Source organism: Aquarana catesbeiana, linkage group LG13, assembly GCF_042186555.1.
Source record: "Aquarana catesbeiana isolate 2022-GZ linkage group LG13, ASM4218655v1, whole genome shotgun sequence".
Classification (NCBI taxonomy): domain Eukaryota; kingdom Metazoa; phylum Chordata; class Amphibia; order Anura; family Ranidae; genus Aquarana; species Aquarana catesbeiana.
This window is the reverse complement of record NC_133336.1, coordinates 182,909,780-182,981,868: the sequence shown is the minus strand read 5'-3', so window position 1 is coordinate 182,981,868 and position 72,089 is coordinate 182,909,780.

Here is a 72,089-nt window from a genome sequence, read left to right as displayed (position 1 = left end):
TACCTCCCAACTTTTGTACAAAAAAACAAGATTGATTAAACCCACAAGTGTTTTTTTTACCACTACTATTTCTTTATATTGGCTTTTGGAATTTACAAATGCAGCAATTTAGAAATCAGATGAAAGGTTTAGTGCTGGAAAACACTTTTTGATCGATAAAAAGTGAATTTTATATACTACTATATGGATCAGACCAAAATGAGGGACAAATGAGGAGGAATGAGGGACAGAGGGACATTGCTCCAAATCAGGGACAGTTGGGAGCTATGCATCCTGCATAGTAACCATAGGAGGTTGCTAGCTCAGCATTGCTGCTATTCACAGAACACTGTGTAGTGTTTTCAGTGAATACAAGGTGTTTTCTGATTAGATGAGGTGCCAGAGAACCCTGCATGTTCATTGAAAAAACACAAGGCTTTATCTGAATGGTAGCAGTGACAAGCGGGTGACCCCGTCTGGTTATTATACAGGAGGGCAGACACTCACCACTGAACCTGGAAAACTACTGCTATCACTGTAGTAGCTGTGACTACTACTACAGTGATTTACAGCTTACACAGGGATCAATCGGGTATGAGATATGCAAAATTACATTGGTCCAAGCTAGTCTCAAATGGTTTGTCTCATCTCTGTAACTGATACATTCTGAAGGACAGCTTGTTCTTTTGAAAAACAACAGACTTTCAAGCCAGAACACAGATAAAAACAAGAGATGGAAAGCCTAAAAAAGAAAACGAATACAGCCATCACATCTGATAAACTTTAAGCTGTGATATAATAAATGTTTTGCTTTTGGGTTTAATACCGCTTTATGCTTTAAGTATTTCTCCATATTAAATATTAATCAGCACTGGTTAGGAGACAAATCTTCAAAGCTCAGGACAGGTCTTGGAAAATAGGGAAGATACTTCTGGAAGGAGGAAAATAGAAACAGAAATATTGTTCAATATTCTTTGTGTAAGCGCATTATTTCTATTATTACATTGTAATATAAAATTAAATCATTCAACTCACCATAATGCCAAATCAGTGGGATCCCTGAGCGTGTCGCTAGGCACGTCGCCTGCCACCAGCAGAGTCTGTACTTGCATCAGGTGCCCCCCGGCAGAGTCTGTCCTCGCATCAGGTGCCCCCAGCAGAGTCAGTATAGACCCCCTCAGTGCAGACCCCCCTCAATCAGTGCAGACCCCCTCAGTGCAGACCCCCTCCATCAGTGCAGACCCCCTCCATCAGTGCAGACCCCCACTCTATTAGTGCAGACCCCCCTCTATTAGTGCAGACCCCCCCTCTATTAGTGCAGACCCCCCTCAGTGCAGCCCCCCCTCTATTAGTGCAGACCCCCCTCAGTGCAGCCCCCCCTCTATTAGTGCAGCCCCCCCTCAGTGCAGCCCCCCTCTATTAGTGCAGACCCCCCTCAGTGCAGCCCCCCCTCTATTAGTGCAGACCCCCCTCAGTGCAGCCCCCCTCTATTAGTGCAGACCCCCCTCAGTGCAGCCCCCCCTCTATTAGTGCAGACCCCCCTCAGTGCAGCCCCCCCTCTATTAGTGCAGACCCCCCTCAGTGCAGACCCCCTCTATTAGTGCAGACCCCCCTCAATTAGTGCAGCCCCCCCTCAGTGCAGCCCCCCTCTATTAGTGAAGACCCCCCTCAGTGCAGCCCCCCCTCTATTAGTGCAGCCCCCCCTCTATTAGTGCAGAACCCCCCTCAGTGCAGCCCCCCCTCTATTAGTGCAAACCCCCTCTCAGTGCAGCCCCCCCTCTATTAGTGCAGACCCCCCTCAGTGCAGCCCCCCTCTATTAGTGCAGACCCCCCTCAGTGCAGCCCCCCTCTATTAGTGCAGACCCCCCTCAATTAGTGCAGCCCCCCTCAGTGCAGCCCCCCTCTATTAGTGAAGACCCCCCTCAGTGCAGCCCCCCCTCTATTAGTGCAGCCCCCCCTCAGTGCAGCCCCCCCTCTATTAGTGCAGAACCCCCCTCAGTGCAGCCCCCCCTCTATTAGTGCAGACCCCCCTCAATTAGTGCAGCCCCCCCTCAGTGCAGCCCCCCCTCTATTAGTGCAGACCCCCCCTCAATTAGTGCAGCCCCCCTCAATGCAGCCCCCCCCTCAGTGCAGACCCTCCCCTCGTCCAGGAGCGGCCGGTGTTCTGCCGAGAAAGTTCCCCTCGGCAAGTAAGGAACCCCTGTACTGCACAGGCGCAGCGCTTGTGCAGTACGAGCCAGCGGAAATAGCCGAGCTGGGGAACTTTTCGGCAAGACACGGCAGCGCCGTGTCTTCAGTGGAGAGGGGAGGGGCCGTGCAGCTAAAGAAGCCGATTCATTGGCTGCACGGATCGAGCCCCCTTCCTCTCTCCACTGACACTAAGGGAAAGATCGAGCGGCGGCGCCGGCCGCCATTTTGCTGCAGCCAGCTGCTCCAAAAATAAAAGAAAACAACATTCCTGATTTTCCTTATGGAAAATCCCGATTCGGGACAGCCTCCAATCGGGACGAGGGTCCCAAAATTGGGATTGTCCCGGGAAAATCAGGACTGTTGGCAACTATGATCGCGTTGTTTATATATTTTCACCCATTGTATCTACAGTATGCTTGTGATTATGGATAACATAGCATTCAGATCAGTTGGTCTTTTGGTATTTGTCATTCACTTTCTTAGAGGAAGTATCCTTTTCAGTTCAGAGAACCTCTTTCAGGAAATACTTTTTTCATTAGTTCCTTCCTTAACGGAAGAATACATTGTGCTATAACATGTCTTTTAAGTCTCAGAACATTGGGTGTGTGATGACACAATAACAGGAGAAGAGTAGAAATGTGGTTTCCTCCTGCCTTCCTCCTGATTTATTTGTGGTTATGTTACTGTAGCTGATGTTGCCAGAAACAGTTCACACAATTTACACTTTTTGGTTTAGAGCTCTGAGGTTTGTAGTTTCTGTAGCTCAAGCTAGCAGCCCAGAGTTGTGGCTTTTTTTTAAATAAATGACTTATCCTACACACAAAGAAGCAAAAGACATCACCATCTGAAACTGTATTTGTGACAGAAAAGCTTTTGTCCCTCACAAGTTTTACCAGCAATATGTTAATATGTAATTTTTTCATCTTGAAGACACAACAGGAAGTAAGTGCTAAGAGGAAAGGGTTTCTCCACATTTAACAGTTGTCACTCTAACAGGTGTCACCACCTGGTTGGGATTTTCCCCTCTACTCCTGACCATGGACAAAACACAAACACTGGCAAGGTAACAATTGCCAATAAAGCTGTGATAATCTCATACTGTAGATGCAGGGTTGGTGGACTGGAGCTTGCCTGATGCCAGGATTTCTGAAAGATTAATAGAATACTAAGGGTCACAGAAACTAAATAGGTTTATAAGTCCCCCATAATCCAGTTATGTCATATTCAAGCATACATATTTTAAAACTGCATAGCCCATGATTGCCATGTTGCCAGCACTCAATGATTCCTTTCTCTATTGCCCAAGGATCCATTATTCTTAAAGTGGAACTTCACCCAAAAGGGGAAGTTCTGCTCTTCCTCCTCCTTTCATCCCCCTCCTCCTTCACATTTGGCACTTTTTTTGGGGGGGGAGAGGACAGGTTGACAGGTACTGGTTTTGACAGGTACCTGCTACCCCACTTTCAGACGGATCTCCATGGCAATTCAAGCAGAAGTCTGACTCCCCTACCCCCTCCTTCCCCCGCAGCCTTCTAGGACATGTCACAGGTCTTATAAAGCTGTGGGACCATTCAGATAGCGCAGCACAGCTCACACATGTGCAGTGAGCAGCCAGCTGACCACAGTTAATCTGCTGGTGCCAGGGACTTAAACCCGATGAACAAACTGGCCGGGTGAGGACAGTGCTGGATCCCTGGACAGGTAAGTGCCCTATTATTAAAAGTCAGCAGGTACAGTTTCAAAACATGACTTGTAGGCAGGGAGGGTTTGTGCTGCCTCAGTTGGGAAGGTTAGAGTTAATTGCGCTGCCTGGTTCTTTTCTTGACAGGCTTTCCTGGGTTTGACCAACTGGTTCTGTGTATTGTAAAAGTGACAATGGTCCATACCCAGAGGGCTGAGAGCTATGGGGGATCAGGAACTCTTACGCACATGAGAACTCATTGGTACCGCTGCCAGACTCTGTCCTGTTAGCCTGCCGAATATGCCAAGTTTGGAATGACAGGTGATGCACAACTGCCCTCAAGAATCTGACACAGTTTGAAGGAGGGACTCGTAGTCTGGACTAAAGATGCCAATTCTGGATACTACTATTATGAACTCTGCCAAGAATTAACTCCTTGTGCAGGTATGCTGGTGCAGCCACAAGCCTGAATTAGGGACTAGGGATGTTAGGAAAAGACTGTGCTTTATGTTGGACTGTTGTGTTGACTTATTCTTCAGTAAAGCTTTTAAAACATTGTCTTCGCCTGGTCTGAAGTTACTTAAGGGGTGTAATGCAAGTAACCAGCACATATAGTCTACAGCTGGGGTCACTAAGCACATTAGTGTATGAAGATAATGGTACAAGAGTTACTACATTGTGAAGATACAGTGGTTACCAAGGGTAATAAAAAGGTCTCTCGTTACCTTATGAACTTTGGTACTGGCATATGATTAGGCACATAACTCATATGACAGTGCTCAAGCCTGATGGTTTAAGCACCAAGGATTGTGGATGGAGGGGGGAGTCTGTATGTAGTGCCTTTCTGTAGTCCATACAGGGAACATGGTCAGCTTCTACTTAGAGTTCCCCATGTCGCCATGCTTGTCATCCCTTTGTAATAGCAATAAAGTTAAATAAAGTGTTAAAAACGTATAAAATAAATGAAAATAATTTAAAAAAATTTAAAAGCACCCCCGCCACCCTCCTACACACCCAGTGCACACATGCAGCATGTATGTAACCATGACTTTCTGCAAACATTTGAGGCATCGCCATAAACATCAAAGTGAGATCAATAATTCTAGGGCCATAATTCACAGTTAACTTGAGACTGATAAAGGCTTTTAAAGCATCACCTATGGACAATTTTGGGTACCATATTTTTTTTTACAATTTCACAGGCACGAACAATTATAAGACTTGACGTGTTTGATATTTGTCAAATTTTTGGAACAATGAAGATGTAATCAGTGGCTCCCAGCAGTTCCTGTGTTCGTCTAAGGTTTAGCATGTGTCTGAGAGCGAAAGGAGGAAAGCCCATAAGTCACTGCAGACTTTTTGGTGTGCTCTTGGATATAAAAGTCTGCAGTGACCTTTGAAGCCACTGATTACATCTTCATTGTTCCATATCACTTTTTCCTACGTTTTTTCCAGTTTGAAGTCACTATTATTCTTCATTGACTTTTTTATGACTTTATCATGCGATTATTTGCACAATGCATTTTGCATGTATTACTTTGATGTAAATTGATTTTCTCCAGGTATCAGATTTATTACTGCGATGCAAATTGATTTTCTCCAGGTATCAGATTTATTACTGCGATGTAAAATGATTTTCTCCAGGTATTAGAATTTTCCTATCGCTAAGGGAGTAAATATGTCCCTTACAGGATAGGGACTTTTCATCATTTGCAGTGAATTATTATCACCCATATGGTCTCATTTAGCGCAGTTTTTATCTTTTCTTTGACATTTACTTATTGTGTGTATCTCACATTATAAACTGCAGCAGGACCCTAATTATTGTATCCTTTAGAAGAAGCAGGACCTCAATTATTACATCTTCTTGAAGGGCCATTTAGACAGCGATGTATTTCCATTCAATATATTTTTTTTTAGTGTGTCAAGTTTCCACAACAACATTATTATATTGTATTTTTAAAGTTCAAGGAGGTTGGTTGGTGTCCCTTGTTAACTAGACATTGTATTTTTGAAATGTACCTGCCTACTCACAAATGTACCTGCCTACAAACTGTCCTATTTGAAGAAAAACACATAGGCAAGTATTTTCATATAAAAAAATCACCATTTATTCTGGCTTATAACAAAATAAAGAGGAAGGCAACGCTGGAGAAACTGCTTGAATTTGCGAAGCCTTTGTACCGCAGGGCACACATCAAATCTTTTTAAATAAAAATTGGTAGCCTGAGAAGTCCATAAAATAGGGAGCACAATCTGGTCCAGGACTCCCAGAGATCATGAACAGCAGTAGATGACATATATGTCCCCAGGCTGTGGTACTACTACAGCCTGCGTCTTCTGTCAGACCAAACTGAACCCAGGCCATCACTTTCTTGTCTTCCCTGCAGCCTTCTCTCCACGCTTCCCTGCAGCCTTCCTTGGAGGCTGTGGCTCTGGAGGTGGACTTGTGACGGGAGGAGAAGGAGGAGGAGGAGGATGGGCGAGCGCACATAAGTGCATGTTATCAGTCATTTGGCCTCTCAACCCCTTATGAAGGGCCTGAAAAATAATCTTCTCACAGTTGAGGCATTGGCCCACCTCCATTTACTGCAATTTTGCAGCTACATAGCAGCCATAGGCCTCTTCAGGGTCGGGGGGTGTTTTCAGGGCCGCATTAGCATCCTTAATGAGGCCCAGTGCTGCCTCCTCCACGTTACTCCCCCTCCTGGCCCTTTTTGTTGTAAGGCCGAGGGGAGGCACCTGGGATTAGGTGAGACTACTGGGCCTGGCCACCTCCTGGCTGACACTTACCACCTCCTGGCTGACACTTACCCCCGCCTCCTCCTGGCTGCCACATTCCAGAGCCTTGTCCTGGCTGAGGTCTTCCTGTGTATGAAAAAGGGACATAGTTTTAGTTTTTGTTTCATCAATCACACACAATTTTCAGTTCATGACTGTTGCAAATTGAATGTTAATAAATAGAAAAGACTATCATTCTGACCCCAGCATTTTTCATTCTTGTCACAATCATTTTTGGCCACTACTGTCTATTGATATGGACAGACTTGCAGCCACATCTTGGTATAGGTGTAGCACCCTCTAGGTTACTAGAAGTGATGTATCTAGGTTTTTGGTAGAGTAGGTCAATTTAGGCAGGCCTGGCTAGCAGCCAGGCCTGTTTGTTTTGATCTGGGCTATGAGTGGCTCAGGGTCGTGATGGGTGACTCACAGGTAGCCTCACCAGGACCTCCCACTTCTTTCCAGAATGTTCTGGTGTTTTCTGGAAAGAAAGGTGGAGAGTGGAGGTGGAGCTGCCTGGGGTGTTCTGAGGAGCCCTGACCAATCCCTAATCTGGGTTGGCAGGGGGTAGGCCACCTTTAATACCCAGGGTCAGCCCAGCTAAGGAGGAGTTGTTTGGGTGGAAGCTGGAGATGGAGTGCTAGGCTGTCTGTGGCCTTGGAGGGTGCTCCCCATTCTGGGGAGGGGGGTGACCTTGGGCCTGGGCTCGGGTGCGGACGGTGGAGGTGTCCTGGATTGGCGGCACGGGAGCAAGGAGAGGACAGCGGGAGAGAGCCCTGCCAGGCAAGTCTTCAGGGAGGAACAACAGGTCGCAGCCAGCAGGGCTGGTAAGTGAAGCACAGTTGAGAGGACTGGGGAGGCACGCCTGAGAGGACTGGGAGAGAGCAGTCTGGAATGGGTGCAGAACCAGAAGAGAGGATTGTGGAAATATGGGCAGTGGAGAGAGGCAGCTGCAGTCATTAGGGCTGGCAGGGCCTGAAGATGTGGTACTGGGCTCAGTAGCCACATGGACAGCTAGCACTAAAGACTACCATATTTTCACTACACTAAAGGGGGCCACAGTCCCTGCCTGCAAAGGGCATTCACCTTAGGCCTGGATGAGTCAGTTCCGGCCCAAAAATCAGTGCTAGCTGGTCCTGGGAGTGTAAGAAAGTGAAGTGCTGGAGGTATTGAGGAGGAATAGTCTGCAAGTAAGTGTTGTGCTGGAGTGAAGACTGGAGTGTATATACACAAGTCCCATGTAAATGTTCTTCAATCAAGTGGACATCCCATGTACCCTTACCCCATCCAAGGTAATTCCCCTCAATAAAAATACAAAACAAAGTGCATGGCTGGTAGACAGGTGGACTACAACACTCAGCAGCCCCTACGGGGGTACCGCTACAGAAATTACCAATAATGAACTTCCAGGACCAGAATGAATAAGAAATGTTTTGTAGAAAACTGCAAATTGAGTCTGAAGTCCTTTAATATGTCTTGTGCACTCCCACCAGCTGGTGCACAGGACACTTTTTGGGATAATATGATATTTAAAATAAAATGATGCATTTTTTTTTCACTAGCTGATAGAGGCTGAAAAGTTTACTCTCTGCTTAATCCTTATGAAAGTAACAGAAAGGAAGTTTCACCTTTTCTCTTGCAGCATACTGTATCTCAACAAACCTTATATGGAAATCCCCCGATGGATTTTGCTGCTACTTTTCTTTGTCACTGAAAAAAATCTTCTTGGCGTAACAAGGACGGTAAAACTATCTGATTTGGCATGACTAATATTTAGCAGATCAGCAGACGCAGTTGGCAATAGTTTGCAGATTGCAATAAAAATACATTCATTCTCACTATTTGTAGACTCTCCTGTTTTCATTGGTCTTTTCTAAATGTGTGCCAAGAATATCAAAAATACAATTAAAAAATATAAAAGTTTCAATAAATTGTAAGCATTCTTTAAAAGAAGAATTGAAGGGTACTGTATGTAATACATAACAAAGAACTTCCTCCTATTGTTCCTTTTTCTGTTAAAGTGGTATCAAACCCAAAAACAATAATGGAGTATATTGCAGTGACACCAAAATCTGGTTTAAAAAAACAACGTATGTATTAATGTAAGTCTCCAAATGTCTTTCTTTTGCTTTTGTGATCTGACTTTTTGTTAAGGGGTGGCTATGTTCATTCTCCATGGTCCCACTGAATGTAGGAATGTAATCATCCTCTCTTGCTCTCTCCCGAGATGGACTATGCCCGGCATAGCATCATGGGTCACAGGGGTTTCAATTGCAACCTAGCCCCATGCTCCAGGGGGCCCTTGCAGCCTCCCTGTTTTACACTTGCACAGGAGGGTCGGCATATACATAAACCGATCCCCTTCATTTTCTTGCTGCAGTCGCTGAAATCCTGGTTTTCCTCCTCTCCCTCCTGCATACATTCAGTACCTGCAGGAGGAAAATAGAGGGGATCAGTTTGTGTATATGCCGCCCCTCCTGTTTGGGTTACTGTCTGCCCTGCAGCACTGCTGCCCCCCCCCCCCTTTCCTCTTTTGCCGGCTGCTGCGGGAGATGTGTCAGGATGGATGGGGGGGGGGTACATATGCCATTTACCAGTCCCTTCCTTTTCTGAAAGAACACAGGGAGTGATCAGTACCAATTACTCACTGTGTCCATTCATAAATGAAGCATAGTAAACCGCATTAACTATGCTTCAGTTTGTGAATGAATGGGAAGCTCTGTACAGAGCTATTCTTGCCCATTCATTCTGTGCAGCTGAGGCTGCAAAGAAATGAGATAGAGGACCGAGTCCCAAATCTCTTTTCTTTGTCTCAAAAGTGAGTCGTCGGAGGTCTGTTTAGACCCCTGATATTTTACCAAAGCCCACCAACAGGGCCGCTAAAAACTGTAAGAAATATTAAATAGTATTAAATTGTAAAAATAAAATAGTAAAAAATTTTAATAAAAAATTAAATAACAAAAATTTAAAAAACTACTGACACCGTCCTCTGCCCTACTGACAAAGTCCAATGCTCTACTGACTGATACCATCTACTGTCCTTTGACTGACACTTTCCACTGTTCTACTGACTGACATGTCCACTGCTTTACTGACACCAACCACACACCGTCCACTGCCCTACCAACACAGTCCAATGCATTACTGACACCATCCACTGCTCTACTGACACCTTCCACTGCTCCACTGACACCGTCCACTGCCCTACTAACACCGTCCACTGCTCTACTGACACCATCCTCTGACCTACTGACACCGTCCTCTGCCTTACTGACACCGTCCACTGCTCTACTGACACTGTCCACTGCCCTACTGACACCATCCACTGCTCTACTGACACCGTCCTCTGCCTTACTGACACCATCCACTGCTCTACTGACACCGTCCACTGCCCTACTGACACCATCCTCTGCCCTACTGACACCGCCCACTGCTCTACTGACACCGTCCACTGCTCTACTGACACCGTCCATTGCTCTACTGACACCGTCCACTGCTCTACTGACACCGTCCACTGCTCTACTGACACCGTCCACTGCTCTACGGACACCGTCCAGAGGTGATCAAATACCATCAAAAGAAAGCTCTATTTGTGGGGAAAAAAGAACATTGTTTTTATTTGGGTACAGCATCGCAGGACCGCGTAATTGTCAGTTAAAGCAACGCAGTGTGGTATCGCAAAAAATGGCCTGGTCAGGAAGGGGGTCAAACCTCCGTTGCTGAAGTGGTTAAAGAGGCTGCAGGAGATTAGCAGCATTGAGATGCAACAAAGGAGGGAACAAGGGAAAACCAAGTATTTTATTTGCATGGAGAACAGCAATTGTTTCTGATATACAATTCTTTAAAACAATTGAGTACTGTCTGTGCTACTTTTTTATTTGTACCAATATTTACAAATAGTGTAGCAGGTCCAAGCAAAATTTGAATAAGGAAATCTCTGGGGAAAAAATCATCATTCTTATGTCCTTTAATAGTGTGTCTGTGTTAATTCACTCTTTTTTTATAGTTTCTGTCCTGTTTCTGTGCACACCATAACATGTGCCCACTGGTGTGAGTGGGGGTCCTTAGAGTGTTGGTGCACCATAATCTACCAACACATCACATCCATTCCCACATTGGGGGGGAAATAAATTAACAAAGAGCGCAGGCCCCTTTGTTATTTAGGACTGATCTTCTCTCTGTTCTGTGTCTGTCACAGCTGTATGCTTAGCATTGCGGCGTGGCAAAAAAAACCCGCTGTTGCACATGGTGGCCAGTACCATCCACTGAATGTGACCCATTTAACTGAATGGGGCCACTCCATAACCATGTATGCAATGCATTTAGTTGTGGTGCAGGTTTTTAGGGGTTAAAACAGGCAATGAAGGGGTGGCATAAAACCTCCTCACTTCCCGTCAAATGCACTCTGAAAAGTGATCCACCACAGATCACAATTCAGAAGGGTGGCAAGGGCTGCCGCATGTGAACTTGGTGTTGAGTTATTCACTTTAAGGTCATCACAGAGGACAAGGGTGACTTTTTACATCTGGAGGAAGAGATTTCATCTCTAAATCCAGAAAGGTTTCTTCACAATAAGAGCTGTGAAAATGTGGAATAGACTTCCTCTAGAGGTGGTTCTGGCCAGATCAGTAGATTGCTTTAACCACATGCCGACCAGCGCACGACGATATACGTCGGCACAATGGCACGGCTGGGCAAATGGGCGTACAGGTACGTCCCCTTTAAGATGCGGCATTGTGGGCGTGCGCGTGGGCGGTGGCATGCATGCACGCCCGCCATGTGCTCCATGACCGTGCCAGCAGCTCCCACAGACTCGATGTCCGCCGGGTGCCCACGATCGTGTCACGGAGCGGAAGAACGGGGAGATGTAAACAAGGCATTTCCCTGTTCTGCCTAGTGACATGACAGAGATTCCCTTCTCCAGTGAAGCAGTGATCGCTGTCATGTGAGTGGTAGCCCCTCCCTCCCACAGTTAGAATCACTCCCTAGGACACACTTAACCGCTTGATTGCCCCCTAGTGTTTAACCCCTTCCCTGCCAGTGACATTTACACAGTAATCAGTGCATTTTTATAGCACTGATCGCTGTATAAATGACAATGGTCCCAAAATAGTTTTAAAAGTGTCCGATGTGTCCGCCATAATGTTGCAGTCACAATAAAAATCGCAGATGGCCGCCATTACTAATAAAAAAAAATAATAATAAAAATGCCATAAATCTATCCCCTATTTTGTAGACGCTATAACTTTTGCGCAAACCAATCAATATACGCTGATTGCGATTTTTTTACCAAAAATATGTAGAAGAATACATATCGCCTAAACTGAGAAAGAAATTCGTTTTTTTTATAGATTTTTTTGGGGATATTTATTATAGCAAAAAGTAAAAAATATTGCTTTTTTTTTTAAATTGTCGCTTTTTTTTTGTTTATAGCGCAAAAAATAAAAACTGCAGAGGTGATCAAATACCACCAAAAGAAAGCTCTATTTGTGGGGAAAAAAGGACGTCAATTTTGTTTTGGGTGCAACGTCTCATGATGGCGCAATTGTCAGTCAAAGGGTCGCAGTGCCTTATCGCAAAAAGTGCTCTGGTCAGGAAAGGGGTAAATCCTTCCGGAGCTGAAGTGGTTAAGAAAGGCCTGGATTCTTTCCTAAATGTACATAATATAACTGGGTAATAACATTTATAGGTAAAGTTGATCCAGGGAAAATCCGATTGCCTCTCGGGGGATCAGGAAGGATTTTTTTCCCCTGCTGTAGCAAATTGGATCATGCTTTGCTGGGGTTTTTCGCCTTCCTCTAGATCAACTGTGGGTATAGGATTGTGTATATGGGATTGTATGATTTTTTTTTTTTTTTTTATTGGTTGAACTAGATGGACTTGTGTCCTTTTCTCAACCTGACTAACTATGTAACTATGTAACGTCAGAATGAGCCCTAACTAGTGCAAATGGATTTTTGATCTCAATAAAGCCACTCCTACTGGACTGAATTGCGACATAGCATTTTTTTTTTTATTTGACATGGTTTTATTTGTTATGATTTTTTTCTTAAACAGAAAATATAAATCGAATACTAATTTTCTTTTAGGCCCCTTTCACACTTGTGTGACTTGTCCTTTGTCTTGGGACTGCAAAGTCACATGACAAAGTCGTACTCCATGATTTCTAATGAATACCGTTCATATCTGTGCAACTTCAAAGTAGACCCTGCACTACTTTGGACTGACTTTGATGCAACTTGAGGTCCTTACACCTCAGGATTGCACAGGCATTTCTTCAAGTTTTAAGTCGTGCGTGTCAAAAGGGCCTTAGGGTCAGTTCACACCAAATCGCATGGTACCACACTATCAATACGGTTTGGGGCGGAAAAAGTAGTGCATGCTACCCACATTCCAGTGCGTTTTGCAGCCTATTCAAATATTTGAGGTGGCAAAACTGGACCGCACAGGAACGTGCATGTTCAGACGTGAAAGAGACACAAAAGGTGTATTTAGAAGAACTTAATCAAGTTAAAAATTTTAATAATACCTTTTTTTTTTTTTTTTTTTTTAGTGGAGGGGATTTTATGTGAAAAAGGATACATTTATATTGAAGTACACCAAAGGTAAAAGCTGAAGTTTAGCTATGGATATTTTTGCATAATCACTTTTTTCCAGCATAAGTATGTATGTAAATTATTGTGTCTTGTGAGCTGCTCTGGGTCAACTAGCTCCCAACACACTAACACAGTGATGGTGAACCTTGGCACCCCAGATGTTTTGGAACTACATTTCCCATGATGCTCAACTACACTGCAGAGTGCATGAGCATCATGGGAAATGTAGTTCCTAAACATCTGGGGTGCCAAGGTTCGCCATCACTGCTCCATCACTGCTCTAACACACTCTCATATACACTCACCGGCCACTTTATTAGGTACACCTGTTCAACTGCTTGGTAACACGAATTGCTAATCAGCCAATCACGTGGCAGCAACTCGGTGCATTTAGGCATCTAGATGTGGTGAGGACAACTTGCTGAAGTTCAAACTGAGCATCAGAATGGGGAAGAAAGGGGATTTAAGTGACTTTGAACGTGGCATGGCTGTTGGTGCCAGACGGGCTGGTCTGAGTGTTTCAAAAACTGCTCATCTACTGGGATTTTCACACACAACCATCTCTAGAGTTTACAGAGAATCGTCCGAAAAAGAGAAAATGTCCAGTGAGCGGGAGTTGTGTGGAGGAAAATGCCATGTTGAGGTCAGAGAAGAAAGGGCAGATTGGTTTGAGATGATGGAAAGCCAACAGTAACTCAAATAACCACTCGTTACCAAGGTATGCAGAATACCAACCAAGGTATGCAGAATACCATCTCTGAATACACAACACATTGAACCTTGAAGCAGATGGGCTGCAGCATCAGAAGACCACACCAGGTGCCACTCCTGTCAGCTAAGAACAGGAAACTGAGGCTACAATTCACACAGGCTCGCCAAAATTGGACAATAGAAGATTGGAAAAATGTTGCCTGGTCTGATGAGTCTGGATTTCAGTTGTGACATTCAGATGGTAGGGTCAGAATTTGGTGTAAACAACATGAAAGCATGGATCCATCCTGCCTTGTATCAACGGGTCAGGCTGGTGGTGGTGGTGTAATGGTGTGGGAGATTTTTTCTTGGCACACTTTGGACCCCTTAGTACCAACTGAGCATTGTTTAAACGCCGCAGCCTACCTGAGTATAGTTGCTGACCATGTCCATCCCTTTATGACTACAATGTACCCATCTTCTGATGGCTCCTTCCAGCAGGATAATGCACTATGTCACAAAGCTCCAATCATCTCACCACTGGTTTCTTGAACATGACAATGAGGTCTCTGTACTCCAATGGCCTCCACAGTCACCAGATCTCAATCTAATAGAAGTTTTGGGATGTGGTAGAAGGGGACATTCTTATCATGGATATGCAGCCCACAAATCTGCAGCAACTGCGTGATGTTATCATGTCACTATAGACCAAAATCTCTGAAGAATGTTTCCAACACCTTGTTGTATCTCTGCCAGGAAGAATGAAGGCAGTTCTGAAGGCAAAAGGGGGTCCGACCCGGTACTAGTAAGGCGTGCCTAATCAAGTGGCCGGTGAGTGTAAATGTGTACCAATACTCAATAACTAAAATATGGTGCAGACGTTATAAGAAATGCTCGCAATTTGGCATTAACAGAGATAAACCACTCGCCTATAGCACTCGCCTATAATACTCCAGCGTCATCCAATAAGCCCCGCCCCCACATGCGTGATGTTGGAAATATGCACCACATCACGCATGTCATATGATTACATCTTCAACAGTTACAAAAGGAGGATAAGCAGGAATGATTGATACATGTGTGTAGAGTCAATTGTTTAAGGTGAGAGCAAATCTTGACTTTTCAATACAAGAAATAATTAAATCACACAAGCACACAAAGATTGAAAGGGACATTTTTATTACTGAAGCACAAGGGAACCCAAGGACTTTTTTATTTTTTATATTTGTATTAGCTCTACAGTATATTTTGGTTAATAAGTATATATGTGCCTTATCTAGGCTGCTACTACAGTGAGGTCAATCAGTCTGCCAGGTCCAGTGCTAAACAGGTGCAATTCTGCAGAGTAACCACAGGAGGTCGCTAATCCGGCTGTCAGGAAGCCACCGGCACCAGATCTGGGCGTTTGCATGTGCCTATGCGCCGGCGCGCTCCTGTGCGAACACTGCAACAAACTTCTGCTGTTTCCAGGCATCAGCGCGGCGCTCGGGCGCGCACCGGCGCGCACCGGCACGTTCGCGTTAGCGCCGTTTTGGCGCCAAAGAGCGCATAAGAGTTCCCTTGTGCCATGGGCACATTGCTGCTTCGTCTCAGCTCTGTGATTCCTGTTAACCTGCACCTGATTGTTACCTGATTTGACCCGGCTTGTCTGACCATCCGTCCCGCTCCAATATGACCTGGCCTGCCTGACTATTCTGCTGCTTCTGCCTGATACCGTTGCCGATCTCTGCTTGCCTACCAACTCTGCCTGCCGTTATTGCCTGTCTCACCTACCTGCTGACCCGGACTGTCTGACCTTGCTTGTGCCTGCTGTTTGTTCTTTGCTGTTGCACCTTCAGCTTCAGCTCCAGTGATCTCTGCATCTCCAGTGTTCCAGCCTGCTGCCTCCAGTCTCCACCTGACCTGCAGTCCAGCCATCCCTGGAGGGATCTCTACTACACTTCAGCATCAGAGACTCTACTTCAACAGGCACTCCTACCCCACTGCGCTCAGGAGACCACTGTCCCTACTCCAGTGGCTCCTGAACCAGTGTTGTATGAGAGGTCATCTCCTACAAGTCAGGCTCTACTACCAGGTACCTAACAGTACGAAGCAGCCATGACTGAGCCTGCAGGAGACACCTCTCCAATGAAGGAATTATGTACGCACCTTGCGGCCCTCACTCAAGCAGTGCAATCCCTTCAGGATAACTATAACAGACTGGAAGGACAAGTTCAGAATCTTGCAGGGTCTAACCCTACAGCCTCCTCTTCAGCTGCAGCTCCAGCACAGACTGTTTCAGCCCCTTCAGTTGTGATGCTTCCACCTTAACCGAGGGTCCCTATTCCTGAAAGATTCTCCGGAGACCGGGCTAAGTTTCGGGCCTTTCGCAATGTCTGCCAGCTCTTTTTTGCCCTACAGCCTAGAACTTTCTCACTGGAAGTCACCAAGGTGGGATTTGTGATTTCCCTCCTACAAGGAGAACCTCAGACCTGGGCCCACCGTTTACTTGAGGGGGACTCAGCCCTAACCCAATCTTTATCATCTTTCTTTGAAGCCATGGCGCAACTATATGAGGACCCCCAACAGACTGCCACCGCCGAATCAGCTCTGTTCGCGCTCCAACAAGGCCGCAGACCAGCTGAGGACTATGTCACTGACTTCAGGCGTTGGAGCGCGGACACACAGTGGAACGATGCGGCCCTGCGCCACCAGTTCCGCATGGGTCTATCTGAAGGACTAAAAGATGAACTTGCTCGAGTGGGTGTTCCAAATACCCTTGAGGCCTTGATCTCCTTAACCATTCAGATTGATCGTCACCTCCGAGAACGTCGATCTGAACGCTCTGCTCAACAATCCCGCCCGACCTGGATGACAGCACGAGCTCCAGTTCCTGCAACACGCTACTTACCCTCACCCAGTATGAATCCTGCTAATGTCACGCCTGACACCTCTGAACCGATGCAATTAGGACTGATGCGACCTGCCCTGTCTTCCGAAGAACGTGCCCGACGTCGGCAACTTAATCTGTGTCTCTATTGTGGTGGAACCGGGCACCATGTCCATAATTGTCCAGTTAAAATAAGTAAGTGCCCATCTCCTGTGCATACCAGTCTCTCTGCTTTATCTACGAATTCTACCCACCTTGCCATTCCTCTCTTGTTACAGCTCCAAGAAGAGATAATCCCAGTCAACGCCATTATGCCAGCTGCTTTATTGATTTAACTTTTGCCAGCCAACATAACATCTCTTTACGGACTAAAGACCATGGACTCTCTGTATTTCTAGCTGATGGTTACCGCATCAGATCCGGACAAGTAACGCAAGAGACCCTGCCATTGCCTGCTACCATTTCTTCCCAACATAAAGAACTGCTGGTCCTTGACGCCATCACCTCTCCTATGTTCCCCATTATCCTGGGCATTCCCTGGCTGCAGGCCCACAATCCACACATCCACTGGGCATCCGGAGAAGTAAAATTCCTGTCATCCTACTGTCAAGAGCATTGTTTGATGAAAGATCCGGATTCCTCAGCCACTCTGCTTTGCCTGGACACCGACCAGAAAAATTGCCAGGCCATACCTAATCAATACCACGAATACATCGATGTTTTCAGTAAAAAGGGGGCAGACTCTCTTCCACCTCATCGCCCCTACGACTGCCCCATCGAGTTGCTGCCAGGATCCGAAATTCCATTCGGACGCATCTGTCCTTTATCAGAAAAAGAACAGGAAGTACTAAAAACATATATAGATGAAAACCTGGCCAAGGGATTCATTCGCCACTCCACCTCCCCAGCTGGTGCCGGAATATTCTTTGTCGCCAAGAAGGACAAGTCTCTCCGCCCATGTATAGACTACCGAGAACTGAACAAAATCACGGTCAAGAATCGGTATCCCCTACCTTTGATACCTGAACTATTCCAGAAATTAAGGACTGCCGTCATTTTTACTAAACTTGACCTAAGAGGGGCCTATAATCTGATCCGTATCCGGGCTGGGCACGAGTGGAAAACAGCTTTTCGGACCCGATTCGGGCATTATGAATACCAAGTTATGCCCTTCGGACTCTGCAACGCCCCTGCGACCTTCCAGCACCTGATTAAAGATGTTCTCAGGGACTTTCTAGATGTGTTTGTGATCGCATATCTGGACGATATCTTAATATTTTCCGAATCTCTGGATCTACATCAAGAACATGTCCGCAGGGTGTTGGATCGTCTCCGCTTACACAGACTTTATGCAAAAGCAGAGAAATGCGAGTTCGAGCAACAGAGCATTCAATTCCTGGGGTTGATAATCTCTTCAACTGGCATCAAGATGGACCCGCAGAAGGTTTCCCCTGTTCTGGACTGGCCGGTACCCCTGGACAAGAAGGGGGTTCAGCGGTTTATCGGGTTTGCAAACTTTTACAGGAAGCTCATCAGGGGGTTCTCAGCCATAATTGCACCCATCATGTAGTTGACCAAACAGAATGCTCGTTTTTCCTGGAATAAACTAGCCCAAGTTGCTTTCGAGAACCTCAAGAGACTATTCACCTCAGCACTTATCCTCAGCCATCCTGAACCATCATTACCATTTATTTTAGAAGTGGATGCTTATGAGATAGCGGTAGGTGCAATACTTTCGCAACGTAAAGGCAGTAAAGACGTAATGCATCCTGTGGAGTTCTTCTCCCGAAAACTCTCTCCTGCGGAGAAAAACTATGATGTTGGTGACCAGAGCTTGTCGCTATTAAGACTGCACTAGTGGACTGGAGGTACCTGTTGGAGGGGGCTATGCATCCAGTACTAATTTATACTGACCATAAAAATCTGGAGTATTTGCGATCTGCTAAACGACTAAAGCCTCGACAAGCCCTCTGGGCTCTGTTCTTCTCACGTTTTTCCTTCCACATTACTTATCGGCCAGGTTCAAAAAATATTAAACCAGATGCATTATCACGAATGCATGACAACCCAAAGGACTTATCTACTCATGACACCATCTTACCTGCAAACAATTTCCTACTCCTACAAACAGATCTACTCTCCCAGATTAAGGAAGCATCCTCTGAATCAGCCAGGCCTACAGGGATTACCTTGATAAACTGAGATGGATTGTTCTGGAAGGGAAGCCAAATTTTTGTCCCTGAGGAGGTTCAGGTCAAGGTCTTGACGCTTCTTCACGATCACCCACTGGCAGGTCACTTTGGGGTTCGCAAAACCCTGGAATTGGTGCAGTGTACATTCTGGTGGCCCAATCTAAAAGACTTTTGCGAAAAATATGTCAGCTCCTGCCATATCTGTACCCAGAATAAGACATCCAGGAATCGAGCCTGGGGCTTGTTAAAACCTCTACCTGTACCCGATAGACCCTGGAAGATGATTTCCATGGATTTTTTTGTAGAGCTTCCATGTTCTGAGGGGTGTTCTGCCATCTTTGTGGTGGTGGACCGTTTAACCAAGATGGCCCATTTTCTTCCGTTAAGGGGAACCCCATCGGCTTGAAACGGCTCGTATATTTATCAAGGAAATCATCAGACTTCATGGAGTTCCTGTAAACATAATCTCTGATAGAGGGGTACAATTCACCTCATGTTTTTGGAGAGCCCTGTGTGAAACTTTAAAAATCAAACTGGCCTTGTCCTCGTCCTATCATCCTCAAACTAATGGACAGAAAGAGAGGACCAATCAGACCCTTGAACAATACATCAGATGCTTTACATCCTTCTCACAGGACGATTGGGTATCCCTGCTGCCTTTAGCAGAATTTGCTTACAACAATGCCAAACATTCTGCCACCAGTCAATCCCCCTTTTTCGCCAATTATGGCTTCCATTTAACCTTTCTACCCGATTTCCTTCCAGAGTCTTCAGTTCCGGCAGTACAGAGTACAGTGGACTTCCTCAGTCACAACAACCAGATGTTGCAGGAAGCAGTGTCCAAGGCCCAGGCAGACGGCAAGAGAATCTTCGACCGAAAAAGAAGAGGGGAGTTGAAGTTACAGCTTGGTGACCAGGTATGGCTTTCTACCAATAATATTAAATTAGCATGTCCTTCTAAGAAGTTGGCACCTAGATTTATGGGACCTTTTCCGGTTAAGAGGAAAATCAATGAAGTTTCTTATGAATTGACCTTGCCTGACTCTCTTAAAATTCACCCAGTATTCAATGTGTCTTTGCTTAAGCCTGCTGTACCTGATCCGTTCCCTGGTAGAGGAACTAGGCCTCCTGAACCTGTTTTGATTGATGGCAGCGAGGAATTTGAGGTTGAGGCTATCCTTGATTGTAGAAGAAGACAGGGACAAAACCAATTCCTAATTAAATGGAAAGGCTACGGCCCAGAAAGTAACTCATGGGAACCAGACAGTAATGTTCATGCTAGGCGTTTAGTTCGCGCCTATTTCTCTACCCACCCTGAGAAGAGAAGACTTATGGGCATCCGGAGGCTGCCCCTTGGGGGGGCAATGTCAGGGAGCCACCGGCGCCAGACCTGGGCGTTTGCATGCGCCTATGCGCCGGCGCGTTCCTGTGCGAACACTGCAACAAACTTCTGCTGTTTCCAGGCATCAGCACGGCGCTCAGGCGCGTGCGGGTGCGCGTGTTCGCGTTAGCGCCGTTTTGGCGCCAAAGAGCGCATAAGAGTTCCCCTGTGCCACGGGCACATTGCTGCTTTGTCTCAGCTCTGTGATTCCTGTTAACCTGCACCTGATTGATTGTTACCTGATTTGACCCGGCTTGTCTGACCATCCGTCCCGCTCCAATCCGACCCGGCCTGCCTGACTATTCTGCTGCTTCTGCCTGATACCGTTGCCGATCTCTGCTTGCCTACCAACTCTGCCTCTGCCTGCCGTTATTGCCTGTCTCACCTACCTGCTGACCCGGACTGTCTGACCTTGCTTGTGCCTGATGTTTGTTCTTTGCTGTTGCACCTTCAGCTTCAGCTCCAGTGATCTCTGCATCTCCAGTGTTCCAGCCTGCTGCCTCCAGTCTCCACCTGACCTGCAGTCCAACCATCCCTGGAGGGATCTCTACTTCACTTCAGCATCAGAGACTCTACTTCAACTGGCACTCCTACCCCACTGCGCTCAGGAGACCACTGTCCCCACTCCAGTGGCTCCTGAACCAGCGTTGTATGAGAGGTCTTCTCCTACAAGTCAGGCTCTACTACCAGGTACCTAACATCGGCACTGCATTCAGGGAAAGGCAGAGTTTTACCATAAATTGCTTATAAACAGTTTTCTGTAGATTTGATTTTTTACCGCTTTGCAAAAAAGTCACAATTTAAAATATACCAATATTTGTTTGTAAACTAAGAACAGTTTATGTGTACGGTTTTAAGTTGAGTGCTGTGTGTTCATTTAATTCCATTTACTTAAATTTTTACTTTTCAAAGGATTAAGGTTATTTCAGTACAGTTGCTGCATACTACCTTTTGTATCACAACCCCCTCCCTTTTGAATGTAAGCTCTATGAGCAGGGCCCTCCTGTCCCTTCTGTATTGAACTGTACTGTAATTGTGCTGCCCCCCCTCTACATTGTAAAGCGCTGCGTAAACTGTTGGCGCTATATAAATTGTGTATAATAATATTATTAATAATAATATTACAATGGTGATTTTCATTAATTCATTGTAGGATTATTCTATCAATTTATTGGTGTTTTTTTTCTTAATTTAAAAAAAAATTGTGTGTGTGTGTGTATGAGGTGTTCTATCTCTTCCTATCCTAAGTAAGCCATTTTCTGATGACTTCTGCTGGCACAGGGAGTATGAATTGTCATACACCAAGGACTTCTGCAGTGGAATCACACCAACAAGGAGCAGAAGAAGAGAGCACTCTACTTCTAGTGCCTTCTTGTGGATCTCCTTCAAAAGTTAAAATTAAGAAAAAATTGTGTAAATTCTACTCTGTAGTAGAAAAATAAAACAGTCCCAATTCCAGAAGTGTTGGGTTGCATGCTGAGTGTTATGGTTCCTCTTACCAGCCGCTATGTCATTTAGGACAGAGTAATGATATAGCAGATGGAAGGAGGAACCAAAACACCTAACAGGGGACATCCTATCCAACACTTCTGGAAGAGTGACTGTGTTTTATATTTCCTACAAAGTTCAGAAATGTAAGAGGAACCAGTAGTTCTTTCGTCAAATGTCTTTCTCTCAAAATGTATTTTTATCTGGTAGCATCAATTTTAAAGGGGAACCAGAAGGAGGCAGTAGAAGTAGACTGTACTCTTCTCCTGCTCTGTGTTGGTGTGATTTCTCTGCAGAAATTCTTGGTGTATGACAATCTGTATTCAATTCAGTTCAGCTAAGTAATAGTCCCAATACATCTTATGTCACACACCATAACACAACAAGAGGAATCTCATGTTTCCTATGGTGCCTATTCACATCTATTCACAAATTTTAATGGAATTGCATTTGCTTTAGATGAGTTTTTGACACGTTTTTTGCCAAAACAACAAGGTTACATCCCTAGGCAGACAGGAGACATTGTTTGTCATTGGCCAAAACAAAAATGCATGAAGCATCAAAAATCAAAAAAATGAAAAACAATGAATGGCACCCTGTGAAATCAGTGAACAAACATAAAGGAAGCTGCCCCTTTAAAAGTGAACAGGTCTCCAAATGCTGCGGGAAAATTATATTAAAGGATGAGGCGCTAGCGATGTTTAGTGAATCAAAAATGCAATTACAAATAATTAGCAAGCTAAAAGTCCGTATATGATAAATCCCAACACCAAATTGTGATGCTCAAAATCGGATTCCTAGTTCTTCACCACGAGTGCTCAATAGATGGGTGGCCACTCACCAGATAATTATGACCCCTTTTTACAGGAAGGTCAAACAGCACTTCTGGAATACCAATTGATTCCACTGACAGCACAGTTCCTGCTTCACTGGCCCCTCAAGATGAAACTAGGATGGGAAAAATGACTCCACCACAGACATAGAGGGAGATCTCAAAGGTGTAGTATTTTTAATAGATAAAAGCAAATGGCGATTACACTCATATGTTACAGTGCCGATCTGGGCACCAAGTGTAATCAGCATCTGCAAGTTGGATAGTCCTTGACGAATACCATGAAGTCTGCATCTCTCCTAAGGCCAAGCCTAGATAGGATGTGGGATCAGAACCTGGAATGGCGGCTCCTCTGCTCCGAGTTATGTTTCGCCATATTGGGATTTATCATATATGGACTTTTAGCTTGCTAATAATTTGTATTTGCATTTTTGATTCACTGAACATCACTAGCGCCTCATCCTTTAATATGATCAAAATCAAAAACACATGAAAAATTAATAAAAAATGCACTAAAAAACACATAAAAAAATATGTCAAAAAAGCAGATGGAACCTAGGCTTAAACTTAAAGAAATAACTAGTGAAACCACAGCTTGCAGCCAAAAATAGTACTGTTAATATTTGGATGAAACAATAAAAGTTCCTTAACCACTTCAGCCCCGGAAGGATTTACCTTCCTGACCAGAGCACTTTTTGCGATTCGGCATGGCGTCATTTTAACTGACAATTGCGCGGTCGTGCAACGTTGTACCCAAACAAAATTGACGTCCTTTTGTCCCCACAAATAGAGCTTTCTTTTGGTGGTATTTGATCACTTCTGCGGTTTTTATTTTTTGCGCTACAAACAAAAAAAAGAGCGACAATTTTGAAAAAAAAGCAATATTTTCTACTTTTTGCTATAATAAATATCCCCAACAAATACATAAAAAAATTTCTTTCTCAGTTTAGGCCGATATCTATTCTTTGACATATTTTTGGTAAAAAAAAATTGCAATAAGTGTATATTGATTGGTTTGCGCAAAAGTTATAGCACCTACAAAATAGGGGATAGATTTATGGCATTTTTATTATAATTTTTTTTTATTAGTAATGGCTGCGATCTGCGATTTTTATTGTAACGGCGACATTATAGCGGACACATCGTACACTTTTGACACTATTTTGGGACCATTGTCATTTATACAGCGATCAGTGCTATAAAAATGCACTGATTACTGTGTAAATGACACTGGCAGGGAAAGGGTTAAACACTAGGGGGCGATCAAGGGGTTAAGTGTGTCCTAGGAAGTGATTCTAACTGTGGGGGGTTGGGCTACCACTGACATGACAGTGATCACTGCTCCCGATGACAGGGAGCAGTGGATCTCTGTCATGTCACTAGGTAGAACGGGGAAATGCCTTGTTTTACATAGGCATCTCCCCATTTTTCCCTCAGTGACACAATTGCGGGCACCCGGCGAACATGGAGTACGCGGGACGCATGGGCACAGTCACAGAGCACGCGGCGGGCGCGCGAGCCCACAATGCCGCGTCTTAAAGGGAACGTACCTGTACGCCCATTTGCCCAGCTGTGCCATTGTGCCGACGTATATCGTGGTGTGCTGGTCGTACCAATTAATAACTCCAGTTAAATTATTGGTCTAAAAACACCTAAAAGATAAGGGAACATAGTAATATACACCCTTGTAGATAAGTCTCATGAAAGGGTGCATTTGAATGGAAAGTCGCATTTTTATTTTAGAAAGCTGAAAACAATAAGCTGAAAACCTTACCTTCTTATACCCCATCAGTATAACAAATTCAATATAAGAGTAGTATAATATTAGCAAGGACCCATCAATCCACACAATCACTCCTCAAAATGTTAAAAAGATCCCAGTTCTTTGTATTGATCCAAAAATGTTCCACAGATAAGGGTTACTACCACAAGTCTGATTCCATATCCAATGTCAAAGCAAACGTTTATTTGAAGTTGTAATTCAGTAACCAAGCATATTGCAGGCAAAATCCAAGAAAGGGATTCAAAAGAATACAGTAGTACAATTCTCATTAGTTCCCTCTAATATGAGTATCCAGAAATAACAAATACAGTTATAGATCCATTATAGGTCATTTTGCTGGAACATGTTAGCTCAGCACCGAAAGTTAAACTATCTAAGATGTAACCCAATGAGTGTCCATCTGAAAAGTGTAAATCAGCAATATGCCCTATTGTATATCAACCTTGGATCAACCTTTGTTCCTTGGAATATGGAATAATGTATTCAATCGGAATATGTATATCCCACACCCTTAGCATGTAGATGCAATATACGCTTCACATAAGTATATTTCTAACAAGACAAGGAATTGGTCGCACACTGGAACTCCAAATTATCTTGATGTCATCTTTATTGTCAAAAACATCGAGATAATTTGGAGTTCCAGTGAGCGACCAATTCCTTGTCTTGTTTGTCTTCCACGGTGGTGAGCCGAGGTCTGCACTTGTGATTTATGCTGCACCTGAGTTTGCCTGGAGTGGTGTGCTTCTCTCTGTTCTTTGCTAAGTATATTTCTATATGAACTGCATAATCATTCAAGAAGTATACATAAATCATACAGTATATGTATGCAGGCAACACTTTCTACATGGTATCCTAAGTACCACTGTTCAGGTTCCATTTTGTAATGTGAATACCAGCGGTGTCACCAGCAGTCTATGATCCCAAATGAATGCCTTCATGTTAGGAATACAAAACCGTTCAATCTCACCCATAGAAATAATAAAAAGTGGAGTGAAGGTTTGTAGATCAAATGATCCTACAGCATGCCAAATTACTGAACTTATTCTATTCTTTTTTTTTTTTTTACTTTCCTGTGCCATTTTTCCATATCCAGTGACCATCCACAACATAACTCGCCAACCTAGAACTTCGGAGGAGATGATATCTCAGACTATTTTCTTTAGTGGGGATCAGCCGGTCACCATCATCTGGGGGAAGCATGAAGATAACCTACTGGAGGGATGCCAGCTGACTCACAATAACCAGACCCTGATTGTTCCGTATAAAGTCACTGGGAAGTTCACAGTGACTGTCAGTAACCCCATCAGTATGGAGAAGAGGAACTACACCATCCCAGCTATTATAGGTAAACACATAAATATATTTATATATGTAGTATGTGTGTGTATGATACTGATACACCTGTATGAGATGTTCTGTCTCTTCTTATCCTACAAGCAGCCATTGTCTGATCCCCCTGGTGAGTGACATTGCTCTCCATCTTTCTATTTGTATATGTATCTGTTAGTGGTATTATCAGCCTTTATGTCTTATTTTGAGAATGTATAAGACTGAAGTTGTAGTTCTTAGGGCTTCTGCTGGCACAGAGAGATATATGAATTGTACACCAAGGACTTCTGTAGTGGAATCAACCAACAAGGAGCAGGAGAAGAGTGCACTCTACTTCTACTGCCGTATTCAACCAAATAAAAAGAAATTCAGTGCGACTGACCAGAGAACTACTGGAAACAAACTCATTTTTAAAGTGACTCTGGCGATACATTAGGAAAAATAAAACACAATTACACTTCCAAGAGTGTTGGAAAGCGTGTCCCCTGTAGTTCCCCTCCACCAGCCACTATGTCACTAAAGGACAAAGTGGACGGCAGAAAGAATCACGGCACCCAGAGGGGGACACCCGGAAGTTTCAGATAGCAGCAGCACTAAAACTCTTCAGGTGAGTAAAAGTTTTACTTGTTTTGGTTACAATAAATCAGCCCACCCTGTGTATCCCCTTTTCATCTTCTCTCAAATGTCCTGGGAACCCCTAAAAGTAGAGCTTTGAATAGAGCGTAGAATATGTAAATGAGTGTCACTGAATATTTGTTAATCCTAACATGTTCTGTTTTACAGCAACAAAACCATCAACAGAACGCAATCATATACTTGTACCTATAGCACTTGTTGGAATACCTACTAGTCTCATCCTGTTGGCATGTATCTTGTAACACAACACATCTTGTCCTCCATGCTGGGTATAATGAGCTCTAGATGCAGAAGCTCTAATATTTTTGAAGTTCCAAACTCAGTATGAATGTTTGCAATATTTAGAAACAATGAAGCCCCTTAATTCAATGTTAAATTGTGGGTGCCCGCATCCCCAATTACTTGTTTATAAAATGGGACTTTACTTTTGACACCAACATTTCGATTTTATAATATAAAACATTAACCCACACCAAGTCTGCATGGCTCCCATCTTCTCTGTGCTTCCTGGGTACCATCCAGCCATCCCACCTAGGTTTATCTAGATGGCCTTGTTGATGGCAGAAGTGGGAGGAGAATGGGCAGACTGGTTTGAGATGATAGAAAGGCAACAGTAACTCAAATAACCACTCGCTACAACAAAGGTATGCAGAATACCATCTCTGAATGCACAACACATTGAACCTTGAAGCAGATGGGCTACAGCAGCAGAAGACCACACCGGGTGCCACTCCTGTCAGCTAAGAACAGGAAATTGAGGCTACAATTCACACAGGCTCACCAAAATTGCATAATAGAAGATTGGAAAAACGTTGCCTGGTCTGATGAGTCTCAATTTCAGCTGCGACATTCAGATGGGGTCAGAATTTGGTGTAAACAACATGAAAGCATGGATCCATCCTGCCTTCTATCAACGGTTCAGGCTGGTGGTGTAATGGTGTGGGGGATATTTTCTTGGCACACTTTGGGCCCCCTTAGTACCAATTGAGCATCATTTAAATGACACAACCTACCTGAGTATTGTTGCTGACCATGTCCATCCCTTTATGACTACAGTGTACTCATCTTTTGATGGCTCCTTCCAGCAGGATAATGCACCATGTCACAAAGATCAAATCAATTTTCAGAGATGGTATTCTGCATACCTTGGTTGTAACGAGTGGTTATTTGAGTTACTGTTGCCTTTCTATCATCTCAAACCAGTCTAATAGCAGAATAAAGAGCACAGTGCTTGTGCTGTCTAATCTGCCCCTCTTTAACATGTAAAAAACCTGGCTGATCCTCACAGTTCCTGTGTCCCCCTCTGTGTGCTGACCACGATAATCATGGCTGCTGAGCCCTGATTGGCGCGGCCAGTTTATGTGCCTCCGTCATTCCAACTGCAGCTCTGTTCTCTCCCTCTGCCTGTCAGCTCGGAGTCTGTGTCTCTGCCCCCGCCCCCCCCCCCCCCCCCCCCCTCCTGCTGCTATCAGTAGAAAATTAAACTTAAACAAATGTCACTAGCAGCCCCTCTGTTTTATGCAGCCATTATGCCCTGTGTAAGTATTTTTTTAAAACAAAGCCTCTAAATACCTTTTTTCAGATAGCTTCAGGCCGGTCACGTGACTCCCCGGCTGCTCTACACCTCGAATCCAGGGCTACAGCGGGAGGGGCTGAGCGGCCAGCACAGCGGTCACATGATCTCCCAACTGACATCAGAGTGAGATCTCGGCCCCTCCTTCTGTAGTCCTGGATCGGAGGAGGAGAGCAGCCGGGAGTCACATGACCGGCCTGAAGATATCTGAAAAAAAAGGTATTTAGAGGATTTGTTTTAAAGAAATACTTACAGAGTGCATTATGGCTGCATAAAACAGAGGGGCTGCCAGTTAGATTATGTTTTATGGTTACAAATACTTTAAGGCAGTTCTGAAGGTAAAAGGGGGTCCAACCTGGTACTAGCAAAGTGTACCTAATAAAGTGGCCAGTGAGTGCATATGTAAAGTGCTGCGTAATTTGATGGCGCTATATAAGTACCAGTAATAAATAAATACATAATTGTCCATCATCCAATTATGAGCAAGGGAAAATGCTGTTTTTTTTTCTTGCACATTATTGGGTATTCATTGCAAGGTGAAATTTCACCACATTCACTAAGCTCTGGGGAAACTTCCCTTGCGAAGGTTACAGACTATTTACTTTAGTAAATCAACCCCTTTAACTTCAGCTGCTCGTTCACTAGGTATTCTTGTGAACACATTGGAACCGAATAATATTTTCCCTTTAAGAACTTTAGGGTGTTTCCTCTTCTCAGTGAGTGCAGAACATGTTGCTATGGGGAACCTTAGTCAGAAGACAGACTGAGCGGAAGGTAGTGACATAAATAGTACAGAATGTTGGACGGAAGCCAGCGTGCATTTTGTTACAGGCCTCTTCTATCTTTCACTACACATTTATAGAACAGTATACTAGTGTAGTGCTTACCCTCAGAGTTGCTGGTGAGAATGTATCCAGGTCTTTTTGGAATTTATTGCTGGGGATCTTGAACAGTAGAGGGGTTTAGGGTCTCAGGATACTCCAGATGATAATAGCAATCAATGGGAGCACAAACTTCTCACTAATCTTTTCTATAGTTGCCTTTCCTGGAGACAACAGGGAATGGACATTATATCTAGGACCCTGTAAGAGCAGTCCCAGTCCATATAGCATCCTCTGACCCCGGCAGGGTAAGAGCAGTCCCATGTATCATATAGCATCCTCTGACACTTAGTTCCCTTCTGGAACTTGCATAACTATTGGTCCCCAGAAAGGTCTTTACTCATAAGGTCCCAGGAGCTCTATGATACCCAGCATTCTCAGGTATATATAAAAGATACTTCTCCAGACCAGGACTTCAAGACAGTGCCCTCCAGTCAATAATCCTTTAGCAAACTTCCCCAGGCCCTCAATCCAGCTCCTGCTGGGGTCCAGACTGCAATTTCTATCTCACTAGCTTTCTCCTAGGGGCAGCATCCATAGAAGAACCCTCCCTGAAGAGGAAAGAACACTCTGGAGAGGTCTCCCAAATATTTTTCACCTCAGCAGCCACCTTCTGGACACCGCCTTCAAGGGATTGGCTGAGGCATGATAAATGTTCATGCTGGTCTTTTGATTAAAGTGAAGCCAAACACTAAATTTAGCCTATCAGCCTAACTAGAGGAGGGCACTACACCAGTCACTGACTGTACTGTGAACTACATCCTATAAATTTCAATGGGTAATACAAGAATTGTATGTGTCTGGCCTCACTCACACAGATGTAATATACACAGCATACAGCACTGTACACATCTGTACGGAGCTGTATACTACTTCAAGTGAATGAGCTGCCCTATGGGCAACACAGGTTTCTGCATGAGAATTGTGCAAAAAAATTGGCTCACCGGGAAAAGGGGGGAATAAAGGTGTGTCCCCCTCTCCTGAGCGATACCAGGCCACATCCCCTCAACATGGGGGTGGGCTTGCCAGACCCCCCTAGCAAAGCACCCTGTCCACATGTTGATGAGCACAAACTCATCCCCACAACCCTGGCCAGTGGTCATGGAGGTCTGCAGGTGGAGGGCTTATCAGGATCTTGAAGCCCCCTTTAATAATAATAATAATGTGTGAGTGAGTAGGGGTACATATTACCACCTATCTAGAAATAAAATCACCTAAACTTTTGACAAGTCCTTTATTAAAAAAACTAAAATCCCCCCAAAAATGTCACTTATAAATCCATTGTCAATCACTATGCCCGTTGCCCGACGGCTCGCCCAAGACCTGGTACACACGATTGACCCTGATAGTATTTGAATAACAGCTTCCCAAGCTGTCCTCAGTTACAGTATACTGTATAAAGCAAGGGTTGGGGATAGTGATGACATCATTGACGAAGAATGACCATAGCCATAGTTAGTCAATGTCACTGCCCAAATATGACCAGTGGCCAAACTTGGGCAGTGATGTCACCACTGTCCCTGCCCCTTTGGTTACATGGTGGGGATTCTCATTGACATCAGCGGTTCCTAGAGAGGAAACAGATGCAGGCACCCGCTGCTTCTTTAGCAACCAGTGACAGTGGGATGTTGTCATATATTGTAGTAGAGCATACCTTTCAACATTTTGAGATGGGAATGAGGGACACCTACTAGCCATAGGACACGCCCCCTGCCACACCCCCTTAAAGAAGAATTAACCAAAAAAAAGGTTAATTAAATCCACAAGGGCTTTTTTTTACCACTACTATTCCTTTATATTGGCTTTTTAAATGTACAAATGCAGCAATTTAGAAATCGGATGAAAGGTTTAGCACTGGGAAACATTTTTTGAAAGATAAAAAGTGCATTTTTTATACAACTATAAAGATCAGACCAAAATGAGGGACAAATGAGGGGGAATGAGGGACAGAGGGACATTGCTGCAAATCAGGGACAGTGCCTCGGAATCAGGGACAGTTGGAAGCTATGGTAGAGTAGTAGTATAAAGTTGTAGAAATTAGGGCTGAGCGATTTACCCAAAAAAATAATAAATCTGCGATTTTTAAAAAAAACACTCGATTCACGATTCAAATCGAGTTTTGTTTTTTTTGGACACCGCGCCGGTCCTGAGGAGCTGCGGGCAGGAGTTTTTAGGCGAGGCCGCGACTTCGGCCTAGTCCACGGCGTCCAGCCTCGCCTAAAAACTCCTGCCTGCAGCTCCTCAGGACCGGCGGACTGGTGCGGTGAAAAAAAAATCTAAAAAAATCGATTTGCCTAAATTTTGAATCGATTTGACCTCTCAACTCGATTCAAGATTTAAATCGATTTTTTCCCCAGCCCTAGTAGAAATATTGCTTTTATTATATGATTTTTGGCCCCTACCAAGCAGGCAAATCCCTTCTAGGGACTATGGTATTTGTAGCATGTATAGAGCAGTACACATGGCCATAATGCACTGCTCATTCCAAACAAATGAGATTTATGTGATTGCAGTTTTGAAGTTTTTGTTCTTCTTTGTGTCATACGTCTAAAAAACCAGAAGAGTTAAACTACAGCTGCTGTAATAGATGAAAAACCAACAGAGCACTATAAGGTTGGATAGGAAATTCTCTGACATTTCATCAGCTTTGTTTTCAGTTTGCAGCTTTGTAATGTCGTCCTCCGCATGTAGGAGGAGTCACTGGAACAAATAAAGTCCCTGGCTGTCTTCCAGCAGCTTGACTTTGTGTTTCTGACTTTGTGTTTCCTGTGGTTTGTGTTTGTACGGTGGTTTATGTTCATTTTCGTCCTGAGAATCTGTTAGGACTTGTTAGGGCGGGCAGCCAGGGGATTATAAAAACAGGCAGGTGATCTGCATTTTTACTGCCCCCATGACCATGACCGCCCACCTGGTGGTGGTAGGAAGGGGTTGTACATATTGCTAAAAACTATTATACCACTCAGTAATAAAAAAATAAATAAATGTGGGATATTTATTATAGCAAAAAGTAAAACATATTGTATTTCTTTTCAAAATTGACGCTCTTTTTTTGTTTATAGCGCAAAAAATAAAAACTGCAAAGGTGATCAAATACCACCAAAAGAAAGCTCTATTTGTGGGAAAAAAAGGACGTCAATTTTATTTGGGTACAACGTCGCACGACCGCGCAATTGTCAGTTAAAGCAACAAAAAAATGCTCTGGTCATTAAGGAGGTAAAACCTTCCAGGGGCTGAAGTGGTTAAACAAGGTTAGGACTGTATGATACCTTAAATACATTTCTGTAAGCAACACCTTATTTTCTGGCAGTGCCTCTCCCAAGAATAGACTGTGGATCCTCCCCTGTCCTCATAGAATGAGACATGTCTACTGCCTGTTGACTAAAAAATTTTTCAGCCTTCAGCAGCTTTGTAAAACCCGTCATGTCACTTCTGTGTTGTCTATGCAGTTCTAGCAGGTAGGGAGGAAACCACAGTTTTCATATTGCTCAACTCTTGTGAGATCTGGTTGATAGCTAGTCTTCAGGATCCTCATGTACTGATGCCTTATGCCCCATACACACGTTCCGATTATCGTACGACAGATCGTTCGCATTTTGTTGCATACAACTAAGATCGAATACAACAGTGCAAAATGTGTGTAAGATTTTTGCCGTACGATTCTGGAAAAATCTTCCGCTGTGCGTAGCTACGTATTTTAAATGATGTCAAATACGTGTGACCCCTGTGTCCTTCTGGTTTATTTTCGTGTTCCCGAGCATGTGTGGTGTTTGTCGAACGACTTTTATCGGACGCATACTGATTACACGGCTGTCGTCCGACCGAAGTTTTCCTGTTTGTCCCTTCGGATTTGGTTGGATGGACTGTCGTGATCGGCTGTCGAAAGCTGCGTACTAACGATCAGATTATGGAACGATCTGTCCGAAAGCGACTTTTGTCGTCCGATAATCGGAACGTGTGTACGGGGCGTAAGTAGAGATATTCTCACGGCAAACTGAAAACTGAAACTTGAGACATTTCAAACAGCTTTTTGCCTTCTCTGTTTGCTATGTTCTCCTTTCATTCCTCTGTAAGATATCACTTAACCTTGTGTTCTTGTGATTTCAAAAGACTTTGAGGCCATACAATGATATGACTAATCATTATGTGTAACCATTCATTACTGCAGTTTAAAGTATAACTTAACCACACTTTTGTCCCTTCCAGCCCAAGCCAATTTTCAGAGCTGTCGCACTTTGAATGAAAATTGCACGGTCATGCTACACTGTACCCAAACAAATTTTTTTATCATTTTGTTCCCACAAATAGAGCTTTTTTTGGTGGTAATTGATCACTGCTGGCATTTTTATTTTTTGCGCAACAAATAAAAGAAGACTGAAAATTTTGGAAAATAAAAGTTTTTGTTTGTTTCTGTTATAAAATTTTGTAAATAAATAAGTTTTCTCCTTCACTGACAGGCACTGATGAGGTGGCACTGATGAGGTGGCACCAATGGGTTGGAACTGATGAGGTGGCACTGATGATGGGCACTGATAGGCGGCACTGATAAGTAGCACTGATGGGCACTGATATCACTGATGGGCACTGATACTGATGGGCATTGATAGGCGGCACAGATGGGCACTGATAGGCGGCACTGATGGGCACCTATTGGTGGCACTGATAGGTGGCACATATGGGCACTGATTGGCACTGATGGGCATGGATGGGGACTGATAGGTGGCACTGATTGAAACTGATGGGTGCCATTGATGGACACTGATAGATGGCACTGCTGGGCATCACTGATGAGGAGACATCTGACAGGCACTGACTGGCAAGATGTGTGAGCACTGATCTGGTCAGGAAGGGGGTCAAATCTTCCGGGGCTGAAGTGGTTAAACTAATAACAACAACTTGTTCTCTTGTTCACACCACAAGAATATTTAATCTGCCGGTGGTTGGTGCTGCTGTGATCAAATCGTCTTTACGTTTCTTGGAGAAGTGGCCATACATAACAAGGGTCTCTGCCATTATTGGTTATGAATAAAACCACTTTTTTGTTCAGTTTATGAATACAGAGTGCTGAAGGTGATAAACGCTGAGCCGGCCACAGAATACACAACCATGATAACTATTTCTATGAGAGGGCTCTGTTTTCTTATTTAAAAGTAAACTCATCCTTACATTAACTTTTTACACCGGTCAGCCCTGATGACTCAAGAAAGAATGGAGGTAACTAATGGGAAGCATCAGAGTTGATTTACTAAAACTGGAGAGTGCAAAATCTGTGCAGCTGTGTATGGTAGCCAATCAGCTTATAACTTCACCTCTGCCGGGTTAGCCCCCCCATATCAAAATTTTTGAAAAAATCTTATGCAGTTTGTTAGATCTTTGTTAGACCAGGTTAGATCAACCGTTGTTTGCGTTAGATCTCACACAGAAGAAGCAATATTAACAGTTATTTGCTGGGGGGGCTAACCCGTCATCAGTCCCCCCTTATCAAAAAAATGACCAAAAAGTTAGCTATTTTGGAAGCAATTTGTTAGATCCGGTAAGATCAAGTGGATTTAACATTAGATCTCACATAATTAGAGACTTATTAAGTGATTAATGAGGGGAGGCTGGCCCCCCCTTATCAAATGTTCGGGCCAAAAATCATTCAGGCTAATAGATTTTCATTAGATCCGGTAAGATCAAGTGGTTTTAACGTTAGATCGCACATAATTTCAGAGATATTTCACATCAAAATAGAGATATTAGGTGGTACATATGGATGGGTTAGCCCCCCCTTATCAAATTTTCTGGCCAAAAATCATTCAGGCTAATAGATTTTCGTTAGATCCGGTAAGATCAAGTGGTTTTAACGTTAGATCTCACATAATTTCAGAGATATTCCACATCAAAATAGAGATATTAGGTGGTACATATGGATGGGCTGGCCCCATCTTATCAAATTTTCTGGCCAAAAAATCACCCCAGCTAATTGATATTCATTAGATCCGATAAGATCAAGTGATTTTATTGTTTGATTATCCATAATTACAGGGATATTATGGATATTTGGTAGCGATGCACGTATATCCATACTAGTTTCTATATTGGAGGCGGTGATGTGCATTTTCATGTGTACCAGTGAGGAGTGCCATTGAGCATACCAAGGTATGCTGAAATTATGTGGGACATTAATCAACAGGTGTGTCCAAGCCCAGTGAAGCCTGAAGCACAGCCAGAGGGAAACTTCGGAGGGCTCTGTTGAAGGAGCCAATCAGGTGCCCATCTACGGTAGCTGGCTCAAAACCAATGACACGAAGAGACAGCAGCAAAAGTCCAAAACTTTGCAGAGGGCCCCCCCGTTGTTGCCTCCAAGCAACCCAGTGTCCTGTTTCTTTTGACAAATGCTGCCTGGTGTCGGAGACTCAATGCACACCAGACTCCCAGAACTTAGCGCAGACTTAAGCCCAATCAGAACCTCGCAGAGAGGAGCGCGGATACAAACCACCGAACAGGCCAGGGCCACCACTTCCTCCATGCTCCCTGACAAGCTGGTGGGACCTTCTCCTGTTGTTCCCATCCAAGTAAAGGGACTCTACACCAAGGCCCTTCTGGATACTGGAGCTTAAAGAGGAGTCCCACCCAGGGGCTCCATTAAAAAAAAAAAAAATTAAAAGTCAGCAGCTACAAATACTGCAGCTGCTGACTTTTAATTGGACACTTACCTGTCCCGGGGTCCAGCGATGCGGGAGATCGAAGCCCCGCTCGCCCCCCCCTCCGCTCGTCGGCGCCGGCATTGCAACTGTGGGCGCGGGGCTGTGGCTTCACAGCCTGGCACCCACTGCGCATGCGCGAGCGGTGCCACGCGCCTTGATTGCCCGCTCAATTACCTGGGACCTGTTATGGGTCCCAGATGATTGACAGGAGGGAGGGAGCAGAGCCGAGCCCTTCCTGTGCCAAGGGGGAAGTGATGTCACCAGCCCAGGCTAAGGAACAGGCAGACTACGAGGGACCACCTACCAACAGGCATTTAGAGGTAAGTGAAAAAATAAAATATCCAAATGTTTTTTTTTTTTTTAATTTTTCAGGTATTTTTGTTTTTTGGGTGGAACCCCACTTTAAGCGACCCTTAAGTGAGTTGCAGATATGGGGCATTGTGACTCAGAACTTCCCCTATGATGGCTATCTACCGGTCAAGCTGATCTTCGATCCCTCCATGGCTGGGAAAGCCGAGACTTTTGAAACTCAGGCAGTGGTCTGTCCTCGCCCACCAGGGGCCAGTAAGAGTTCTCTCATCATAGGGACCAATACTGATCTTGTCAGAAGGCTGTTGACACCTCTTGTTCTGGAGCCAGGCACTTCAACTTCAAGTTTGCACCCCTTGTTGAGACAAGCCTACCAGCACCTGGTACAAAAACAGAAGGGAAAGATCTGGCGCTTGGACAAGTGTGAGAAGGTGTTACAGCCTGGTAAAGTGACCTATTTACGAGCATCTGTCAAGCTAAATTGGAAGCAAGCACGCCCTTTCATTGTCCTTCAATCAGACGGACAGAGAGAAGACATGGGAGTGGAGATAATTCCCGAGGTGGTTTCAACCAAAGGGTTGCAAAGAAGTCACGGGAAGATCTTAGTTAGTGTCCGCAACATAACAGCCTCGCCAGTGAAGATGCCGGCTCAGATGTTGCGGGGACAAGTGAATCTGGCCACCCGAGTCCCGCTGTCTGATTTGGTGGGGGGAGCAAAGGATGGGATATCTGTGGAGGAGCTCTATCCAAAAAATACTCCCCTTTTGCCTGAATGGAAGGAAAGGGCCAAGACTCAGCTCCTGAGATGGCAGGCTGCATTCTCCAAGAGTGAATTCGATGTGGGGTGTACAAAAAGTGCCCAATACCAGATCCATCTCTTCGAGTGCATAAGCCGTTCAGGGAAAGAGTTTGATGGATTCCGTTAGGGGACTTGGAGGATCTGCATGAACAACTGGCAGAGTTGAAGAGGGCAGGTATCATCCGAGAGTCCCAGAGTCTATATGCTTCCCCAATAGTGGTGGTACGGAAGAAGAATGGGTCACTGAGGCTGGGTATTGACTACCGGGCGCTGAACTGAAGGACCATTCCCGACCAATATACCACCCCAAGGATATAAGATGCCTTGCAGAGCCTGTCAGGAGCAAAGTGGTTCAGCATGCTGGATTTGAAGAGTGGGTGTTACCAAATCCCCATGCACCCTGAGGATTGGGAGAAGACCATTTTCATTACCCCGCAGGGGATGTTTGGATTTGTATGTATCAAAGCCTGTCTGGTGCCCCAGCCACCTTCCAAAGGCTAATGGAGAAGACCGTGGGTGACATGAAACTGATCGAGGTGTTGGTGTACTTAGACAACATCATTGTTTTCAGCAAGACCCTGGAAGAGCATGAAGAGTTTCTGCAGAAGGTCCTTAAGAGACTCCATGGTGAGGGGCTGAAGTGGTTAATATTGGATGGAATAAAGAGGAATTAGAACACATCATGGTTTTAGTGCTGTGTGTGACATTTTTTCTATTTGTCCTTTTTACTGTCATTATCGAGAGGGGAAGTGAAAGAAAATCCCATCCCCTCTACAGTTAGAACACACTGAGGGAACACACTAAACCCCTTGATCGCCCCCTAGTGTTTAAACCTTTCCCTGCCAGTGACATTTATACAGTAGTCAGTGGCTATTTATAGCTCTGATCGCTGTATAACTGTCAATGGTTCCAAAATAGTGTCAAAAGTGTCCGATCTGTCCGCAGCAATATCGCAGTCCTGATTAAATATCGCAGATCACCGCCATTACTAATAAAAAAAAATGGCATAAATATATCCCCTATTTTGTAGACGCCATAACTTTTGCACAAACCAATCAATATACGCTTATTGCAATTTTTTTTACCAAAGATATGTAGAAGAATATATATCAGCCTAAACTGAGGAAGAAATTTGTTTTTTTTTTATATCTTTTTTGGGAATATTTATTATAGCAGAAAGTAAAATTTTTTTTTTCAAAATTGTCAGTCTTTTTTTGCTAATAGTGCAAAAAATAAAAACAGCAGAGGTGATCAAATACTACCAAAGGAAAGCTCTATTTTTAGGGAAAAAAGGACGCAAATCTCGTTTGGGTACAGTGTCACACGTCCTCGCAATTGTCAATTAACCACTTCGCATCCAGGCCATTTCTGACACTTCACTCCTACATATCAAAAATCATAATTTCTTTGCTATAAAATTACATAGAACCCCCAAACATTATATATGTTTTTTTAGCAGAGACCCTAGAGAATACAATGGCGGTCATTGCAACTTTTTATCTTGCACGGTATTTGCGCAGCAATTTTTCAAACGCGTTTTTTTTAAAAAAAAAAACAGTTTCATGCTTAAAAAAAAACAAAACAGCAAAGTTAGCCAAATTTTTTTGCATTGTGTGAAAGATGAAGTTACGCTGAGTAAATAGATACCTAACATGTCACGCTTCAAAATTGCACACACTCGTGGAATGGCGCCAAACTTTGGTACTTAAAAATCCCCATAGGCGACGCTTTAAAATTTTTTACTGGTTACATGTTTAGAGTTACAGAGGAGGTCTAGGGCCAAAATTATTGCTCTCGCTCTAACGTTCGCGGCGATACCTCACATGTGTGGTTTGAACACCGTTTTCATATGTGGGCGGGACTTACGTATGCGTTCGCTTCTGCGTGCGAGCTTACGGGGACAGGGGCGCTTTAAAATTTTTTTTTTTTTTTTATTGTTAATTTTACTTAAAAATTTTTATTTTGACACTTTTACAAAAATTTTTTTTTTGATGACTTTTATTCCTATTACAAGGAATGTAAACATCCCTTGTAATAGGAATATGACATGATCAGTCCTCTTTATAGTGAGATATGGGGTCAATAAGACCCCACATCTCACCTCTAGGCTGGGAAGCCTAAAATAAAAAAAAAAAAATAAAACGATCGCCGCTTCACAGCTGAAGCGGCGCCGTTTTTTTTAATGCAGAGGCCGGGCGTGATGTCATAACATCGATCAAACGGCGGAACAGCCGCTATGATCGTTCTTATGGTGTACGGAATCGCCGGCTGAAAATGCTGGTATCTGAATGATGTCTGTAGCCTCAGTCATCATTCAGATATAAGCCCCGAAAGTTGAGGCCGTCATATGACGGCCTCCGGATGCCAAGCGGTTAAAGGGACGCAGTGCCAAATGTACTCTGGTCAGGAAGGGGGTCGAATCTTCTGGGGCTGAAGTAGTTAAACTAATAACAACAACTTGTTCTCCTGTTCACACCACAAGAATATTTAAGCTGCCGGTGGTTGGTTCTGCTGTGATCAAATCATCTTTAAGTTTCTTGGAGAAGTGGCCATACATAACAAGGGTCTCTGCCATTATTGGTTATGATTATTTTTATTTTATTTATTTCAGGTACTTATATAGCGCCATCAATTTACGCAGCGCTTTACATATATATATTATACATTCACATCAGTCCCTATACCCTCAAGGAGCTTACAATCTAAGGTCCCTAACTCACATTCATACATACTAGGGCCAATTTAGACAGGATCCAATTAACCTACCAGCATGTCTTTGGAGTGTGGGAGGAAACCGGAGTACCCGGAGGAAACCCACGCAGACACAGGGAGAACATGCAAACTCCAGGCAGGTAGTGTCGTGGTCAGGATTCGAACCAGCGACCCTTCTTACTGCTAGGTTAGAGTGCTACCCACTGCGCCACTGTGCCGCCCACTTTTTTGTTCAGTTTATGAATACGGAGTGCTAAAGGTGATAAACGCTGAGCTGGGCCACAGAATACACAACCATGATAACTATTTCTATGAGAGGGCTCTGTTTTCTTATTTAAAAGTGAACTCATCCTTATATGAACTTTTTACACCGGGCAGCCCTGATTTGGTGACTCAAGAAAGAATGGAGGGAACCAATGGGAAGCATCAGGATTGATTTACTAAAACTGGAGAGTTCAAAATCTGGTGCAGCTGTGTCTGGTAGCCAATCAGCTTATAACTTCAGCTTGTTCAATTAAGCTTTGGCAAAAAATAAAAACCTGGAAGCTGATTGGTTTCTATGCAGAGCTGCACCAGATTTTGCACTCTCCACTGTATTCTAGTTGGAGAATCTCTGTGAGACACAACCTGGTGTTCCTTCTCTTGTCTTATCTGATTAGTCACAAAGGAAACAGCTGCAGCTCCCAGTACTATACAGGACGAGCCGCTGTTCTCTGGGGTTAGGGTTAGCCTGTCTTTAGTCAAGTTTACTCCACAGCAAGCAGTCGGATTCACACCCGTTCTTAAAAAAAAAATGTCAGTTAAGAACAAAGAATGGAATGTGCTTGGCAGTTTTTGGGGAAATTTAGAACGCCTATGAAAATCAAATCTTATGCAAAGTTGTATGACTAATAAAAAAATTAGAATTATAGCTTTACTTTTAGGTTGCCCACAGGGGTCTATAGGATTGTGTTCATACTTCCACACTTCCAAGCCTGCGAGGGGAAAGTTTTAGTTTGTAGACCATCACATCTACACAAGCTTGTTGGGCATCCCGTTCCAAACTCATGGAAACTAATATGGAGTTGCCCCCTACTCTTCCTTTTTGGATATAGCAGCCTCCACTCTCCTAGGTAGGCTTTCCACAAGATTTTGGAGTGTGTCTATTCAGCCGAAAGAACATTTGTGAGGTTAGGTACTGATGTTGGATGCAAAGACCTGGATCCCAATCGGTGCTCCAATTCATCCCAATGATCTTCAGTAGGGTTGAGGTCAGGGCTGTGTGCAGGAGGCTCAAGTTGCTCCACTTTCAATAAACCATGTGTTATGGAGCTACCTTTATGCACAGGGGAACAGTCATGCTGCAACCAAAAGGGGTTTTCTCAAAACTGTTACCACAAGGTTGGAAGCGAACAATTATCCTTATTGTCTTTGTATGCTGCAGCAATAACAACACCCTTCACTGGAAACATCAAAACTCAATTATTGGGATGATGGGTTGGTCTCTATAAGTAGCTGTAATAGTCATGTGTCCACAACTGTTAACCATATAGGATTTGATTTGCTAAAGCCAAATAGGCTGTTCACTTTGCAAGGCAAGTCCTACCTTGGCAGGGAAATTTCCACTGCGCTTAGTGAATGTGGTGAAATGTAACTTTATCCTGCCTGTACTATAGCCAAAAGACAGCTACAGCACACATCCATTTCTGGGAGGGCCCCATGGACGTCCTCCCAGAATCCCACCTCCTGCGTGCCCCCTGGGGCCTGTATCTGCTGAACTCTGTGACTGCTGTGTCCTTTGGACACAGCTGATCACATACCGTGGTAAAGGGCCAATCACAGCTCATCATATGTAAGCAGACTTGCCATTTTATCGGCAGTCCTTTTCTCACACTGTGTCTGTAGGAGAAAGGAGAGTCAATAACTGGCAAGACTGTCCATACATTGTTAACATTGCCCTGATTATCTGTGCAGTCCCATCAGTGCCAATCAGTGCAAATCAGTGCAACTTATCAATTACTATCAGTGCCACCTATAAATGCCCATCAGTGCCACCTACTGCTACCAGTGCCCATTAGTGTCTCCTCATCAGTGCACATCAGTGCAGCCTCATCAGTGCACATCAGTGCAGCCTCATCAGTGCCCATCAGTGCCGCCATATCAGTGCAGCCTCATCAGCACCCATCAGTGCAGCCTCATCAGTGGCCATAAGTGCAGCCTCATCAGTGGCCATCAGTGTAGCCTCATCAGTGGCAATCAGTGTAGCCTCATCAGTGGCCATCAGTGTAGCCTCATCAGTGCAGCCTCATCAGTGGCCATCAGTGCAGCCTCATCAGTGGCCATCAGTGCAGCCTCATCAGTGGCCATCAGTGTAGCCTCATCAGTGGCCATCAGTGTAGCCTCATTAGTGTAACCTCGTCAGTGGCCATCAGTGCAGCCTCATCAGTGGCCATCAGTGCAGCCTCATTAGTGCAGCCTCATCAGTGGCCATCAGTGTAGCTTCATCAGTGGCCATCAGTGTAGCCTCATCAGTGGCCATCAGTGTAGCCTCATCAGTGGCCATCAGTGTAGCCTCATCAGTGCAGCCTCATCAGTGGCCATCAGTGCAGCCTCATCAGTGGCCATCAGTGTAGCCTCATCAGTGGCCATCAGTGTAGCCTCATCAGTGCAGCCTCATCAGTGGCCATCAGTGCAGCCTCATCAGTGGCCATCAGTGTAGCCTCATCAGTGGCCATCAGTGTAGCCTCATTAGTGTAGCCTCGTCAGTGGCCATCAGTGCAGCTTCATCAGTGGCCATAAGTGCAGCCTCATCAGTGCAGCCTCATCAGTGGCCATCAGTGTAGCCTCATCAGTGGTCATCAGTGCAGCCTCATCAGTGGCCATCAGCTGCCATCAGTGCAGCCTCATCAGCGGCCATCAGTGTAGCCTCACCAGTGGCCATCAGTGCAGCCTCATCAGTGGCCATCAGTGCAGCCTCATCAGTGGCCATCAGTGTAGCCTCATCAGTGGCCATCAGTGTAGCCTCATTAGTGTAACCTCGTCAGTGGCCATCAGTGCAGCCTCATCAGTGGCCATCAGTGCAGCCTCATTAGTGCAGCCTCATCAGTGGCCATCAGTGTAGCTTCATCAGTGGCCATCAGTGTAGCCTCATCAGTGGCCATCAGTGTAGCCTCATCAGTGCAGCCTCATCAGTGGCCATCAGTGCAGCCTCATCAGTGGCCATCAGTGTAGCCTCATCAGTGGCCATCAGTGTAGCCTCATCAGTGCAGCCTCATCAGTGGCCATCAGTGCAGCCTCATCAGTGGCCATCAGTGTAGCCTCATCAGTGGCCATCAGTGTAGCCTCATTAGTGTAGCCTCGTCAGTGGCCATCAGTGCAGCCTCATCAGTGGCCATCAGTGCAGCCTCATCAGTGTAGCCTCGTCAGTGGCCATCAGTGCAGCCTCATCAGTGGCCATCAGTGCAGCCTCATTAGTGGCCATCAGCTGCCATCAGTGCAGCCTCATCAGCGGCCATCAGTGTAGCCTCACCAGTGGCCATCAGTGCAGCCTCATCAGTGGCCATCAGTGCAGCCTCATCAGTGGCCATCAGTGCAGCCTCACCAGTGGCCATCAGTGCAGCCTCATCAGTGGCCATCAGTGTAGCCTCACCAGTGGCCATCAGTGCAGCCTCATCAGTGGCCATCAGTGTAGCCTCATCAGCGGCCATCAGTGCAGCCTCATCAGTGGCCATCAGATCAGTGTAGCCTCATCAGCGGCCATCAGTGTAGCCTCACCAGTGGCCATCAGTGCAGCCTCATCAGTGGCCATCAGTGCAGCCTCATCAGTGGCCATCAGTGTAGCTTCATCAGTGGCCATCAGTGTAGCCTCATCAGTGGCCATCAGTGTAGCCTCATCAGTGGCCATCAGTGTAGCCTCATCAGTGCAGCCTCATCAGTGGCCATCAGTGCAGCCTCATCAGTGGCCATCAGTGTAGCCTCATCAGTGGCCATCAGTGTAGCCTCATCAGTGCAGCCTCATCAGTGGCCATCAGTGCAGCCTCATCAGTGGCCATCAGTGTAGCCTCATCAGTGGCCATCAGTGTAGCCTCATTAGTGTAGCCTCGTCAGTGGCCATCAGTGCAGCCTCATCAGTGGCCATCAGTGCAGCCTCATCAGTGTAGCCTCGTCAGTGGCCATCAGTGCAGCCTCATCAGTGGCCATCAGTGCAGCCTCATTAGTGGCCATCAGCTGCCATCAGTGCAGCCTCATCAGCGGCCATCAGTGTAGCCTCACCAGTGGCCATCAGTGCAGCCTCATCAGTGGCCATCAGTGCAGCCTCATCAGTGGCCATCAGTGCAGCCTCACCAGTGGCCATCAGTGCAGCCTCATCAGTGGCCATCAGTGCAGCCTCACCAGTGGCCATCAGTGCAGCCTCATCAGTGGCCATCAGTGTAGCCTCATCAGCGGCCATCAGTGCAGCCTCATCAGCGGCCATCAGTGTAGCCTCACCAGTGCCCATCAGTGCAGCCTCATCAGTGCCCATCAGTGCAGCATCAACAGTGAAGAAGAAAAATTACTTATTTGCAAAACTTTATAGTGGAAACTAAGAAACAATGGTGAGTAAATACCACCAAAAGAAATCTCTATCTGTCTCAAAAAACGTAATTTGGGTACAGTGTTGCATGAATTCGCAATTGTCATTCAAAATGTGACGGCGCTGAAAGCTGAAAACCGGCCTGGGCAGGAAGGGGTAAAAGTGCCGGTATTGAAATGGTAAACAAAGAACGCCCAATCTCTTGCAAGGAAAGAAAAAACAGCATTTTTGTTTGCAAATGATTGGATGACGAAAGTCAGCAGAGCTTCGCCTCATTCACTAAGTTCTGGGGAAAATTCCCTTGCAAAGTGCAACTTTCCTTGCAAAATGAACAGTCTGTTTGTCTTTAGTTAATAAACTACATAGCATAGATGTGAGAGAAGATGATCTTTCCCTTAGTAAAGAAAGACTTCTGCTTATGACTAGATGTTTTTTATGCAATGCGGTGACGGACCATTTGGAATTTGTTCATGTTGTGAGGCACAATATGAGGAAATGGAAACCAGTTAATAAATAACTCACATACTTTTTATCACTTCTGTTTGCAGGCAGTAACAAAGTTCCCTATCAGTCAAAAACTTCTGGCAGTCAGCAACTTTAGTCCTCTCTTTATGTAGCAAACTTATAAAGTGAAACTCAGATACCGTCTTCAGCAATTGCACTACTGGATGAACTTTTTTTATGTTCAGGGCCTTTTTGCTGTGAGAAGAATCATGTCATAGATAGACAACACTGTGTTGGATGAGTACCGACTCTGAGCACTAGATAAGGTATTATGAAAAGTCAGTGAAGGTTCTTATTAGGTCATGGTATAGTTAGAAGTAGTTAGTCACTAGGGATGAGCCGAACACCCCCCCGGTTCGGTTCGCACCAGAACCTGCGAACGGACCGAAAGTTTGCACGAACGTTAGAACCCCATTGACGTCTATGGGACTCGAACGTTCAAAATCAAAAGTGCTCATTTTAAAGGCTAATTTGCATGGTATTGTCCTAAAAAGGGTTTGGGGACCCGGGTCCTACCCCAGGGGACATGTATCAATGCAAAAAAAACTTTTAAAAACGGCCGTTTTTTCGGGAGCAGTGATTTTAATGATGCTTAAAGTAAAAAAAAAAGTGAAATATTCCTTTAAATATCGTACCTGGGGGGTGTCTATAGTATGCCTGTAAAGTGACGCGTGTTTCCCGTGTTTAGAACAGTCCCTGCACCAAATGTCATTTTTAAAGGAAAAAATCTCATTTAAAACTGCTTGCGGGTTTAATGTAATGTCGGGTCCTGGCAATATGGATGAAAATTAGTGAGACAAACGGCATGGGTACCCCCCAGTCCATTACCAGGCCCTTTGGGTCTTGTATGGATATTAAGGGGAACCCCGCACCCAAATTAAAATAAGGAAAGGTGTGGGGCCACCAGGCCCTATATACTCTGAACAGCAGTATACAGGCGGTGCAAACAAGACAGGGACTGTAGGTTTGTTGTTAAGTAGAATCTCTTTGTAATTTTGAACGGGTACATTTTTAACGTGTTTAGCTCCAGCCAAAAAATCTTTTTTAAGCTTTTTGGAAAACATAGGGAAGGGTTATCACCCCTGTGACATTTGTTTTGCTGTCTTTCCTCCTCTTCAGAAGATTTCACCTCACTTTTTGTCCCAATGAAAAATGTTTTTTGAAAATGTGGGTTTTTTTGTGGAACAAGGATTGGAAAGCATCAGTGGAAAGGAGAAATGTTTTTCCCATATTAACTCTTACAGGAGAGAATTTCCCTTCCTAGGGTTAGATTTCATCTCACTTCCTGTTGTCTCCTTCCGTTTGCAAGTAGGAGTCGTTTGTAAGTTAGATGTTTGAAAGTAGGGTCCTGCCCTATATACTCAGCAGAAATTTGGGCCTTAGGTGTTGCTGTGGCCACAACACTGTAAGCCCTCACAGGGCCCTGCTGTGAAATATTAGATCAAGAATTGTAATTACATGCCCCTGTTGAACAGAAGCTGAAAAATTAGGCCTTAGGCACTGGTGCTGGTGCCACAACACTGCAACCCCTCACAGACACTCTAGTTGGAACGCAGGAACGAGCCCTGCTGCAAAGTATTGCATCAAAAATTGTAATTACACGCCCCTGTTAAACAGGGGCTGAAAAATTGTGCCTTAGGCACTGGTGGTGGCGCCCAGAACCAAAAATGTTCTTACAAGCTATCAGCGTGATGATTGAGGAGGAAGAGGATAATTACTCATGGATAGTCACTCAGCATCAGCATAGGCAGTCTTTGAAGGGATCTGAGATTTCAAAAAAAATTATTCGGTTACTTCAGCATCAGGTGCTTGGTAGCTGGTGGTGATCCAAGACTGATTCATTTTTATGAAGGTCAGTCGATCGACCGAGTCGGTGGACAGACGCACCCTGTGATCGGTTACCACGCCTCCAGCAGAACTGAATGTGCGTTCCGAAAGAACGCTGGATGCAGGACAGGCCAGTAGCTCAATTGCATACTGTGCAAGCTCTGGCCAGTGATCCATCCTCAAGACCCAGTAACCCAGAGGATTTTCGGTGGGAAAGGTGTCCAAGTCTGATCTTGCCCCTAGGTATTCCTGCACCATGTAAAACAGACGCTGGCGATGGTTGCTGGAACCGATCATACCTTGGGGCTGCGGACCAAAAAATTGTCTGAACGCATCGGTCAGACGGCCACCTTCTCCACCGCTCCTTCTTTGACTGACCGAAGCCTCAGCAACACGTTGTCCAGAAACAGGAGTTTGTAACCTCCCAGTCTCTGGGAACGCATTGCACAGACCTTTCTGCAAGGCCTCCCGAAGATGTTTCATCCTCTGCTCCCTCTGCGATGGCAAGATAAGGTCCGCAACCTTACCCTTGTAACGTGGATCAAGGAGGGTTGTCAGCCAGTATTGGTCCTTCTCCTTGATACCACGAATATGAGGATCCTTACGCAGGCTTTGCAGGATCAGGGAGGCCATGCAGCGTAGGTTTGCTGAGGCATTCGGTCCGGAGTCCTCTGGGTCACTAAGGATGACATGGTCCGCAGCCACCTCCTCCCAGCCACGTACAAGTCCATGTGGGCTAACACAATGGTGTAGTGGATAGCACTTTCGCCTGGCAGTAAGAAGGGTTGCTGGTTCGAATCCCAACCACGACACTACCTGCCTGGAGTTTGCATGTTCTCCCTGTGCCTGCGTGGGTTTCCTCCGGGTACTCCGGTTTCCTCCCACACTCCAAAGACATGCTGGTAGGTTAATTGGACCCTGTCTAAATTGTCCCTAGTATGTATGAATGTGAGTTAGGGAACTTAGATTGTAAGCTCCTTGAGGGTAGGGACTGATGTGAATGTACAATGTATATGTAAAGCGCTGCGTAAATTGACAGCGCTATATAAGCAACTAAAATAAATAAATAAAATGTGTTTCTTGGGACTGATCCCTTAAAGACTGCTGCTGATGCTGAGTGCCAGGCTCCACCTCCATACTGACACAATCTTCCTCCTCCTCCTCCTCCACCTCATCCTCTTCCTGTGTGATCAGCGGGCATGCAGGAACGCTGTCTGGATAAAGGGGGCCTTGAGAGCTAAGGAAGTCCTTCTGTTCTGCCTCAAGTGCCCTGTCCATTATTCCACGCAGCGTGTGCTCCAACAGGTGGACAAGGGGGACAGTGTCACTGATGCATACACTATCACTGCTCACCATCCTCGTGGCCTCCTCAAATGGTGACAGGACAGTGCATGCATCCCTGATCATGGCCCACTGGCGTGGGGAAAAAAAGCCAAGCTCCCCTGACCCTGTCCTGGTGCCATAGTCACACAGGTACTCATTGATGGCCCTCTGCTGCGTGTGCAGCCGCTGCAGCATGGCCAACGTTGAGTTCCACCTGGTGGGCATGTCACAGATTAGGCGGTTCTTGGGCAGTTTAAACTCATTTTGGAGGTCCGTCAGCCGAGCACTGGCATTATATGACCGGCGGAAATGCACACAGACTTTCCTGGCCTGCCTCAGGACATCCTGTAAGCCCGGGTACCTGCCCAAGAACCGCTGCACCACCAAGTTAAGGACGTGAGCCAAACAGGGCACATGGGTCATTTGTCCCTGTCGGAGGGCAGAGAGGAGGTTGGTGCCATTGTCGCAAACCACCATTCCTGCCTTAAGTTGGCGTGGTGTCAACCACCTCTGAACCTGCCCCTGCAGAGCTGACAGAACCTCTGCCCCAGTGTGGCTCCTGTCCCCCAAGCACACCAGCTCAAGCACCGCATGGCATCTTTTGGCCTGCGTACTTGCGTAGCCCCTTGAACGACTACGGAGCACCGCTGGTTCCGAGGAAGAGGCCATGGAGGAAGAAGAAGAGGAGGGGGTGGAGGAGAGAGGTGTGTCACAATCATTAGCATTTTGGAGGTGTGGTGGCGGAACAACCTCCAACACTACTGCACCTTGTCCTGCATCCTTCCCAGCTGCCAGCAGAGTCACCCAATGCGCCGTGAAACTTAGGTAACGTCCCTGTCCATGCCTGCTGGACCATGAGTCAGCGGTAATATGCACCTTACCGCTGACCGCCCTGTCCAGCGAGGCATGGACATTGCCTTCCACATGCCGGTAGAGAGCCGGAATCACCTTCCGTGAGAAAAAGTGGCGTTTGGGTACCTGCCACTGAAGAACCGCACATTCCACAAACTCACGGAAGGGGGCAGAGTCTACCAACTGAAAAGGCAGCAGTTGAAGTGCTAGCAATTTTGCCAAGCTAGCATTCAACCGCTGGGCATGTGGATGGCTGGGAGCAAACTTCTTTCGGCGGTGCAGCAGCTGGGGCAGGGAAATTTGCCTGGTACAATCTGACGTCGGTGTACCAAAAGCAGATTGCCCACAAGTACTTGGCTGTGACACACCTAATTCTACACCTTCATTCCTCTCAGTGCAGGTCTCAGAGAGGACTGAAGGTCTAGTGGGGTTGGAAATCTCAGCTGATGAGGAGCAAGGAGAGGTCCTCTTTGTTCTTTGGTGTGGGTCTTTTAGATACGCTTGCCAACGAACTACATGGCAGGTCAACATATGTCTGGTCAAGCATGTGGTACCCAAGCGGGAGATGTTTTGGCCACGTGAGATTCGCTTGAGACATATGTTGCAAATAGCAGCGGTGCGATCTGATGCACTCGTCTCAAAAAAGGCCCACACCAAAGAACTTTTTGAATAACGCGCAGAGACTGCAGCGCCCTGCACATGTGGAGCTTTGGGGTGTGATGCAGTCAATGTGCTGCCCTTAGGCTGGCCCCTGAAGGGCATCCTGCCTCGTTGGTGATGTGCTGCCTCCTCCTCCTCCTCTCTCCTATCAGGCACCCACGTTGAGTCAGTGACCTCATCATCCCCTCCCTCCTCATCACTGGAGCAAACCTGGCAGTATGCTGCAGCAGGGGGAGCATGACTGCCAGATTGCTGTCCTTCTTGGGCACCCCCTCTGTCCGTGCTCATGTTACTGCCTTCATCGAGCTCAGTATCATCATCAGAGCCTTCCAAACGCTGGGCATCCTCCTGGAGCATGTACCCAACACTGTGGTCAAACAGTTCGAGGGACTCCTCAGGAGGACATGGTGGGGCTAGGGAAGGAGTCACTGATGACATTGAGCCGAGGGAAGAGGCCGCTGCTTTGCCAGACAAAGTACCCTGGGCATGGGTGAGAGAGGATGAGGAGGATGAGGACGGCTTGGTCATCCACTCGACCAAGTCTTCCGCATGTTGCGGCTCAACATGGCCAGCTGCCGAAAAAAAGGCCAAGCGTGTCCCATGGCCACGTGCTGATGAGGATGCACCGTCTCCACGACCAGCACTAGACACAGAGCCTGCTTGCCCTCTCTTATTGGCTTGTGACTGTCTGCCTCTCCTTCTTGGCCTTCCAGACATACTAATGGCCTGTAGCTGCACTAAGCTGGGATATATATATATATATATATATATGTACTGATACTGCAGCTAGCAAAATCAACTGCCTGCCTGTAGTATGAGAACCTTCTACAGGTAGCTTTAGCTGAACACTGTGAGGTGGACGCACCCCACTAACTTGTAGGTTTAGCTGAACACTGTGAGCAAGACACACTGCACTAACTGTAAATAGTCTAGCTGCCTGACTGTGGTACTAATAGGATCAAAAGAACACCAGCAATTTTCTTCAGGTAGCTGTATTTACTGTAACAAGACAAGCCTGCCTGTCAGTAAGAAGATAACAGGAACGGATCTAGCTGAACACTGTGAGCAGGACGCACCCCACTAGCTTGTAGGTTTAGCTGAACACTGTGAGGTGGACACACCCCACTAACTTGTAGGTTTAGCAGAACACTGTGAGCAGGACGCACTGCACTAACTGTAAATAGTCTAGCTGCCTGACTGTGGTACTAATAGGATCAAAAGAACACCAGCAATTTTCTTCAGGTAGCTTTATATACTGTAACAAGACAAGCCTGCCTGTCAGTAAGAAGATAACAGGAACGGATCTAGCTGAACACTGTGAGCAGGACGCACCCCACTAGCTTGTAGGTTTAGCTGAACACTGTGAGGTGGACACACCCCACTAACTTGTAGGTTTAGCAGAACACTGTGAGCAGGACGCACTGCACTAACTGTAAATAGTCTAGCTGCCTGACTGTGGTACTAATAGGATCAAAAGAACACCAGCAATTTTCTTCAGGTAGCTTTATATACTGTAACAAGACAAGCCTGCCTGTCAGTAGGAAGATAACAGGAACGGATCTAGCTGAACACTGTGAGCAGGACGCACTGCACTAAATGTAAATAGTCTAGAAGATAACAGGAACGGATCTAGCTAAACTGAATACAGTGTATATATATATATATGCAACACCTGGGATGCATATATATACACAATACACTTTAAGTGCAGCTAACTGACTGACTGTCCTGCCTAATCTAGCTAACTCAAATGAAATGACACTGTCTCTCTCTCTGTCTCTCTATTTCTCAGCACACCGGAACACACTGCACAGGGCCGCCGTACAGGCGGCCTTATATAGTGTGGGGCGTGTACTAAATCCCCTGAGCCATAATTGGCAAAAGCCTCCTTGGCTTTGGCCAATTACGGCTCTCTGTTAAGGCGGCGCTGTGATTGGCCAAGCATGCGGGTCATAGTGTATGCTTGGCCAATTATCAGCAAGCAATGCACTGCGATGCCGCAGTGAATTATGGGCCGTGACGCGCCACACGAATTTGGCGCGAACGGCCCATATCGTTCGCAATTCGGCGAACGACCGAACAGCCGATGTTCGAGTCGAACATGGGTTCGACTCGAACACGAAGCTCATCCCTATTAGTCACATTCGAATGGACTTGTTCTATGCTATACACCATACGAGAACCTGTGTGAATTGTTATCCTTTAAATTGAAAATTGCACCTAATTTGGCACATATGCCATTTCTGCACATAGGGATTTCACTGTGGATTGTTATTCAATGGAAAGCTGCACCAGATTTGGTGCATGTAATGTATGAGATACGAGGTGGCTTGTCATTCCTCAAGCACAGGTAGCACTAGATTTGGCACATGTACCATAAGAGATCCACCGTCGCTTGCCATTCTTCAATAGCAATTCTTCAATAAAAAGTTGAATAAAGCCTCGTACACACGATCAGATTTTCCACAGACAAAGCATCAGACTTTTGTCCGAAGGGCGTGTGCCTGGATTTTGTCTTTCATACAAACGGTACACAATTGTCGGCCAACAAACACGAAGAGGAAGTTCAATTGTCAGGCGCCACCCTTTGGGCTCCTTCTGCTAATTTTGTGTTAGTAGAAGTTTGGTGAGTGTTGATTGGCGCTTTTCATTTCGTGCTTTTGAGTTTGTTTCTGAAAGGCCGTTCGTCAACCAGCCATGTTGCGGAATCAGAGGAGATAACGTGTTACTTATTATTGGCCTTGGAGTTATTGCTTTGACCCAAGTCCAGTCCAGGAACAGGAGGAGGAGGAGTTCTTGGACCAAAAGCTGGTTGCTTTATTAACCGCTTCAGCCCCGGAAGATTTTATCCCCTTCCTGACCAGAGCACTTTTTGCGATTCGGCACTGTGTCGCTTTAACTGACAAATGCGCGGTTGTGCGACGTTGCACCCAAACAAAATTGATGTTTTTTTTCCCAACAAATAGAGCTTTCTTTTGGTGGTATTTGATCACCTCTGCAGTTTTTATTGTTTTGCGTTATAAATAAAAAAAGAGTGACAATTTTGAAAAAAAATGCAATATTTTTTACATTTTGCTATAATAAATATCCCCCAAAAATATATACAAAAATATTTTTTTTCCTCAGTTTAGGCCGATACGTATTTTTCTACATATTTTTGGTAAAAAAAATCGCAATAAGCGTATATTGATTGGTTTGTGTGACGGATCCAATCCCACACTCAGCTGAGTGCTCCCGTCAGTAATACTGCTTCCTCCAGTCTAACCATCAGAGAGATATAATATTATAGCTGCATTGAATACAAGTCTAGTCGATAATAGCTTGTAGAATCTTGAATGATTTATTGGACAGAATACAGCCTTTTTATACACATTTAACACAAGGGGTTAGATAACGAAGTAGGGCTGACTCATGGATACTCCCCCCCCCCCCCCTCTAGCAAAAACTTAAAAGACAATTATATAATTAACACAACACTTAAGGCAGCCCTGGTGACCAGACAGTTCATCTCCGCAGGTTAATGTGATCAGCTCTTTCAAGAATCATGTATTGTTCAGAATAAACAACTAAGAATAGTCTTTGGGCAAGTCCAAAAAAATAAATAACAAAAAAAAAAAGATTAATATAGAAATACCAAATAACAGGGTGAATGTGGACAGAAAAAGGTCCTTGCAGCCAGTGTCCGCGACAGTGCCCCCCCCCCCCCCCCCTGTCCCATAGTCCGGCAGACCCAACTAGATCCACCACGGGTCAGCTTGGGGCTGTCCGGGAGAGTTTTATAGTTCAGTTTGCTGGGAAAGTCCATCAGCGTTCCCATTCTGCTTTCCTGGCCGATACTGTATGGTAAAATTGTAGGGCTGCAGTGCCAAGCTCTATCGTAACAAACGTCCATTATCCCCGGAGACCCGATTAAGCCAGATTAATGGATTGTGGTCTTTGAGCACCGTAAAAGATCGTCCGTAGAGATAAGGTTGGAATTTCTTGAGAGCCCACACCAGCGCCAAACACTCCTTCTCCACGGCTGCATAACCGACTTCCCTGGGTAGCAGCTTCCGACTGATGTAGGCCACTGGGTGCTCACCGCCATCAGGTCCTACTTGGCTCAGTACTGCCCCCAGCCCGAATGTAGAGGCATCTGTGTGGACACAAAAATGTTTGGTTGGGTCAGGGGCAGCTAGAACAGGAGCTGAAGTTAGTGCATTCTTTAATCGTTGGAAGGCAGCTTCACACTCGGGGGACCACAGTACCTGTCGGGGAAGGTGCTTCATAGTCAGGTCTGTCAGGGGCTTAGCGATGGAACTATATTACGGGACAAATTTCCTATAGTACCCAGCTGTGCCGAGGAACGCCAAGACCTGGGTTTTAGTATGGGGGGTCGGCCACTTGGCAACTGCCTCAATCTTAGCAGGCTCAGGTCGTTGTTGTCCACTGCCTACTCGATGTCCAAGGTACTGTACATCGGACATCCCTATGCTGCATTTCTCTGGCTTAAGGGTTAGTCCTGCAGCCTTGATGCGGTCTAACACGACACCCAGGTGAACCAGATGGTCCTCCCAGGTATTACTGTAGATCGCAATGTCGTCCAGATATGCACAAGCATAGTCCTGGAGGCCATCAAGGAGTTGGTCTACCATCCTCTGGAAAGTCGCCGGTGCATTCTTCATCCCAAATGGCATTACTTTAGACTGGTATAAGCCAAATGGGGTAATGAACGCCGATTTCGGAATAGATTCCGCATCCAGAGGAATTTGCCAGTACCCTTTGCATAGGTCAAGGGTTGTCAGGAATTTTCCTCGAGCAATGCGATCTAACAGATCTTCGACCCGGGGCATAGGGTAAGCATCAGTGGTGGTGCACTCATTTAATCTGCGGTAGTCTACACAGAAGCGAGTTGTGCCATCCAGCTTCGGTACAAGGACCACCGGGGAAGCCCAGGGGCTGCTGGATGGCTCAATGACTCCCAACTCAAGCATCTCCTTAATCTCATGACGCATCCCCTCTCTCACTGCGTCAGGTATCCGGTAAGCTGCCTGTCTTAGTGGCAGTTGTCCCGGGGTCTCCACACGGTGCAATGCCATAGTAGTGTACCCAGGGACTGTGGAGAACATTTCCCTTCTCTGAATAAGGACCTGTCTAGCTTGTTCTCTCTGCGTCGACCCTAGGTGGTCGTCAAGCTTTTTCGTCTCTATCCCTGCAGTAATTCTATTTAGCTCCGGGAGCACCAGCAGGGGAAGATTCTCAGAATCTTCCACAACTGGAGCACATATAGCGGCTACCTCTCCTGATCTTTCCCAGTATGCTTTCAACATGTTCACATGAAAGGTACTTCGGACTCTTTCATCCGAACATTTAGCCAATAGGTAGGTTGTGTCACAGAGCTTTGCCACAACCCGGTAAGGTCCCTGCCAAGTGGCCTGTAACTTGTCCAGCTTGGTTGGCCTGAGGGCAAGAACCTTCTGCCCAACCTCCAGAGTGCGGTTCCGAGCAGTACGATCGTACCATCGTTTCTGCCGCCTTTGGGCAGCCCGAAGGTTCTCCTGGACAGTGTCCGTGAGCTCCTTCAGTCTGTCCCTAAACTCAAGAACGTATGCTACGATAGAGGACCCTTGGGGATCAATTCCCCCTTCCCAGTGGGCTCTGACTAGATTTAGGGGCCCCCTCACCCGCCTCCCATACAGTAACTCAAATGGGGAGAACCCAGTAGATTCCTGCGGCACCTCCCGATAAGCAAAGAGAAGGTGTGGCAGATATCTCTCCCAATCCCTGTGAGAGGTTGCAAATGTCCTAAGCAGCTGTTTCAGTGTTCCATTGAACCTCTCACACAGTCCGTTGGTCTGGGGGTGATAGGGAGAGCTCTGTAGGGGCTTTATCCCACAGAACCTCCATAACTGCTGAGTGAGCTCAGCAGTGAACTGGGTCCCCTGGTCAGAGATGATTTCCCCGTGGGAAACCCACCCTGGCAAAGATCCGGAGCAAAGCATCAGCCACAGTTTCTGCATGGATATTTGCCAGGGGAATGGCCTCCGGGTACCGGGTGGCATAATCCACCACAGTAAGGATATATCTCTTCCCAGAAGGACTAGGTCTGGGCAATGGTCCAACCAGGTCAACGGCAATGCGGCTAAAGGGTTCATCAATGATCGGTAAAGGGTGTAGGGGAGCTTTCAGCGGGCCACCATGCTTACCCACCCGCTGGCATGCGTCACAGGTCCGGCAATACTGTCGGACATCCCCTGTAATCCCTGGCCAAAAAAACGACTGAGTCAGACAGTGGAGGGTCCGGGACATCCCCAGGTGTCCGGCTAAGGGTATGTCATACCCAATGCGCAGCAGATATTTCTGCGGCACAACCAGCTGCCGCTTGGGTGGATGGGAGGCTGTCTTTCCCTCAGTAACCCGATAGAGTAATCCCAGGACCCACTCTATTCGCTCCCTCTCCAACCCCCCAGGTTCCAATCCTGCTCTTTCCCTATAGCTAGCTAAAGAAGGGTCACTAAGAGTTGCCTGAGCAAAGTCTTGGGGAGAAGCCCAAGTCGGGGTAGGGATAGTTGGGGTAGTACAGTCTAGGTCAGGGGTGACAGGTCTTACCTGGATCCCGTCCTCGAGGGAGCGCACCTCCATCCGGGCTTGCTGGCGGGTGGTAACAGGATAGGCTTCCGGGGATACATCCAGGGAAAAGGCTGAATTTAAATGTCCCAAATCGTTGCCCAAAAAAACCTCTGCAGGTAAGTTCTGCATTATTCCCACTTCCACTTCTTTGTCCCCCAAACCCCAACCCCCGGCCACCCGGACAGCCACAGACTGTCCCGTCTGCTCTGCCGGGTCTATCATTCGGGACTGTATCAGGGTAATAGTAGCTCCTGTGTCCCGCAGTCCCTGGGCAGCCCGACCATTAATCCACATGGCTTGTCGATGGTGCAAACGATTATCTGTAGTGGCAGCTTGCACAGGGTCTGCCTCATGTAGAATTCCAATATTCTCCTCGCTTGGGTAAGTCACATCATCTCTCTCCAGACAGTGTGCAGCAGCCCAGGCAGGTCCAAGGGGCCTGTTGTTCCGCGCGTCCTGGGAAACATTCTGCGGACAATACCTCCTAACATGCCCTGCTTGGTTGCATCTGTAGCAGAGGTCCCCTTTTCCTCGTGAAGATGTTAGCTGAGTGAGGACGGAGATCGACGGCTGGTGTGGAGGGGCAACGCTCCGTGGAATGTTGAGGACAGGCCGAGCTGGGGTCTTAGGCTCTGGTTGTACAGTCCGCTTTGAATCCACGTATTGGTCAGCTAGGGTGGCAGCTTCATCTACTGTGACTGGCCGCCGATCCTTTACCCAGTCTCTAACTTCATGTGGGGTATGATCGTAGAATTGTTCCATGAGGATTAGCTGGAGCGCATCTGCCATGGTAACAGATTGGCACCCGGTCATCTAACTCTCCGCTGCTCGGGTCATTTGATGAGCCCATTCTGTGTAAGGCTCTCTCTCCTTTCGGCGGAGGTTGCGAAACCTCAAACGGTGTGCCTCTGGAGTAATGCCGAAGCGAGCCAATAGTCTTTCTTTTACCCGGTCATAGTCCTGGCTGATCTCATCAGGGACATTATTGTACGCCTCTGCAGCCCTTCCTGTGAGCCGGCTGACCAGGAGCGTGACCCAATCTGCTTTATTGACACCTTGGAGACCGCATTGCCGCTCAAACATTTGCAGGTAAACATCCATCTCATCTTCACCATCTTGAAACATGCGGAAGGCGGCATAGGGTAGCTTTTTGCGGGCTGCTGGAGCTTCCCGGTTGAACATAACTGACGCTCCTTGGTCCCGCTGCAGTTCAGCCATTCGCAGCTGGGACACCTCTCGTAACACTTGACTGATAACCTCCTGCGGGAGGTGAGTACCATACAAGGCCAGTCGCCACTGGACGTCACGCTGGAACGCTGTCGCCTCTGAGGTATCTGCTGGTGGGTTGCTGGCCTGGTCAATCTCCATTAGTTCGGTGATGAGAGTCGCTTTGGATTTGTTGCTGGAGACTTTTCCACGGGCTTCCAAGAGATCCTTCAAGGTGCTGCGCTTGAGTCTGGCGTAGTGATGTTCCATCTGCTGTTAGGAGCAGGGGGTCCTGGTGGTGATTTGGGTGTGCCTAGGCAAGAGGAAGCATCCCAGAGCTTGCCACCAATTGTGACGGATCCAATCCCACACTCAGCTGAGTGCTCCCGTCAGTAATACTGCTTCCTCCAGTCTAACCATCAGAGAGATATAATATTATAGCTGCATTGATTACAAGTCTAGTCGATAATAGCTTGTAGAATCTTAAATGATTTATTGGACAGAATACAGCCTTTTTATACACATTTAACACAAGGGGTTAGATAACGAGGTAGGGCTGACTCATGGATACTCCCCCCCTCCCCTCTAGCAAAAACTTAAAAGACAATTATATCATTAACATGTTAACCACTTGAGCCCCGGACCATTATGCTGCCTAAGGACCAGAGGTCTTTTTCCAATTTGGCACTGCGTCGCTTTAACTGCTAATTGCGCGGTTATGCAATGCTGTACCCAAACGAAATTTGCGTCCTTTTCTTCCCACAAATAGAGCTTTCTTTTGATGGTATTTGATCACTTCTGCAGTTTTTATTTTTTGCGCTATAAACGGAAAAAGACCGAAAATTTTGAAAAAAAATGATATTTTCTACTTTTTGTTATAAAAAAAATCCAATAAACTCAATTTTAGTCATACATTTAGGCCAAAATGTATTCGGCCACATGTCTTTGGTAAAAAAAATGTCAATAAGCGTATATTTATTGGTTTGCGCAAAAGTTATAGCGTCTACAAACTAGGGTACATTTTCTGGAATTTACACAGCTTTTAGTTTATGACTGCCTATGTCATTTCTTGAGGTGCTAAAATGGCAGGGCAGTACAAAACCCCCCCAAATGACCCCATTTTGGAAAGTAGACACCCCAAGGAAATTGCTGATAGGCATGTTGAACCCATTGAATATTTATTTTTTTTGTCCCAAGTGATTGAATAATGACAAAAAAAAAAAAAAAAAAAATATTTACAAAAAGTTGTCACTAAATGATATATTGCTCACACAGGCCATGGGCCTATGTGGAATTGCACCCCAAAATATATTCAGCTACTTCTCCTGAGTACGGGGATACCACATGTGTGGGACTTTTTGGGAGCCTAGCCGCGTATGGGACCCCGAAAACCAATCACCGCCTTCAGGATTTCTAAGGGTGTAACTTTTTGATTTCACTCTTCACTGCCTATCACAGTTTCGGAGGCCATGGAATGCCCAGGTGGCACAACCCCCCCCCAAATGACCCCATTTTGGAAAGTAGACACCCCAAGCTATTTGCTGAGAGGCATATTGAGTCCATGGAATATTTTATATTTTGACACAAGTTGCGGGAAAGTGACACTTTTTTTTTTTTTTTTTTTTTTTTTGCACAAAGTTGTCACTAAATGATATATTGCTCACACAGGCCATGGGCCTATGTGGAATTGCACCCCAAAATACATTTAGCTGCTTCTCCTGAGTATGGGGATACCACATGTGTGGGACTTTTTGGGAGCCTAGCCGCGTACGGGGCCCCGAAAACCAATCACCGCCTTCAGCGTTTTTAAGGGCGTGAATTTTTGATTTTACTCTTCACTGCCTAACACCGTTTCGGAGGCCATGGAATGCCCAGGTGGCACAAACCCCCCCCAAATGACCCCATTTTGGAAAGTAGACACCCCAAGCTATTTGCTGAGAGGCATGGTGAGTATTTTGCAGCTCTCATTTGTTTTTGAAAATGAAGAAAGACAAGAAAAAACTTTTTTTTTTTTTCTTTTTTCAAATTTCAAAACTTTGTGACAAAAAGTGAGGTCTGCAAAATACTCACTATACCTCTCAGCAAATAGCTTGGGGTGTCTACTTTCCAAAATGGGGTCATTTGGGGGGGTTTTGTGCCACCTGGGCATTCCATGGCCTCCGAAACTGTGATAGGCAGTGAAGAGTGAAATCAAAAATTCACGCCCCTTAGAAAGCCTGAAGGCGGTGCTTGGTTTTCGGGGTCCCGTACACGGCTAGGCTCCCAAAAAGTCTCACACATGTGGTATCCCCGTACTCAGGAGAAGCAGCAGAATGTATTTTGGGGTGTAATTTCACATATTCCCATGGCATGTTTGAGCAATATATCATTTAGTGACAACTTTGTGCAAAAAAAAAAAAAAAAAAAAAAAATTTGTCTCTTTCCCGCAACTTGTGTCGCAATATAAAATATTCCATGGACTCGACATGCCTCTCAGCAAATAGCTTGGGGTGTCTACTTTCCAAAATGGGGTCATTTGGGGGGGTTTTGAACTGTCCTGGCATTTTATGCACAACATTTAGAAGCTTATGTCACACATCACCCACTCTTCTAACCACTTGAAGACAAAGCCCTTTCTGACACTTATTTTTTACATGAAAAAGTTTTTTTTTTTTTGCAAGAAAATTACTTTGAACCCCCAAACATTATATATTTTTTTAAAGCAAATGCCCTACAGATTAAAATGGTGGGTGTTTCATTTTTTTTTTTCACACAGTATTTGCGCAGCGATTTTTCAAACGCATTTTTTGGGGAAAAAACACACTTTTTTAAATTTTAATGCACTAAAACACACTATATTGTCCAAATGTTTGATGAAATAAAAAAGATGATCTTAGACCGAGTACATGGATACCAAACATGACATGCTTTACAATTGCGCACAAACGTGCAGTGGCAACAAAATAAATACATTTTTAAAAGCCTTTAAAAGCCTTTACAGGTTACCACTTTAGATCTACAGAGGAGGTCTACTGCAAAAATTACTGCCCTCGATCTGACCTTCGCGGCGATACCTCACATGCATGGTGCAATTGCTGTTTACGTTTGACGACAGACCGCCGCTTGCGTTCGCCTTAGCGCAAGAGCAGGGGGCGACAGGGGTGCTTTTTTTTTTTTTTTTTTTTTTCTTTATTATTTTTTTGCTTTTTTATCTTATTTTTAAACTGTTCCTTTCATTTTTTTTTTTTTAAATCATTTTTATTGTTATCTCGGGGAATGTAAATATCCCCTATGATAGCAATAGGTAGTGACAGGTACTCTTTTTTGAAAAAATTGGGGTCTATTAGACCCTAGATCTCTCCTCTGCCCTCAAAGCATCTGACCACACCAAGATCGGTGTGATAAAATGCTTCCCCAATTTCCCAATGGCGCTATTTACATCCGGCGAAATCTAAGTCATAAAATGCTCGTAGCTTCCGGTTTCTTAGGCCATAGAGATGTTTGGAGCCACTCTTGTCTCTGATCAGCTCTATGGTCAGCTGGCTGAATCACCGGCTGCATTCTCAGGTTCCCTGTTGAGACAGGAGAGCCAGAGAAAAACACGGAAGACGGTGGGGGGGGGGGGGCATTCCCTCCCACGGCTTGTAAAGGCAGTCTAGAGGCTAATTAGCCGCTAGGATTGCTTTTACATGAAAGCCGACCGCTGGCTGAAAAGAATGATACCAAGATGATACCTAAACCTGCAGGCATCATTCTGGTATAACCACTCAAAGTTGTGAATGGCGTACCTGAAGACAAAAAAATGGTTAACAATAAAGCACAGTAAACAATAAAGTATAAATAATTACATACCTGAAAAACAAACATGATAAAACATAATAACAATAACAATAACAATAACAATAAAACACTGCAGAATAGAATACAGTAAAAAAAGAGCAGAACAATAGAGAGAGAGAATAGAGAGAGAGAACAATAAAACGACAACTATTTTTTTTTATTTTATATATATATTTTTTTTTTTTACACTTTTTTTGTAACTAACTTTTATAACTGTAACCGGTTCCAGGTTCGGGTCTCTCAAAATGCGATGGCATCTTGGGAGACCCTGTGAAAGTGTGCCTAGTCTGTGCAATGCTGTACCCTACGCTAATACTCAACTAGTGTATGGTAGCGTTCAAAACATTCACCAATGCAAAGACCAGGATTGTCAGGACAGAAGGGACAATAATAGCGGGTGTCACGCCTATATCCGCGTTTGCTGCAGACACAACATCTTTTTGGGGGGGGTTCGTTGGGTAGGGGTACTCGGGAGCACATAAAAATGCCTCTCATGCAGCCGACTGCATTTCGTTGGGGGATGTGAATGGGGGAAGTACGGGCGCTGCAGAAGTGGTGGGTTCCCAATTAGGATTGGCGAATGCAGCAGGAAGGGCACTATGGGCACGACGGGCCTGTGTTTGTCTTTTTGGTGGCAGCGGGACACTACTTGTGCTTGTCACCTCACCAGCTTGAACTGCACTTATGGGACTCGCCACGTCACCAAGTGTTACTGCAGTGCTGGTTTGACTACGACCGGGGTGTACTAGGCCGCTGGTGCTTGCCAGTTCAATAAAAAGCTTCCAAAAAAACTGTTAGCGATCGCAGGGATCAGGCCTGACTCTGCGAACGCTGCAGTTATGCGTTTAGTGTTTTGTAAGTGACAGTGATCGATCGATACTGCACTTGGGTGGGCTGGACTGGGCCGGGCGGAGGGGCAAAACGCAGGTGCTAGCAGGTATCTGGGTTGATCCCGCTAACACTGCGTTTTTGGGAACCCTAAACTGCTGGGGACGCTAGTATAGATCTGATCTGATCGGATCAGATATTGATCCGTTCAGATACTATACCACTAAAGGAGGCGTATGCTGCGTGCGTGGGTGTTAGCGGTACTGGCGCTAACCTGACGCTGCCTGGGGCCGGTGCTTGCTAGTTCACCAAAATGCTACCAAAAAAACTGTTAGCGATCGCAGGGATCAGGCCTGACTCTGCGAACGCTGCAGTTATGCGTTTAGTGCCTTGTAAGTGTCAGTGATCGATCGATACTGCACTTGGGTGGGCTGGGCTGGGCCGGGCGGAGGGGCACAACGCAGGTGCTAGCAGGTATCTGGGCTGATCCCGCTAACACTGCGTTTTTGGGAACCCTAAACTGCTGGGGACGCTAGTATAGATCTGATCGGATCAGATATTGATCCGATCAGATACTATACCACTAAGGGAGGTGTACGGTGCGTGCGTGGGTGTTAGCGGTACTGGCGCTAACCTGACGCTGCCTGGTGCTTGCTTGCCAGTTCACCAAAATGCTACCAAAAAAACTGTTAGCGATCGCAGGGATCAGGCCTGACTCTGCGAACGCTGCAGTTATGCGTTTAGTGTTTTGTAAGTGACAGTGATCGATCGATACTGCACTTGGGTGGGCTGGGCGGAGGGGCAAAACGCAGGTGCTAGCGGGTATCTGGGCTGATCCCGCTAACACTGTGTTTTTGGGAACCCTAAACTGCTGGGGACGCTAGTATAGATCTGATCAGATCAGATATTGATCCGATCAGATACTATACCACTAAGGGAGGCGCATGCTGCGTGCGTGGGTGTTAGCGGTACTGGCGCTAATCTGACGCTGCCTGGGGCGACGCATATCACCGCCGGGCGATCAGGGGGCTAAACCTTTATTCGGTAATAAACGGCGGGTGCCCTGACACTATAAAAAATAAACGAACTAACCTGCGTCACCCGTAACGGTTATACGGTGATCAGTGGTGAAAGGGTTAACTAGGGGGCAATCAAGGGGTTAAAACATTTATTAGGTAGTATATGGGGGTCCCTGACGCTATAAAACGCTGACGGCGAACCTAAATATTTACCTCACTAACTAGCGTCACCAGTGACACTAATACAGCGATCAGAAAAATGATCGCTTAGCAACACTGGTGACAGGGGGTGATCAAGGGGTTAAAACTTTATTAGGGGGGTTTAGGGGGGTACCCTAGACCTAAAGGGGGGTAATACTCACTGTCCCAACACTGTAACTGTCACAAACTGACACTATGCAGTAATCAGAAAAAAAAAAAAAAAAAAAAAAAAAAAACCTGCTGGTGTCAGTTTGTGACAGGGGGGGGGGGGGGGTGATTGGGGGGGGATCGGGGGGCGATCGGGGGGGGGATCGGGGTGTTTTGTATGCCTGGCATGTTCTACTGTGTGTGTAGTGTGTTGTGCACTCACATTGATGTCTTCTCCCCTCGGCGCTGGAACGGAAAATACCGAGCCGAGGGGAGATGACATCATTTCCTTTGCTGCTGTTTAGCATACAGCAGCAAAGGAGTGTTCCCATTGGCCGGCGGCGATCGCGAGGGGGGGGCCACGAACGGATGGCCTCCCCCTCATCTCGGATCGCCGGGGAACAGAACGGGACCGCTTCGGGCACCGGGGGGGGGTCCGATCGGACCCCCCACCCGCGAGAGGCAAATCACGTACATGTACGTGATTTTGCCTGCCCGTGCCGCCTTGCCGACGTAAATCGGCGTTAGGCGGTCCTTAAGTGGTTAATTAACACAACACTTAAGGCAGCCCTGGTGACCAGACAGTTCATCTCCGCAGGTTAATGTGATCAGCTCTTTCAAGAATCATGTATTGTTTAGAATAAACAACTAAAAATAGTCTTTGGGCAAGTCCAAAAAAATAAATAACAAAAAAAAAGATTAATATAGAAATACCAAATAACAGGGTGAATGTGGACAGAAAAAGGTCCTTGCAGCCAGTGTCCGTGACAGTTTGTGCAAAAGTTATAGCATCTACAAAATAGGGGATAGTTTTATGGCATTTTTATTATTTTTTTTTTTTTTTACTAGTAATGACGGTGATCTGCGATTTTTATCGGGACTGTGACATTATGGTGGACACATCGGACAATTTTGATACATTTTTGGGACCATTGGCATTTATACAGAGATCAGTGCTATAAAAATGCATTGATTACTGTAAAAATGTCACTGGCAGGGAAGGGGTTAACACTAGGGGGCGATCAAGAGGTTAATTGTGTTCCCTAGTGTGTGTTCTAACTGAAGGGGGGAGGGGACTGTGCAGGGAAGATAACAGATTGTCTGTTCATACTCTCTATGAACAGACGATCAGTCTATTCTCCCCTCAGAGAACCGGAAACTGTGTATTTACACACTCAGATCCGGGTTCTCCGTGTGTCAGCAGCGATCGCAGGAACCCGGCGGTGATCGTGACCGCCAGGCACTCACAAAGGGTCCAGGGGCGAGCAACGGGTGCACCTGCACCACTAGTGGCCACAGGGCGAAGCGATGTAACATAACGTTGTTTCGCCCAGCCGTGCCATTCTGCCGCAGTACATCTGTGGCGGCTGGTCTGCAAGTGGTTAATCGTGACCAATTATGTCATGTGCCTTTGCTGCGGGAGCTCCAGGAGAATAATCCAGATGTTTTTTGGAATTATCTCCGGATGACGGACCCCTGCTTTCACCAACTCTTGGCATTGTTGACCCCCTATATTAAGAAGCAGGACACATGCATGAGGCTTTTATTTTATTTTTTGGTTGAATAATGATTTGATTTGGTATATTTTCCATATTTTTGGATGCATAGAATGCACCTTTTGGTTAAGTTCTATTGGCAGATAGCATGTCTAATTTTATTTGTTTTCTTTTTTAATGTATAATAAAAAAAATTGTGTAGAATAATACTTGGCTGTGTGTTTTACTTCAAATGACAGTTTGGGAGTAGGCAGTAATAATATTATTCTTGATATCACTAGAAAATAAAAGCCTTTTAAATACGTTTGGTAGAACTCCATCAGTATCACCAGCAAAGCAACAATTGCGCGGTCGTGCAACATTGCTCCCAAACAAAATTGACGTCCTTTTTTTCTCACATATAGAGCTTTCTTTTGGTGGTATTTGATCACCTCTGCGGTTTTTATTTTTTGCGCAATATTTTTTACTTTTTGCTATTATAATTATCCCCCAAAAAAATATAAAAAAACATTTTTTTTCCTCAGTTTAGGCCGATATGTATTCTTCTACATATTTTTGGTAAAAAAAATCACAATAAGCGTTTATTGATTGGTTTGCGCAAAAGTTATAGCGTCTACAAAATAGGGGATAGTTTTATGGCATTTTTATAAATATATATTTTTTTACTAGTAATGTTGGCGATCTGCAATTTTTATCATGACTGCAACATTATGGCGGACAGATTGGACACTTTTGGCGCTATTTTGGGACCATTCACATTTATAAAGCAATCAGTGCGATTAAAAATGCACTGATTACTGTGTAAATGTGGCTGGCAGTGAAGGGGTTAACCACTAGGGGGCGCTGCAGGGGTTAAGTGTGTCCTAGGGAGTGATTCTAACTGTGGGGGGGCTGGGCAACGTGTGACATGACACTGATCACCGCTCCTGATCACAGGGAGCTGTGATCAGTGTCAGTGTCACTAAGCAGAACGGGGAAATGCTTGTTTACATCAGCATTTCCCCGTTCTTCCTCTCCGTGAAACGTTTGAGTCTGCGGGTTCCGCGATCACACTCACGGAGCTCGCGGCGGGTGCACGCGGGTGCGCCCATAATGCCGCTTCTTAAAGGGCAACGTACAGGTACGTTAATATGCCTGTACGTGCCCTTCTGCCGACGTATATCAGCGTGAGCCGGTCGGCAAGGGATTAACCACTTCCCGACTGCCTCACGCAGATATACTGCAGCATAATGGCGCGGGCAGGCAAAGTAATGTATTGGTACGTTACTTGCCTCCCGCGGGCGGGGGGCCCCCCCCGGTGCCTGAGGCGGTCGGCATCCCTCCCGGAGCGATCCGTGCTGAGGGGGAGGCCATTGATTCATGGCCACCCCCTCACGATCACTCCCGGCGAATGAGAAACTTCCTCTGCTTCTGTAATGTAAACAGAGGCAGAGGAAGTGATGTCATCTTTCCTCGTGTCAGTTTTTCCTTCCGGGGCCGAGGAGAGAAGACATCCTAGTAAGTTTGCACAACACTACACTAACAGTAGAACACGCAGGCACACTTTTCACCCCCCAATCATCCCCCGATCACCCCCCGATCACCCCCCTGCACCCCCTGTCAAAGTGACACCAATAGCAGTTTTTTTTTTTTTTACTGATTATTGCATTGGTGTCATTTGTGACTGTTATAAGTGGTAGGGCAGTTAGTATTAGCCCCCTTTAGGTCTAGGTCTACCCCCCTAACCCCCCCTATTAAAGGTTTAACCCCTTGATCACCCCCCGTCGCCAGTGTCACTAAGCGATCGCTTTTCTGATCGCTGTATTAGTGTCACAGGTGACGCTAGTTAGGCAGGTAAGTATTTAGGTTCGCTGTCAGCTTTTTTTAGCGTCAGGGACCCCCATATACTACCTAATAAAGGTTTTAACCCCCTGATTGCCCCCTAGTTAACCCTTTCACCACTGATCACCGTATAACTGTTATGCCCCGTACACACGGTCGGATTTTCCAATGGAAAATGTCCGATCGGAGCGTGTTGTCGGAAATTACGACCGTGTGTGGGCTCCATCAGACATTTTCCATCGGATTTTCCGACACACAAAGTTGGAGAGCAGGAGATAAAATTTTCCAACAACAAAATCCGTTGTCGGAAATTCCGATTGTGTGTACACAAATCCGACGGACAAAGTGCCACGCATGCTCAGAATAAATAAAGAGATGAAAGCTATTGGCCACTGCCCTGTTTATAGTCCCGACGTACGTGCTTTACGTCACCGCGTTTAGAACGATCTGATTTTCCGACAACTTTGTGCGACCGTGTGTAGACAAAACAAGTTTGAGCCAACATCCGTCGGAAAAAATCCTAGGATTTTGTTGTCGGAATGTCCGAACAAAGTCCGACCGTGTGTACGCCCTATTAGGGTGACGCTGGTTAGTTAGTTTGTTTTTTATAGTTTCAGGGCACCCGCCGTTTATTACCTAATAAAGGTTTAACCCCCTAATCGCCCGGCGGTGATATAAGTTAGGTTTTAGGGTCAGATAAGGTCTGCGTCGCCCCAGGCAGCGTCAGGTTAGTGCCAGTAGCGCTAACACCCTTGCACGCAGTATACGCCTCCCTTAGTGGTATAGTATCTGAACGGATCAATATCTGATCTGATCAGATCTATACTAGCGTCCCCAGCAGTTTAGGGTTCCCAAAAACGCAGTGTTAGCAGGATCAGCCCAGATACCTGCTAGCACCTGCGTTTTGCCCCTTGGCCCAGCCCAGCCCACCCAAGTGCAGTATCGATCGATCGCTGTCACTTACAAAACACTAAACACACATAACTGCAGCGTTCGCAGAATCAGGCCTGATCCCTGCGATCGCTAACAGTTTTTTTGGTAGCGTTTTGATACAGTCGCTAACAGTCAGGAGCTTTTTTACCTGTGAGTCTCACTAGTGTACCACTAAATTTAGAGCCCAAAATGCATAGTTGCCAACATTGTAAAAAAAATTTTAGGGACACTTTTTTGTCTGTAGGCGGAGTCTTGTTATAATCAGGGGGCGGGGCATGTGTTTGTGGGCGTGGCATAGGGTAAAAGTGTGTCGCAGAGGAAAATGGGCGTGGTCTGCACATAATAGTGGGCGTGTCTTAAATGGGCGTGGCTCAAAGGGGGTGTGGTTAGAGTCTGAGATGAATGAGGGATGGAGAGGGAAAGGGGGGGAGAAGGATGGAGGGACAGCAGCCCCAGATCCTACACAACAATGGAAATATGTGTATTCTAGAAAGTTTAACAATCAGCAGATACTCCAAACACCTGGTGTTAGCACTTCAATCATCCCAGCACCATGGTTGTTATGGTGTCAGGATGATTGAAGTGCATTATTTCTATTATTACATTGTAATATAAAATGAAATCATTCAACTCACCATAATGCTGAATCAGTGGGATCCCTGAGCGTGTCACCTGCCACGTCACCTGCCACCAGCCGTCCGTCCTTGCATCAGGTGTCCCAGCAGAGTCCGTCCTTGCATCAGGTGCCCCCAGCAGAGTCCGTACTTGCATTAGGTGCCCCCAGCGGAGCTGTCCTTGCATCAGGTGCCCCCAGCGGAGCCCCCCTTACATCAGATGTCCCCAGCGGAGCCCCCCTTACATTAGGTGTTTCCAGCGGAGCCCCCCTTACATCAGATGTCCCCAGCGGAGCCCCCCTTACATCAGATGTCCCCAGCGGAGCCCCCCCTCAAATCAGGAGTCACCAGCGGAGCCCCCCACACATCAAGAGTCCCCAGTGGAGCCCCCCCACACATCAGGTGTCCCCAGCGGAGCCCCCCCTCACATCAGGAGTCCCCAGCGGAGCCCCCCTCACATCAGGAGTCCCCAGCGGAGCCCCCCCTCACATCAGGAGTCCCCAGCGGAGCCCCCCTCACACCAGGAGTCCCCAGCGGAGCCCCCCTCACACCAGGAGTCACCAGCGGAGCCCCCCTCACACCAGGAGTCCCCAGCGGAGCCCCCCTTACATCAGGAGTCCCCAGCGGAGCCCCCCCTCACATCAGGAGTCCCCAGCGGAGCCCCCCTCTCACCAGGAGTTCCCAGCGGAGCCCCCCTACACACCAGGAGTCCCCAGCGGAGCCCCCCCTCACACCAGGAGTCCCCAGCAGAGCCCCCCCTCACATCAGGAGTCCCCAGCGGAGCCCCCCCTCACATCAGGAGTCCCCAGCGGAGCCCCTCCACATCAGGAGTCCCCAGCGGAGCCCCCCTCACATCAGGAGTCTCCAGCGGAGCCACCGCTCACACCAGGAGTCCCCAGGGGAGCCCCCCTCACACCAGGAGTCCCTAGCGGAGCCCCCCTCACATCAGGAGTCCCCAGAGGAGCCCCCCTCACATCAGGAGTCCCCAGCGGAGCCCCCCTCACATCAAGAGTCCCCAGCGGAGCCCCCCCCTCACACCAGGAGTCCCCAGCGGAGCCCCCCTCACACCAGGAGTCCCTAGCAGAGCCACCCCTCACATCAGAAGTCCCCAGCGGAGCCCCCCCTCACATCAGGAGTCCCCAGCGGAGCCCCCGCTCACATCAGGAGTCCCCAGCGGAGCCCCCCTCACATCAGGAGAACCCAGCAGAGCCCCCCTCACATCAGGAGTCCCCAGCGGAGCTCCCCTCACATCAGGAGTCCCCATCAGCAGAGTCCTCTTTACATCTGTGTCCCCATCAGTCCTCCTTACATCTGGTGCCCCCCTGTGACATCCAGACTATACGCCCCCCTGTGACATCCAGACTATATGGCCCCCCCCTGTGACACCCAGACTATACGCCCCCCCCGTGACATCCAGACCGGCCCCCCACCGTGACATCCAGACTGGCCCCCCCCGTGACATCCAGACTGGCCCCCCCCTGTGACATCTGGACTGGCCCCCATGACATCCAGATTGGCCCCCCCTGTGACATCCAGACCAACCCCCCCGTGACATCCAGACCAGCCCCCCCCCTGTGAAATCCAGACCTGCCCCCCCTGTGACATCCAGACCAGCCTTCCCTGTGACATCCAGACCAGCCCCCCCGTGACATCCAGACCAGCCCCCCCCGTGACATCCAGACCAGCCACCCCTGTGACATCCAGACCAACCCCCCCTGTGACATCCAGACCAGCCCCCCCCTGTGAAATCCAGACCTGCCCCCCCTGTGACATCCAGACCAGCCTTCCCTGTGACATCCAGACCAGCCCCCCCGTGACATCCAGACCAGCCCCCCCCGTGACATCCAGACCAGCCACCCCTGTTACATCCAGACCAGCCCCCCCTGTGACACCCAGACCGCCCCCCCTGTGAAATCCAGACCGCCCCCCCTGTGACATCCAGAAGGGCCCCCCGTGACATCCACACCAGCCCCCCTGTGACATCCAGACCAGCCCCCCCTGTGACATCCAGACTAGCCCCCCCTGTGACATCCAGACCAGCCCCCCCTGTGACATCCAGACCACCCCCCCTGTGAAATCCAGACCGGCCCCCCTGTGACATCCAGACCGCCCCCCCATGTGAAATCCAGACCGCCCCCCCTGTGACATCCAGACCGCCCCCCCGTGACATCCATTGAGCGGAGCCGCATGGGTACAGTAGAGATTGAGCTGCCGCGCGGCCCATCCCCCGCCCCTTTCCATAACAGGTCACAGAGACTGGCAGCGGGACGGAGCGGGCCGGGGGGTGGGCGGCACCACAGCTCAATCTCATCTAGCCGGCCTACGGTCTCCTTAAAAATGGCGGCCGGTGGAGACATCGTCTCTGCCGGCCGCAGACCCCTAGCGGCCGGCGGCGAAAATCGGGAAAAAACTAATTTCTCGGGACATCTTCCGGGAAACGATTAGATCGGGAAAAGGGTCTAAATCCCGGGAATGTCCTGAGAAATTTGGGACAGTTGGCAAGTATGCAAAATGGCAAATCGAAGGTACACTAGTGAAGAGGCCTACACGTTTCTGAGCATGACAGATAGTAAAGAGGAAGTCACTCATCTGTCAGATTCAGGCTCAGAATACGATCATGTAGAGGACAGTGGCTCCAGGACAGATAGCTCTGACGACGGAGTTGTGGTCCCTGCCGACCCCGATCTTCTTCTGCTGTTGTTGAGGTGCAAGAATCGCAGGTCCCTCGTATGGAGCAGAGCAGTACTAGTGCCGCTATTCCTTCTGGTGAACTGGCAAGCACCAGCGGCCTAGTGCACCCTGGTCGTGGTCAAAGCAGCACTGCAGTATCACGTGGGATGTCGTGGCGAGTCCCATAAGTGCAGTTCAAGCTGGTGAGGTGGCAAGCACAAGTAGTGTCCCGCTACCACCAAGAAGAAGACAAACACAGGCCCGTCGTGCCCGTCGTGCCCTTCCTGCTGCATTCGCCAATCCTAATTGGGAACCCACCACTTCTGCAGCACCCGTACTTCCCCCCATTCACTTGCCAACCTGGCATTCAGGTGGAAACAGTTGATTTTACGACACTTGATTTTTATTCGCTGTTTTTCACCGAAGATCTCTATAGATCTATTGTGGACCAAAGCAATTTGTATGCTGGTCAACACATCGCCATTATTCCCCAGTCCTCCCTTGCCAGAGATTGGAAACCAATTACGGTTTCTGAATTTAAGCTCTTTCTGGGTCTATCCCTCAACATGGGCATAACTAAAAAGAGTGAGTTGCGGTGATATTGGGTCACTGACCCAATTCACCATATGCCCTTGTTCTCTGCCTCCATGACCAGGGCACGATACAAGCAGATCTTGAGGTTCATGCATTTTAACAACAATGAACTCTGTCGTCCTCGTGGAGACCCTGCATACGATCGGCTCTACAAAATTCGGCCCCTCGTAAACCACTTCAACCAACGTTTTGCAGACTTGTTTACTCCCCATCAAGTTGTCTGCGTTGATGAGTCCCTGATTAAATTTTCTGGCCGCTTTCATTCAAACAGTACCTTCCCAGCAAGCGTGCCAGATAAGGGGTCAAGATGTATAAGCTCTGTGACAGGGCCACAGGCTATACATGTAGTTTTATGGTTTACGAGGGAAGAGATAGTCACGTAGAGCCAACAAACTGCCCTGACAACATAGGAAGTGCTGGCAAGATTGTGTGGGACTTGGTGTCACCCTTATTCAGAAAGGGGTACCACTTGTACGTGGACAATTATTACACAAGCATGCCACTTTTTAGTCACTTGTTTGATCATCAGATTGGAGCATGTGGCACCGTGCGATCTAATCGCCGGGGCTTTCCCCAGCGGCTTGTAGATTCCCGTCTTAGGCTGGGGGAGAGAGCCTGCTTGAAGTATAATAATTTGCTCGCTATGAAGTGGAGGGAAAATAAGAATGTTTTCGTTCTTACCTCCCTTCATGCAGACACGACAGTCCAAATTACTACAGCGACTGGTGTTATGGAGAAACCCCTCTGTGTCCACGAATATAACCAAAATATGGGAGGGGTGGACCTCAACGACCAGTTGTTGGCGCCGTACCTAGTTGCCCGTAAGGCCAGACGCAAGTAAAAGAAAGTGTCTGTTTATTTATTTCAATTGGCTTTGCTGAACGCTCATGTGCTATACAGAGCTTCAGGACGGACTGGATCCTTCCTTAAATTCCAGGAAGAGATCGTCAGAGCCCTTCTGTTTCCAGACGGTGCTCCACCTCACCTTCCCCAACCAAATGCAGTAGGCCGGCTGCATGAGAGG